The sequence below is a fragment of the Triticum aestivum genome, chromosome 4B (genome assembly GCF_018294505.1).
Source record: "Triticum aestivum cultivar Chinese Spring chromosome 4B, IWGSC CS RefSeq v2.1, whole genome shotgun sequence".
Taxonomy (NCBI): Eukaryota; Viridiplantae; Streptophyta; class Magnoliopsida; order Poales; family Poaceae; genus Triticum; species Triticum aestivum.
In genome coordinates this window covers 668,547,652-668,619,740 of record NC_057804.1, presented here as the reverse complement: position 1 = coordinate 668,619,740, position 72,089 = coordinate 668,547,652, and the positions used below count along the sequence as shown (strand labels likewise).

Sequence of the window (72,089 nt, the reverse complement as noted above, 5' to 3'; positions counted from 1 at the left end):
GGATTAGTACTAGTTGTTTCATACATTTGGAAGGAAACCCCTTCAATCTGAAACCTGGCATGGAACAGTAGTAATGTAGGCCTAACATCCCCCTGTGCGTGCAATTATTTTGTGAAGATGAGTAAGAATATGATTTAGAAACTGATTATGAACCAGTTCTGCTGTAGAAAATGGTGTATTTGTTAGGTATCACCTCTTTGATTCGTACGATTTCCAAAATGCAGGAATAGGGAAAACGTGGGATTAGAATGGCATGTCATCTTGAATCCTACAGGATTGTATGAGTGTTTGATTGTGCATACTAAAAACGTAGGATTCTTTTAGACAGGTTTGAGTGGATGGAAAATTTCCTACAAATTTGTTTATTTCATGACAATCAACAAGAGGATCAATGATTAATATCTAGAACTTGAAAAGTTGACATGCAACAGTAAATATTTATCAACGGTGCTTGAGCTTCTATAAATGGTAACTTTTAAAACATGTACTTTGGAAACAACTTTGAATATTTGCTGTTGGATGAAGCCAATCCAACGGTGGACAGATGGTAAATCCCAGCATTGTTGGCCATTCGATATCTTATTTACTACAAAAGAAAAATTCCAAGCATGCGTACTATCTAGAATATTCCATTTGTAAGCTTAAGCACAATTTTACCTATGCACAAACAACCTCATAGCACTATGTTTCTCCATTGTTATAGAATCTTGGATACTTTAACAGCGCAAAGTCTTTCCTTCTAAATGAATTGCTAATGCTTTGAACTTTGTGAATCTGAATGCATATTATGCACAAACATTATCTCTTTATTAAAGAAAACACACACAAAAATCCATTGCTACAGTAACATAGCAATGTAAAGTGCATCTAAAATAATTGACATTAACTCTTGCTTTCACGCCCAATGCACGTGTGCCTCGCTAGTGACCAACAATACTATCAATGATGAGAGTTTAAATCAGAGAACCCCTGTTACAACTATGCTCTGTTCCTCAATTGTGCAACCCATTATCTGGTTTTGCTATTCATGAAACTATGCTCCGTTCTTCAATAGTGGCAACCCATTATCTGGTTTTGGTATGCATGAAACTGGGCCACATCATCGAGTTATGCATATGGTCAGTACTGATGCATGTAGTAACAATTTACGGCCACTGCCTGCCATTAACAACAAACATGGATTAGTTCTTCTCTTGGACAAATCAATCCATGAAACTATGCCACATCAGTAATCATGCATGTCAAGTCCATGCAACAGTACATTTCTAGCAACAAGATTTTCTTTTGCATTCTTACTATATAGAAAATTTTCATTACTAAGCGTAATCATAATGCTCCATATGCACAAAGCTGATACCACATTTTCTCCTTTCTTATAGAATCTTCCATACCTTAACAGTGCAAACCTTTTCTATCTGCTTCATGATTTCCATATAATGAAGTGGACTATGCATCTTATTTTCAATCTGATTGCCAAATCTGTTGAGACCTAGTAAACAGTACATTTATTTAGTTGTCAGAAAAACTAGTTTATTTGATGAAAATCATGAAGCCTTACAGCTATATTGTGAAGACATTTTCTGATTGCAGTAAGTAATTCATTGTAGAGTTTCTTATGTACGAACCCTATGTAATTATTAGCAACAAGGAGTAATTAAAGCCATAATTTCTTATGTTCGCAACCGATGTACCTCAGTCAAAAATTTCTCTTTTTATACATAATTCATGACATGATTCATATAATTTGTTGTCTTCACAATATCAAGTGAGGGCAATCTTTTCTTTGTTGATGCAGTAGTTTTACTTTGTAGTATGTACTCATCTAGTTTGAATATAATTAAATTAGATATTGTCTGGTATCTCTTTATGATAAAACCAGATCATACAAAATATTGTTGTAAGAAATGGCAGGAAATGATCCTATTTTTGGAATTATCTATTTTCAATATGAAATAAAATATGTGCTTGAATGCAGTAAAATGATTTGTTCATACCCTAAAACCCGAACCCTTTAGTTAATTGTCAACTTAGATTGTACAAATAGGAGTACATCTTTACAGGGGAGAACAGGTACGCATGCAAAGCAAAGAAAAAAGAACAAGAAAGATAACAAATAATACATAAACATATATAGCAATACATGAGGTACATGTTGTGTGAATCATCTGATTGATCATATTTTTGTGTTCCTACTTTCGGAATGTACTTGATACTCTTATGAAATGCTACATTTCTGTATTCCTAATCTGACATAGCTGTCGATCAACTAACACACAGGAAGATGACGAAGACGTGGATGATAGTAAGGAGAGGAGGGAAAGCAAGAGCCGCTACGTCCTCAGGAGGCTGCGGAATGGGGAAATCCCATACCTCAGCGGCTCCAACAGGCTCTACGGCAACATAGCCTGCCCCTTCTGCTGCGCGAGAATCAAGAGCAACTACGACAACCTAATCATGCATGGCACCGATATCAGCCGTGGTAATGGGAGGAACCGCAAGCCCCAGGACCGGGCTGAACATTCCGCTTTTGGTGCCTTCCTCGGGAAGTACGCGAAGGGGCATCTTCCATTCTACCTCCCGAGGCCTCCTCGTCCGGCCAAGATGCCGAGGATCTAATGCGCTACTTGGTTGTTACTACAGGCCCACCCTAGTTAAGACTTTTTTTATGTTATGGTTGTCGTGTGATACTTCTGCCCCACCGTACTGCTTGAACTTATGTGCCGGTTTATCTTTTGGGTTGCGAGTGTTTAACATGCTATGTTTAAGTGTTTGGTAGTACATTGATCATTTATAGTAATGGCCAACTACCAATGCTATGTGCTTAGGTACATGCTAACTATATTAAACATGGTTTTTGGAAGCAGCAGTGCCAATTTGTACATGATAGGCGCCTAATTAAGCGTCTACCATGTACTAATATGCGTTGTTGTTTCATTAAACTATTGTTTATCTTGTAAGCACCTACCCTGTACTAATAAGTGCATTGCGGTCAACCTTGCCTAATACCTCCACTATGGTGATATATGGTACATATATGTTATGACTCTAACTGAAGATGCTAATGCTATATCTTGCACTGAATTTGGTATGTTTAGAAATAATGACATTCTAGTTATTTCTATGGACAGTTAAACCATTCTAAATGATCCTGTATTAATAGCTGCCAAAAGTAGAGCACACAAATGTTCGCCAGGAGTACATACTGCCATTTGAAGCAAAACAAATGAGCATGCATTAGTAATTGCCAGAAATGTAGCATGCACATGATCCTAATTGCCGAAATTATATAATGTTCGTGATTGCCAAAAGTATGTACTGCGACAACATAGATTGCTATATTGAGGTATGTTATCATACACTACTTTTTACGGTCTTAGCTCTTGTTAGCAAGCCATCTTTCACCGCTCGTCGATGCACGTTTGATAAAGTTCAATCACCAAATCGTAAATGACAAATGTATCATAAGTAGTGCTAACTATAGTGCTACCCAGTACGTACCTAAACTACCATTTGGTTAACTTGAATGGGCTCGATATAGCATGTGATGGCTTGCGTGATCGTCTTGATATCGAAGAAGACACTTGTTTAGAAATGGTCTTGCTATCAAATTTCACTCTGAGCTCTTCCATAGTTTTTGTTTTTTTAGCTTGCACTTAATCAACAAGCTTCCTCGGGCGTCCACGTGCTCTTCGCTTTTTTGGGGAGCTCGGGGTGTCGGGATCCTTTGGGGAGCTCGACGTGTCTGATATCTTGCACTCAACAGTACCGATAATTTCTTGGACATCGTCTTGTGAATTGATAGGTTCCGATGCAACGTGGGCTTCATACGTCTCTGCCTGTACAGCAGACATCAGTGCATTCGGTAGCGTCATGACACATGTGAATACAATAAAATATCAGTGCTTTTTCGCTAACCGTTATGGGGTACTTGTATGTTTCCATGCGAAGACTATTGCAATCTGGACGCAGCAAGCTTGAAACTATTTTCCAGCTAAATATATCTATTTGTGACTACATTTGATAAGCGACACATATGTCAGCACATCGTTCAGTCATAAGATATTCTACAAGAAAATATAGTGTTTGGCTCACCTACTCCACTTTGTCGGTAAATACTTCACTGTTCCATGTCAACATGTACTTCAGTGTAAAAAACGCACATGAATGCATGCAGTGTTTAGTTTAGGTTTTAGTAAACTTGGACGTGTCGGCAAGGAATAATTTAGGAGGTCGTACGTACCCGTCATTCTGTTGCGGTATGTCGTCATAGTGTACTACTTCCAAGTCGGTAAATTTGATGGGATTATCTGGTGTTACCAAGACATCCTTCACCGCTCCGTCCATGCAGGCCTGAATTGCCTCCACCTAGCATAATACGAGTATTACGAAGGGTTACGATGATTTGGAGTTAATGTGCCATGCGACAGTAAAGAGGCAGCAAGATAAAGCTTACAAGAGCAGTTTCCTTCGACTCGCCAAATTGATTTTTCAAGGAGTTTAGGATTTGAATCTCTTCTTTGTCGAAATTGAACACCATTCCCATCCAATGATTATCATTCACATTAAACGGGGTGTGGACCTGCCATGAAGTCAAAGAGGACTCATTCCACGGAATAATGTATATAAGGTAACAATTATGGTTCGGGGGACCCCTGAAATATTTCATCTACACTATCTATTACGATATATGGAAGTGAGGAAAATAGGTACCTTCCGGCGTCCTACAAATTTATTTGCAATAAGTTGAAGCAACGAGCTTCCACGGCCCTTTGGAATAACCCCTTTTGTTTGTAAAAGCTTTCTGGTTTCATTGGGGGATATGACTGAGGTAGTATCAGTCTCAACTCCGCTGATGTGAGCATACACCATAATAACCTGCCAAATTTGTAATCATATAATGATGTGCCAACAGTTCAAATAGTTGATGTACAATGGAGTACAAGGGGCTTACATCACCACAGATGTATTTTTTATCATAAATTGGCTTCAGTTGTTCCGCTCTTAGGGGAATGTCTCCGATTTGAACGACTTCAACAGGGCCGTGTGTTCCCCAGATGAAAATGGCTGCCTCTTTGTCCTCAGCGGTGAGCACGTAATCATTATCAAATAGAGGCTTCAACGGTGTGATTCGAGGATCGTCCTTGTTTGGCAGGACGTGTCTGGCACTTGGTGTTGGAGTCGAAGTACGTGGCGTGGATGCGTCGAACTTAGGAGTCGCCATGAAGGGATCACTGCACACATTGACTTGTTCCTACAGCAACAAAAATGGTTAATTATAATTAGTTTGGTAATACTACTTATGTCGTGGGCCATAATTATTACCTCGACGCCTGCTTTCTGTGACTCGGATTGTCGGCTGACTTTAGTTTGGTTTTTTAATTCCTATAACAATTATAACAATAATGAATATGGAGGAACATATTCATAACAATAAAAAATGCACAACATGACATACCTTCAGTTCCCTCCTTAAGTTCTTAATTTCGTCCTCGAGCAGCGAGAGCCTAGGATTAATGCCAGATTTACTCTTAATGTCGATTAACTCTTCGCTCAGGGTGAGGAATTTCGCATCAAATCTATGCTGAAATTCCATTAACTGTCTGTCTATCTTCTTTTCTTGCTCAGCACAATGTGCATTCAGGGCTGCAACTATCATTTGCACCTGTGCAAACGAAATAACACCCCGTTCAGAACAAAGCAAAATGAATGAGTTTCGATGCAACCTTTTACTGATCTTGGAAAATGAAAATTGTCTTTGTTGGGCTTACTTGGTGGCTACTCATATTTTGACCTTGTGATTGTGCTCGAGATGAATCACCTTCATCCTCACGTACAATTTTTTTGCTTCCTGGATCCTTTCTAATGTTAGCCTCTGGTTGTCGAGCACAAATTTCCATCACAACCTTTGAATCAGGTACAATGAATCAGTAGTAGCAAATAAATAACCGGATACATACATGGGTCAAATCTAGAAACACACCAGTCCTTTATGAAGACCTCCTGAGGTGTAAGCTTCTGCTCTTATTACACACGTGCATTCGTCCCATCGTGTGACCAATGGTGGGGGTATAGGAGTATACATCAATTTGCCGGAACGCGGGTGCTCCCAGTACCAAATCTTCACAATAAATTACTTCGTCAATATAGAGAGATATAGAAAAGAAAAACAATTATACAATGTTAACTAGTGATGTTGCACTAACCTGAAGCAGAGGTAGATTTCCCTGTAGAGATACTTGATCAAGAGAGCTAAATTTGTGTATGTACCTCAACAAGTGTTTCATTGTGAAACATCCCCAGTTCAATTTTCGAAGGCTTTTAATATCCGCAGCAAGTTGAAGGTATTTCGCGTCGACATAACATTGTGCTGTTGGTGCTAAAACTGTGCCAATAGCGAATTGAACGAACCGCGCCAGGAAATCATTGTCCGAAGGTTTGGAACTTAAGACCGCTGTCTCAAGGTCAGCCAGATCAATGCTCCCATTGTTTTGAAATGTGTTAAACAAATTTGGATCCGGCGTGCTTTGCAGCTTTTCATCAATATCCTCCCCTTCTATCGCAAGGCCAAATATATGGTGCACGTCTTTTGTGGTGATAGGAATGGGTGTTTTACCTATGGTAATGGACGATGTCTCACTATTGAAGCTCTATGTTAGTCTTACCACATAATGCGCCGGAGTTTAAATTCACGAATCATGTTTAGACACCCAAGACCGGTATCGCTTATGATTTTCTCTATGTGTTCTGGTGACAACAATTTCATGACTTTGGCGAGCCTTGACGATGAGCACACTAACTTTGTTTGGCCGTGCTTCCTCAAGATTTCCTTTAAAAGTAGCAATAAATTTTATCGAGTATGAAAGAAGTGTCTGCAAGTACAGTTTTCAAACGAAATGTCAACTATGTACCTCATCGGTCATTTCGGAGACGTATTTTTCTCCATTAATAGCACTTTTAACAGTAGTTTCCATTTTACTGCACCTATGGAACAGAAGCAAAACCAGTTCAATTTATTTGACCTTCACATTGAGAAATGTGTAACAAAAATAGATTCTTATACGCAAGCATGGATGAGTTTATTAAATAATATGAACTACATGTAACTTTAAGCACACCACAGATTTTGGTCATGCATAACATTGGGACAGTTCAACTAGGGTTTTGGGATTGCATAAACATACGACATGTTATTTCATGAAAGAGATACCCTTGTTGTAGTATTACCTCTTCGGACGTTCGTGTAGTGTGCCAAGATTGATCATGTTGATAGTTATTAATGAGAGATATGATCAGGTAATCTTAACGACTGGAATAACTTGTGGGAAACCTATTAGGGCTTTACTAGTAGACATGCGTGTCCAAGAAAGGTTACAAAAGAGCTATGATCACGTAACATTCTGTCGTCGATGGTGGCGGCCCAATGCTCCACGCGGATAGTGCGTCCCACACTAGATGTGGATGTGTGGCGCTCGACGGCAGCAACAGGAGCAGCGCGCGTTAACGCGCGTAGGAGACGGCGACAACACCACTGTGGTCCGACCCCTCAGGCGATGTTCCTGGTGGGCGGCGGCTACAATCTGATCTTGCAGCAGTCGTGGGAGGTGGTACGGGACCTGGATGCCGCGGGTGGTTACGAGGGAGGAGCTGTAATCATGGGATTTCGGGAGATCTGGGTGGCGTGAGTTATGGGAGGTTGAAACATTAGCATGTAATTGGCCAAAACAAATGTAATGTTCTGAAGAAAAAACAAATGTGTCATCGAGAAAGGAATGCATTTTTTAAGTGGTATAAAATATGTTGTTTGTTCTGAAAATGCCCGATAATTGTCCGTACGTGACAAAACTTGCAACTTTGCTAAAAATGGTTGAAATTTGTACTTACCCCAATAATTACCATGGCTTGCAACCCTGCAAAGTTGGGTTGATTTCAGGTAGGTCAACAAACCAACATGTGATTTTGGAGGGTGCATGTCAAGGCCGCAAGGACGTGTTTGGGGGCACCCCCATGTTTATAGTAGATCATCTACAATACAAAATGATGTCTACTATTTCCCATGGAATCCCATGACCAAAACAAGCTACCATGCGAAATGCTTCTCAGTTTAGACTAAGATTTACACATGAAAAAACTTGCAAACTTAGATGAAAATGGTTCAAACTTGGCATATGTATCCCTAACATGGCCATGGATTGTAACCCTACAAACTTGACGATCATTTAATATAGGTCAATAAACCAACACGTGCTTTCGGAGGGTACAAGGATAGCCCGGAAGGGCCCGTCTCGGGCCATCTCCTTCAATATACCATGTACATAGGATTCCAAGTTATTTTGATGCCATCCCATGAACCAAATCAAGCATGCATGCACAGTGCGTTCAAGGTTACACATGATTTTCATGATTTTTTCATTTCCTCCCAGACGGTCTACCCCCCTAGACAACCATCGAAAGTGGTAGCACATGATGCCTTCAAGCTTCTTTGCCTAAGGGTGGACCTAATTGATACCATACCAAGTGCGAACATTGGTTCAAATTGGATTCCATCCATGGAGTCGATGCGGTACACGCGCTGCCTCCGTCGAGAACCTTTGTAAAGCTCCCGGTCAGAAGCGCGACTACACTGTCGAATGTACAAACCAAGTAGATCATGTTTCATGTGGATTGAACCCAACTTATGACATGCAAAGGAAAATGTTACATTACAGGCTTCTAGGACAACATTAAAACGAGTTTCAGCAAAATTTCCAAGTTTTGGCAATTGCGGCCACTTTTCGGGCATTTTTGACCGAAAAATGGAAGAAAATGGAAAATCTAGTAGAAGCTTACAATTATTGTGTTCATGCTTCATTTGGTCATGGGAGGCCATGAAATATATTTTACCAAATATGAAGCTGGTGTGATCATGGAGGTTCCCCAACACAAGCCCTTCCGGCCGAGCCTGGCGCGCTTTGAGAGCAGATGCTATAGTACTATCCTGGCCTGTATGAAATTGACCCAACTTTTTGGGGTGAGTATTGAAGGCCATGTTAGGCCTCCATGCCATGTTTGAACCATTTTTTTGTAAAGTTTGCAATATGATTCACATGTGGCCAGTTTTCTAGTATTTTCGGCCGAAAAAATTACTGTACATGCAAAATTCTGTGTAAACTGAATAGCATTTTTGCATGCTTACTTGATTTTGTCATGAGATGCACTTTAAAAGCTTGGGGAAATTTCACAAATTTCATGTTGTACTTGCTTCACAAAGTGGAAAGTGCAGTTCGAAGGTTCTAGACGGGAGCAGTTGATGTGGCCGAGGTTTCACATGACATGGAATCCGGTGTAGGCCAATGATCCAACTAGGCCTGGTGTGTCAACTAGGTCCACCATAAGACAAACAAAGTGTAATGCATCATGTGCCCCATGCTTTCGATGTGTGGCTAGGGGGGTAGACCATGCAGACGATGTTTCTTTTTCGTTTCGAAATTGCAGAAGGATTATAAATGTTGGCCAAATTAAAAATCTTTGTGAATGCATTATTGATTTTTTCATGGGAGATCATGAAATAAAGTTGGCATCATTTGTGGATATTGTAAAGACGGAGGTGCTCCAATACGCGCCCTTCCTTTGGGCTAACATGGCATCCTCTGAGAAGACACATGCTGGTTTGTTGACATTTCTTAAATCAACACAAAAATTTTGGGGTAACAACTCATGGTCATGTTAGTCCTCCATGCCAAGTTTGATGTATTCTTAGTAAAGTTTGCAACTAATGTCACGTGGGGCCAGTTTTCAGGCATTTTTGATAAAAAAATCCCAATACGTGGAGAAGTTGTCGAAACTGAGAACCATATTTGCATGTTTGCTTGATTTGCTCATGGGAGGGCATGAAAAAAAGTTGGAATCATTTGTATGTGGTGTTAACATGGTACTCTTGTGTTTGTGCACAACATAGTGGGCAAGAATTTAAATGGTCATTTATGTTTTTCCATTCGATTGCCTTCATTGCAACTCGGTTTATTCATTATTTTTTAACAATTTTAACATGCTCCGTCTTACCTCTTATTTTCTCATAATAGTCAAGAACGTAAGAAATAACCAAAACAACTATTTCGTGGAATCATCGTATAAGATTTATTTCTTACTCTTACATGTCATGTTAAAATAGGGTTGGGGGCGTATAAGAGTTATCATGTTAGAACACACCTTCTTATTAAGTTGTTATTACATGTAACCATGATAATCGCCTTGATACGATCACAAATATATTATTTCTTCACAATCAACATCACACACAACACACACAACACCATTACACTAGCCGTCAACAGCTTCAGCATGAAAACAATTTGTCTCCCTAGTCCTAACATCATATAAGCTTGGTGCTTCGTAATGGTTGCCACATTGCTCTGAATGTAATTTGTCCTGCCTCCAATGTTGCCACTCTTGGTACATGCATTCTTTTCCCACTGTTTTTTGCGCGCTGTAGCTGTTCCCTTCTATCCTGTGCCGCAGCCATTGCGTCAAGGGCATAAGCACCAACAAGGACACTTGTACCAACAAGATGATCCACGTACTCTAGTTCCCAGCGCCAGAAATCACATGGATCCTATGAATCAAGTGAACACAAATCAAACCAGCACTAACGAAACAGTAGAAAAAATTACTCATGCAGTAAATGTCAACCCAAAGTGTAAAGGGATTGTACATCGTGGTGTTTGCACTTGTAGAACACCCAACCATCATGCTCTTCGGTACTAGAGAGATAGAATCTAACCGTTTCGCCACAGTCAGGGCAAGGGATCAGGGGCACATCAACTGATCGGCCCCTCAGCGCGTACCTAATGGAGCTCGACGATGACATGGTTGATTTGGTGTCAGGCGACTGCGGCAATGACAGACGGTGGTCGTAATACTTTGGGTAAGAGAAGAACTAGGGACTCCTCCGCTGGGCTAGCAAGCCCTGACAATAGCACCAGAGCATCGTGCTACCTTTAAATAGGCTAACTAACAAATCTTCCAACCGACTAAGCCACCCTAAAATCAAGGACGGACCATCCATGCGCATTACTTATAAATATATCGTCAGATATCACGGGAGATGTCGGGGATATACCCCGCGGCGTAACCCGGCCGGAAGTATAGCCCAGCCGGACTTGGCGATTCACCGGCGACCCGCACTGACCAGACAGTTTACAAGCAACCTGACTGAACATTATGATTCACTGGTAACCCGGCGGGCGGGACAGACGGATGACAAGTCCCAAGGCCCAGAAGGCCGGCTCATGTTATGGTGGGCCGGTTTAAGAGGAAAGGCGTGAGAAATATTTGTCTTACAAGGAGTTAAGACCTGGACTTGTATCCGGTTTGTATTAGAAGGTAGACTAGTCCTAATCCTAATAGGACTCCACATGTAACCCGCCCCTCTAACTTATATAAGGAGGGACAAGGCTCCCCAAAGAGGGACAAGCAAGAAGAAACAATCTCTAGGGCTAGACATAACTAGGAGAGCCGGTTTACGGCGACTCCCTCGTGAGCATAATGAGAGCTAGCCACAAACATCATGTAGGGCTATTACCGGATGATGTTTCCTGGGGCCCGAAGCTGTCTAAATCCTTGTCTTGTGTGTTGATCCGCCTCGCATCTCTCGATTCCGACCAATCCCTTCAAGCTACCGCGTAGATGCGTTGGCCTCACGACTAAGTCCTCACACTAGGACATCTGCCATGAAAATTCCACGACAGTTGGCGCCCACCGGGCCACAGAGGAGTCACCGGAGTCGAAGGGGTGAAGTCAAGGTCGGACGAGGAGAGGCCGGCGACGAACACACTTTGTCTAGTACAACGTGACCACGCCCTTGGAGATCCGCGGCGGTGGCGGCGGCATCCCTAGGGATCCGCGGCGGCGGCGTGCGGCGGCGGCGTGCGGCGTCTCTGGTGATTCGCAACGGCGGTGGCGTGCGGCGTCCCTGGGGATTCGCGGCGGCGGCGACGATGTGCGGCGACCTAGGATTCGGCGGCGGCTGCCGCAGTGGTGCCGGGGAACCCTAGACAAGGGAGGTCAAGGGAGAGGGAGGAGTGGTGGTACGAGGGCAAATTGGGTTTCGTTTCGTGGGACGGGCCTCTAGTTTTGGTTGGTTTTTTTGAAACCGTGAGGTGGGAGGATGATGAAAAAACCCAGCGAAAATAAACCATGAAGACTATTCACCAAGTCGTCCATTAGGAGTAGAGATATGAGCCATGGAACGAATGCCAAATTTGTGTGGTATTTTTTTTGAAAAGAAAAAAAACAAAAACCATATTTAAAATTTTCAAAAAAAAATTGAAAATAATTTTGCGCAAACTTTTTTTTTTGCATTACTCAACTCATGGTGTCCATACATTGAGCAACAGCTAGCTCAACAACAACATCTGGACCAGAACCAACCCAAGTCATGGTTTGTCCTTCTAATTTAGCAAATCTAGCTAAGCAGTCGCTAACTTTATTTTGAGAGCGATTTACATGAGTAATACAAGAACCACGAATCCCCAAAACATACTTGATCACCTTAACTATCCAAGCATAAATAGATTTGTCCAAATCCCTCGATTGGATCAGTTTGACTACAAGAATAGAGTTCATCTCCACAATGATAGGTAAGTCACTCCTCTTAAGTAAAGATGATAGCCCTTCCATGCACGCACGCAGTTCAGTTAATGAAAGAAAGGGCATTTTTCTTCTCTGCTTCTTCAATCTTCATTCGCTCAATTTCCTTTTTTTTCACCTTTTTATTAAAAAAAACTAAAAACATTTATTTAAAAATAATAATTTCCTTAAAATTTTGAAATGTTCAAATTGAAATAGAAAACTATAAACATTGTGTAAAAAATTATCACCCGCTGCTTAGCTTGATTTGCAGGTATGAGGCAGGGAAAGCCATACATTTGGCCGGCCTTCGTTTTTCTTCTCTGCTTCTTCATTCGCTCCATTTTATTTACATTTTTAAAAAATATTCTAAATACACTTATTCCAAAAACACAATAGAGTTTAATAAATAAAAAATGTGGAAAGTGAAATATAAAATTATAAACATCATGTACAAAATTGTACTCTCTATGATCCATATTAATTGTCACTGACTTAGTTTAAACTAATATAGACCTAATGCAGCATGATATAAAAAATGTTTATAGCATTCAAAAATATTTTCATGTGTTTCAAAAAAATATGGACAAATGTTCAAGATGTGTAAAGAATGCTCACGTAATTCAGCAAAATAAATACTGCCTTTCAGAAAAATGTACATGACAATTAAAATATGCTCACACACTCCAAAAATAGGTTTATGCCAATTAATAAAAAATGTTCAAGATGTGTAAATTTTTACAGTGTGTATTTAGAAAAATGGACATGTATTGAGAAAGAATAAAATCCATAAAGAAACACATAAGACAGAAAACCAAACAAAAAGATGAAAATTGGCCCAGGAAACACACAAGACGAAAAGAAAAAAAAACTCTGCAGGAACCCGGTCCCAGGAACCCATATTGGGAAAGCCCATCTAGGGTCCGCCTACTTCATACATCAGGCGAGAAGGACATAGTAAAGATGACATGCTTTTCTCAAAAATAAAGGTAAGAATGACATGCCATTAAAAATAAAATTGCCATGCTCTTTTTTTTGACAACTTTACTTCCTCTTTATTCATTCGTGATCAGACTTACATCTTTAAGTAGTAGGGGAAGAAGCTCAGAAGGAGCATTATCTAACCACTCATTACAAAGCGAACTTCTAGCAATCCTAGCTAGTTCATGTGCAACCCCATTCGACTCTCTGGGGCAAAATTCGAAGACAATAGAGCTAAATTCGCAAGCCAGATGATAAAAATCATCGACAATGGTCGCGGCATCTCCAACATATTGGCCATCCTTATTCATTATTTCCATGAGTTCCAGATTATCCGAGTTGACAATCAGTCTATTGCACCCAGCTGTGAGCGCCATATTCAACCCAAACTTCAGAGCCATTGCCTCAACAGTTAGTACATCATAACAGGAATCAATGAGCTTGTTTCTAGCTACAACCATATGTCCTCTATCATCTCGGATGACTGCTCCCATCGCCCCCTGAAGCAAATCCCAATCAAAGGCCGCATCAACATTTAAATTAACATATCCACTAGGGGGTTTGCACCAACCTCCCCTCTTTAACGAGGCCTTTGGGTCACATGCAATAGCATAGTTAGCAGCTAAAGCACATACCGCTTGCGCAACTCTCTTCGCATCTTGTACCGGCTCATTGTGCACAAGCTTTCTCCTCTCCCACCAAAGGTACCAGCAGCAAGTGGACATCAAGTCATGGAAGTTTTTCACTCCCAGCACGGCCGCTTCTTGTGCTGGTAAATTAATTAAGCTGAAAAATAATTCCTCCTACACTTGGCAGAGCATTATGCAAGGGGTGAATACCCTGAAACATGGATACATTTGGAGAGTAGGGGATGGTGAAAAAATAAATATTTGGAGGGATGCGTGGATTCCTAACTCACCATCCAGAATGATTATTACCCCAAGAGGTAACCAGTTACTATCAAAGGTGAGAGATTTAATTGATCCAGCTACAGGTCACTGGGATGTGCCACTTGTGGAGCAAACCATCTCGATTGATGTGGAACGGGTCCTTGCTTTACCACTACCTACACATGATATGAGTAACTTTGTAGCATGGAGTTTGAATAAACATGGAATTTTTACAGTGAAATCGGCCTACCATGCTCTATGGTACTTTCAGCATGGCCGTAAATTGAAGAGGACACATGGTTTGGGAGCCACTAGTGCTAACCCAACATGGGAAAAGGTTTGGAAACTGAATTGTCTGGCGAAAGTTAAAAAATTTCTTTGGAGAACCTTACACGGAACACTGCCATGCAAAATGGTTCTTGCTAATAGACACATCCCAGTCCGGCCGCCGTGTCCTGCATGTAAACAAGGAGCAGAAGATGTGTGTCATGTACTATTTTGATGCCATAAGGCTAGAGAGGTTTGGCGGCAGTTGGGGCTAGAGGATGTTATACGCCATGCATGTGGGGTAGACCGAGCAGGGGAGGAGATGAAGGAAATATGCCCTAGAGGCAATAATAAAGTTATTATTTATTTCCTCATATCATGATAAATGTTTATTATTCATGCTAGAATTGTATTAACCGGGAACATGATACATGTGTGAATACATAGACAAACATAACGTCACTAGTATGCCTCTACTTGACTAGCTCATTAATCAAAGATGGTTATGTTTCCTAACCATAGGCATGTGTTGTCATTTGATTAATGGGATCACATCATTACGAGAATGATGTGATTGACATGACCCATTCCGTTAGCCTAGCACTTGATTATTTAGTATATTGCTATTGCTTTCTTCATGGCTTATACATGTTCCTGAAACTATGAGATTATGCAACTCCCGTTTACCGGAGGAACACTTTGGGTGCTACCAAACGTCACAATGTAACTGGGTGATTATAAAGGAGTACTACAGGTGTCTCCAAAGGTAGATGTTGGGTTGGCGTATTTCGAGATTAGGTTTTGTCAGTCCGATTGTCGGAGAGGTATCTCTGGGCCCTCTCGGTAATGCACATCACTATAAGCCTTGCAAGTAATATAGCTAATGAGTTAGTTACGGAATGATGCATTACATAACGAGTAAAGAGACTTGCCGGTAACGAGATTGAACTAGGTATTGGATACCGACGATCGAATCTCGGGCAAGTAACATACCGATGACAAAGGGAACAACGTATGTTGTTATGCGGTTTGACCGATAAAGATCTTCGTAGAATATGTAGGAACCAATATGGGCATCCAGGTTCCGCTATTGGTTATTGACCGAGAATAGTTCTAGGTCATGTCTACATAGTTCTCGAACCCGTTGGGTCCGCACGCTTAACGATACAATGACAGTTTTATTATGAGTTTATAAGTTTTGATGTACCGAAGTTTGTTCGGAGTCCCGGATGTGATCACGGACATGACGAGGAGTCTCGAAATGGTCGAGACATAAAGATTGATATATTGGACGACTAGTCTCGAAATGAGTGCCACGAAAGTCAAGCCAACTAACACTCCCTCATACTGTATGCCATGACATAAAACATTAAGAAGAGATGTTTGAAGTAGTACCTCTCTCATAGTAAGGGGGGACACTAACTACTTTGAGCCATAAAAGAAAACTGGCGTAGTCAAGTTAGCTCTGAGCAGTCAATACATTGCAGGATAATTTGAAGTTCATATCTGCAACCACATCAACATATGAGATAAAATGGTCAGATACAGAATCATGTACAACTCAAAGTACGTTTACACTAACCATTCTGTAGAAAGAAGATAAATGTCTATGCATGTTCTAATTTGTATTTAGTGCAATTAAACTTTGTCTAGTAGAAAATGTTAGCAATTATGTCAAGACCACTACGACACTTCTGGTCTCTCCATGTAATAAATCAATAAACTCTACTCTCTTAACAATCTAGAACTGCACAATGAACACTACTGAAGAAAAATTTAAAACTTGGTCAATGAAAATAAATACACGGGTTGATGACCCTTAAACGAATAGTAAACACGAGAGAACGCACACTTATTTAAGGTAGAGAAACTTGTCCCATAATGCTTTGCATGGTTTTGATCACCCCTATATAGTCTGTCAAGCATGTATCTAACTGTTTCAAATATATACATAGCGGCGTTCATCTTAACACCAGCTTTAGCTTCACAAAAGTTCTTAGCTCGGTTAATCTGCATAAACCATGAAATCTATAGGAAGTTAAATGTGTTAAGCTGAAAATAATAATACATCAGCACTCTAGAAAGAATGGGAGGTTTGATGTTAATTAATACACTAAAAAATGGAGTGCATTCAAATGGACAAAAAGAAACACATAAGAGACTATTACCTTCTTTGATAGTAGAGAAGCACTATCAATAATCTCAATAAAACTACATAATATTCAGTTCCGAAAGGCCGAAGCGAAGCTTGTAGCCTTTTTTTACTGGGACTATGGCGGCTTACGCCAGCCTGAACCACTTCATAAAACTGAGAACTATACAAAGTCCAATGAGTACACAGGGATTAAGAGAAATAATAGAAGGAAAAAATTAAAATCTCCCAGATAGGTGATACAGTGGAGTACTCCAATCCGTAAGGTGCCATTTATTAATTTCGTGTGAATACCTGTTGGACCATGGTATCAATCAGCAGCAATCTTGCTAGCAGTAATGTGCAATTCCTCAAAAACATCCCAGGAGACCTTGGAGTTTTTGCGCTTCCTTATATTCCAGAGGACAATGATAACAACATTATAGAGTGAATCTTGTCGAAATAATTTTTCCAAGAGATCTTTGACTGAATCAACGTTGAATGGATGAAAACTTTGAAGTTCAGACCAAACCAAAGCTAGGGAGGAGCAACTGATTAACATATGAGGAGTAGTCTCAGATTCATTCGAGGAAGGACAATGCCCGGACTGGCTTATGAGCACTATACAATCCCGCCATCCCACTTTACCTATCAAATTGAGTACAATCCTACTATCAGCTGCAATCGACACTGTATATCAGGAGCAATCAGCAGTCTACATATATGATTAGCAGCATATGAAGCAATCAGCCACACACCCCAATTATCTCTCGTATGTTCTCACCACAACATGGCCCAGCGCTGCCTCAGTAATATGATATACAAATCAGATCATAGTATACGCTCGTTCAGAAGAGCGGATAAAAATAATTTAACAAATTTCAATGACCTTAATTGAGATCATCTAGGTTCAGAACTATCTGATGTGAAATAAATCAAGATAAATTTCAGTAAGGAATAAAGTAAGCTGGTTGCAGCACACACATTGTTAGTTGTACATATGTACATCAACAATGATAAGCATTAAGTTCCCTATTTAATAGTTCATACTATTCTGATCGGAGATTCAGAGTAGGTGGTGGTGCTGACCATGGGAGGAGGAACAGACGCCCTGAAGAAAAAGGTCAGTATTTTTTAATTATGATTTCGATTTTAGTGGTATTCAGACATTCACTTGATCCAACTACCTCTAATTACTCGAGAACATTCATTCTACTGGACTAAGATACTATAAACACGGAGAAACAATTATATTCAGGCACACTAATAGGGGGGCCTACTATCTAACAAAGTTCAATGAGTATAGATCAAGCTTTGCATAATCAGAAAGAAAGAGTATAAGTGGTATAACTGTACTTGGTAGCCTACAATAAAATCTTGTGTTAAGTGGAGAAGAGAAACTAAAAGATGAGCTAAAAGACAAAGCCGCAATATAAATAGATTAATTAAGGTTAAGTAAAATCTAATCAGCACCATGATTCGACAACCAAGAAATCAAAGTTTGGGAGTATCACTCCTAAAAATGTTTTCCTCGCCCACATAAAAAAGACAAACATCACAGGGAATGAGGTCGGAACCTGGATAATATAAATGTGTTCAAAAATTAGTGAAGGGTGCATCTGATGCACTACAGGATTTCATAATCTATTAACTCTATGCTCCTTTATGTTGTCAAGATTTTAGACGATGTTCTTCTAATGTGACAACTGACTTTGTAGAAAAAAACAATAACTCTATAAATTCAATAAATATTAGTCATGTTATTCCTATACTTCTATACGTAACAAATTTCCAAACCAGCGACTGTTAAATCTGCCAAACCAAACATTGCATAATTTTCCAGGCTGAATAAGAGGTAAGGGAGATATCCCTTTTGCACCTTGTCCACATTGCTGATGACGAAGGCATCCAGGTGGTGCTTATGAGCCTGTTCTTCTCGAGCGACCCTGCAGCCACCTCACCTCAAGCGCCCCGCTACCTGCACCTCCTTCTCTGCGTCAGCATGGTGCCCATAGACCCGCCACATCCATATCCCCATATAAGAAAATCACCACCAACATCACACCTCTAGGAGAACTTTGCTGCATTTACAGGCCAATTGTCAGCTCTGGTTGCTGCTCTATTATCCTCCTCCTTGCAATTCTTCATAGACTAAAGAGCAAAAAAACATTCAAAGCAAACTATATCCAGGCAATGAATTATATATATCAAAGATTAATCTTAGCAAGAGTGTACTTATATATATATATCACTGATACTGCTTATGAGCAGCTAAAGATGGGCTAATGCTTGCACTGGATTCCTTAATATAAAAGAATAAAGGCCTTAATATGTGTAATTTGCATTAGAGTAAATAATTTTCTATGCTGAGTTTCCAAATCATCTCCATAATTGAAAACCTGGATGGCTTCAATTTTAAAAGGAATAGCCTACGACTATGAGATGCTAAGCATGCTTTGCATCTGACCGAACTTCTCTGAACCATATACTCATACTATAGCCAAAAAACCATTTGCACACGTATGTGATAAATTATGACATTTGTTGGCGAGGAAACGACATGAAAAGCTGCTGCTACAGAATGGGTTAAGTGAACAGAACAACAATACCAAATCGAAACAAAAATAAATTGTACTATCATTAAAAAGAATCCATTGTAAGAGCTGCTACAGACCTTGAAGTACGGTAGCAGTATTCAAACACCAACATCGAGCACCTTCAGCAAGAGATCCGGATTAAAACACCAACATCGAGCACACATATATTTGATAGCTCCACTCCAAAAGTATGAAATTCCTCAAGTTGAATACCTATAAACAAAAGGTGAAATAAGGATCTCTTTTGGACATATCAACAAAAAGAGGAAAGGTTATGTTAGAGACCAATCGAAATCATCGAAAGTTCAGCACATCAGTCTTTCAGCAAATGTACATGCAAAGCAATTCTTTCTCGGAGTGAACTCCGAACTCTTCTGTCACACCGAGACGGTCTATACAGGTGCCGCCGCCGCCGGCGACGCCCTACCACAGAAGATCATCTTCGAGTCTCGAGTTGCCGCACCCAAGCCCAAGGACCTGCAGCACCACAACACCCAAGATACGTGACGGAAATGTGTCGTGCTTCGACGGCAGCGAGTCCCCGGCCGCGGCAGGGTGCCCCTTTGGTAGCAACGCAGCGCCGTCGGCAGTGGGCATCCCGATGCCATGAAAAAGCAAAGAAGAAATGTAAAGTGAAACTGATGGAAAAATCACAAGAACAATAAGTAAGACATACTCCCTCCGTCCGAAAATACTTGTCATCAAAATGGATAAAAAGAGATTACATTCCCTTTTATCCATTTTGATGACAAGTATTTCCGGACGGAGGGAGTACCATGAAAAAGTTGAGGGCATACTTCTTGTCCATTCAATGTAGTTTTCTTCCCATTCACGCCAACCCATCTCTCTCTCAAGATTGGCTGATCAATAATGCACATAACCTAAATAAAAGAAAATAGTCAATGGCAAGTATTATAGAACAAATATCTAACATACATGACGCAATTAGACAACATGTCCAGAAGAGACTTCAGTATATAAATGATATGCTGAAATTAAACAAAAAATATTTTACAGGTTGCATCAAATATGTCGCAGCAGTAGTTAGTTGTTGATAGTATCATTAAAATGAAGCTAAATCACTCGGTACATGTAACTATATATGATAGGCTGCTATCCAGTACAGTTTCCTTCAGGTAGTAGTGAAGAAAAATGGACAAAAGGAAGGAGAGCTGATATGAGAAAGAGAAAATTAGTATACCGGCATGAGCTATAATTCGAGTGCTAGTTCAACATACATAGACTCAATAGAGCAAATCGTTGTGCATGTTTCACGCATCTAAAAAAATTCTATTTCAATTGAGAGAGTCACCAGAGTACTTTATATGGTCTTTCTGCACCTTTTCTTGTCGAAGTAATATAACTTGGTAGAGGAACTCAAGATTAGCCGATCCAGTTTACTTCAATATGCAGGGCACTCACACAAATAACTTTATGAAAGAAACTGTAGCTGCCCTTATGGGATGCACATCTATACCTGTACCGCTGCACGAGCTCACCCTTGGCGGCGACCTGTATGACACGAAGCACATGTTCACGACGGAGTAGATGTATTGGTCACCAAGCGCAGGGGAGCACATGCACGAAATGTCTTCGAGTCGCGAGTTGCCGCAACCAACCCCAAGGACCTACAGCACAACAACACGCAACATAAGTGGCGGCGAGGTGCCGTGCTTCGACGGCAGCGAGTATGAGAAGCTCACCTTCCGACCAGTTACAAATCAACTGGTGCTTCCACACAGCTGACGCCCGAGCTCTCCAAACAGAAGTATTCTTATTTGAATAAGGATGAGCATGAGCATGATCAAGAATATAACTGAATCAGATGGTGTTTCCAATATAACTGAATATAACAAGAATGAGCATGATCAATAGCAGATTGAAATGGCTAAACAGACAACCACCATCTTCCCGAATCAACGAAGACTACACGGCAGGGAACGAAGTGCTCATGGAACCAGCCAAAATTCACACCATCGGACATGGATGCCTCTACCAGCGGCAGATAGGACGAGAGGCCGGGTAGATCCGTCCCCGCGAAATTCCGCACAACCGTGGCTGGATCCTACGAGGTCGTCCTCGTTGCCGTCGGATTCATCCACGTACATCACGGTAGGGGGAGGGGCGAGAAGGTGAGCATCTTCTCCTCGGCATATGTAGAATAGCCTTTTTAGATAAAGAGAAGGGGATGAGCCTACACCAATATATCACGAGCGGAACGTATCGATGATGGCCGCTGCCGGAGTGGATCGGAGAAGGGGATGAGCCTACGGGCTGGGTGCTCTGCCCGTCGCGCTGATGGTCGTGATAGACTTACTGGATCGACTAGGAGTAGATCGGTGGCATATCTTCTCTGTTTGGGTGTTTACCTTAGCCTTCCGGCCATCGCTGGTTCGTCGGTGATGGTCTGCGCACGGGCAGCGACGGTCGGTGTAGAGGGTGACGATGAAGTGGCTGGTGGCGCTTCCCATCGCTTCAGTGCCTCCCTCTAGATCGGATTAGGGTTAGGAGTGGGGAACAGTGGCGGCGACAAACCTCGTACCCTGTGCCCCTGGTCCCCACCTCCTCTTTATAGCACTGCGCGATAGGGGCCCACCAGCCTTGCTTGGGCTGGACGCCCCCGATCAGGGTGTGGGTCAAGGGCCCAATGAGCCGTTGGGCCCATTGGTGGAGAGATCAACCTAACATTCTCCCCCTTGATCTCATCATATACTTTTAACTTTGTACTTCGAAATAACTCTTTTCAAAGTACTCGTTCCATCACAGATTTGCATGTAGAGCATGTCTCATCATCACGGTCTATCCCGATAGAATCAACACCCACAACACACTCTTCTGTTTTGAAACAGTTTCTTTAACCTTGGGCCCTTTTATTGTCCGGAAATGTTAGACTATACCATAAAACCCATGTCGACTGTGTGTTCTCCGAACACACTGGGCGGTAAGCCTTTAATAAGCAGATCTGCAAATACTTGTCTGTTGCTTTCATGCTCCAAGCATTTCAACATAATTCCGGACTTTCTCCTTAACAACGTATAACTTTGTGTCAATGTGTTTGGCACCAACACTTGACCCGTTGTCACAGGAGCGAAAGACTAATAGTTATCACTGTTGTCAACCATTATCAACTTCGGGTACAGGTCTCCTTAACCATTTTGCCTGTCCCTCAGCCTCATATCAAGCTATAAAATATCTTTGCATCACATTGAAGATAATTGTTTCATTCTTTGAAGCTTTTCCACACAAAAACCTCCAAGTATGAAAGTTAGCGACAATTGTGGATTTCGCTATACATTTCACAAGTCATGTCTTTGTACTCACAATCTTTTGAGAGCACTTATTTCTTTCAGCATGAGGCCGATATCTTTGTCTCCATTCCAGTGATCTATATATGGACTGGACATTGCCAAAACAACCCGGATATGTGAACTGTGTCAGGGCAATATATTGAGCTTCCAACAGCTAAAGCATATGGTACCATATATGTTTGAATCTTTTCTCGTCAACTTTTGGAACACCATAGCTTCCACTTCCATTACCCTTGACTGTAAGAACAGGCGTAGGTTTTCTCGCATGCATACTTTAGAGACCTTTCTTAGCATGTCCATTCGACATCCCTAATACCCCCTTTTATTCTTTTCTTCGTGAATCTCGATACTTATAACGAGAGACACTCTACCGAGAACATTCTTTTGAAATTTGAGGACAAGAACTTCTTTTCTCCTCCTGCAGTAGGTTGACATCACCACTAGCAAGTAGGATGTCATCCACATGCACATGATTAGGAAATGAATTTCCCATTCTATAACTTTGCACGAATACAATTGTCCTCGCATTTTCTTTAACCCAAAACAACATTTGATTGCTTTAGTCCATAAAAGACTTCTTCAGGCAGTATCCCCTGTGTTCTTTACTTTTTCATCTGATATAACTCAAATTATAATATCTTTCATCTGATGTAACTCAGATCATGATGTGCTACCAACACTTATTGTAATCTATTCAGTGTAAACCCGCAAAAACCTTTCGATTTAAGTCGTGTTTTACACCTTTACGTATTTACTTTGGAGTCACATTGTCCTTGTTGACTCTTAACAGCCTACTGTTTTGGCTCCATAGGAAATTACTTATGAGTCCCGAACATCGTCAGAATTCACCAATTTTCATCTCACATAGTCTCTTATCATTTAGATAAGCAGACACTTCTCAAAGCTCGATTGAGCGCTTTAAATGAGGTGGGATCAACCTCCATTTGAATTTCACTAACATAGACTTTATAGTAATTAGAAGTATCTGATTTTCTCATTCCTTGAGACCATCTGAGTCTCAGGTACTAGCACTTCTTTCATATGGGGCTGTTGTTGCTCTGTCATTGCCAAGAGGCAAATTATTTTATAGTCTTTCATTTCCAAGAGGCAATAGGTTTTACAGGGACCTTTATCACAAGATCCATGTTTAATCATTCCTCCTTTATAGAGCTAACAACGGGTGTTGTATAGGTCATACAACATGCTCCCCCAGATACAATCTATTTGAGTCTTGGTATCTTCATACCATGCTCCTCCAGATTACTCCATTTTCACTAAGAATGGCGTATCTTTAAAATTTATTATTTGGGTTTATTCTGTTAAAATTTTCTTCTTTATGGCACTTTAAGCATCGTCTTAGTATTCCTTAGTCTGCTTTCGGAACTGCAAAAGATCCAGGAATACAACTATTTCTTTTCTTTAGGGGTATTATTATGATCATCGTACTCCCCCAGACGATCACATTCTTCATTAATGGGTATCTCATATTTCTTTCTCCCCCTCGAAATGTGGCAAGAACTTTTCTGCCACAATTTCGAAAAACCATTCACAACTCTTGTGAATTGAGGAAACTTTGAGTATCTACTTCATTTATTTGATTACTTCATATGTAATGAAGTTATCTGTTAACTGGTATGGGAGTACCTTTTCCTTATTCCATTTCAGAAACTCAACAGAGTTCTTTATCATTAGTACTTTTGCAAGTCACACTTGCATATCATTCTTATCTTCAGGTTCGTCTGTAACTTTTGTTCTCTTCGGATTTATTGAGCGCTTAATGACCGTTACACATAAGATGTACGGTCGATACGAGGAAGGCATAATAGCTACTCCATACTTTTCTCCCAGAATGGGACACATTAAAAGCACATGAGTCATCATGTTTTTCTCCTGTCATACATGATAAGTCTGAGAAAATTTCCCGCCATACGGGTTACGCAGGGATTTTCCCAGACTTTTCCTGCCATGCTGGTTTTATCATAATCATCTTTTCCCGCCATGCGGGTAATTCCCTGTAAGGGACATAAATGCCAGAATTGGCTCTTTTGAATACATATTAAATCATCAAATTTAGGAGTAAATCCGAATATTCTTTAATACACATGCTTAATCCGACGTTGGTCAAATTAATCACGCATCTCACTTATTGCATCTCATAGAAGATGAGAATTCTTTTTCCATGGAGAGTACATGAAGACATCGTCGAGCAAGACTCTCAATTATATATCTCTTTTCTTTTGAAGCCATTCTCTAGAGAGAACATACTCCCTTACGTTGACCTTTCTTGGTCATCTCTCGGGTCACAAGTACCCAGCCATTCGCTTTCACGAATGAAGGCATGGAAAACTTTTAGTCTGAGAAAACTTAACCAATAATCAACAATAATGAGCATAAAAATAACCCCATGTTTACTAGTTAAAAAATATGCACATTAAACTTTTAAAACTTTCTTTTATATTCTAAATCACCGTTGGGCAGAATTAGAACAAAACATCATCCTTCTACATTAATTCCATATCACCGTTGGGCGGAAATGAAAATAATGCATATAACTCATAAACAATGTGATGATAGTATAAACTTTTTTTTCATAGTATGTCTATTAAACAACTTTGTTAAGAAATAACCATCATCACCAACTTTATTACAGCGGGAACAATAAATATACAGTTCTCTTGTTCAAGAGCATTTCTTGATCTTTTATCTGTTCTCTGAAAATTTTGATACAACTTTTATCAGAGATTTAAGCTTTGAACATAAGACTCATAGAATTATAATATCGTCATCATCACCGTTGGTCAGAAAATAACAATACCATAATTAACCTTTAATCAAATATCTTTCTACTGTCATAGCAGAAACTATATGAATCTGATTTCACCCACAAGTGAAAAAACTTCTCTCAAAACCGTTCTTCTAATTAAATTTTCCTGTTGGTTCCAATTTAATTGGAGAATAAAACTTTTATTTTGCAGCGAAACTTTACAATATTCTATTCATAAGAATTTTCTTTTTCTCTTAAAAGAGCACTTTTCTTTATTTTGCAGCGGAAAACATGAATAAAAAATTCATGGACTTTATATTCTTTATAGAAACTTTTATTTGACCAAATAAAAAAATCATGAACTTTTAAATTTCTTTATAAAATTCATGAACTTTTCTTTTTCTGAAAATTTTCTATTTTCATTTTCAGAACTTTTCTGTTTACCCTTTTTTTTCTATTTTCCAAAACAAACTTTTCGTTGGAAAAATTTGTATAGAAAAGCTATAGTAAATCTGCCCAAAAATAACTGGACATAAAACTACTAAAAAAAATTGCAGCTGGCCCAGCGCGCGGCTGCGGCCTCGGCCCAGCTCGCGCGGCAACGCCCATACTGCTGCTGGCCTCAGCCTCTTTTGGCCCAAAAAGGCCCGCTCCTCCTTAGGTTTTCTATCTTGGTCGTCAAACGCGATCTGACGGTGGCCCGTGCATCTCGCTGGATTAAAACCAGCTGGCGACGCTGCCGAGGGGAAAACCCTCGCTCATTTCCCCCGTGTGCGCCGCTCACCTCCCTCTCGTGACTCTCGCTCTATCCCGAACGCCGGGCCACCGTGCCGTGCCCTGGACGCCGGCAACGGTGTCGACCGACCACTGCGCTGCGTCGCGCGAGCCTGGCTGCCTTCTTTTTCCCCTTTCATTCCTTCTTCCTTTTCTCCCTCCGTCCACCGCATCTAGTGGCAGAGAGGGATGCGGCTGCGCGAGCCCCCCCTTCCCTTTCCCGTTCTCTTTTTTACATCCACCACCACCCCGGCGAGAGAGAGAGAGATCCTGCTGCCTCCTTTGCTCCCATTCGAGTTCGACGACGGCAGAGCGAACGGCAGCGGCGCCGTGGCCTTCCCCCTCGCCGGCTGCGCGTCCACCTTGCGGTGAGCGCGCCGCTGTCGAGCGGATTGGTCGCAGTGCCCTTTGCCCCTTGCGGGGTTGTTCTTCGTCCGGACGGCTCGGCTAGCCGATGCCCGTTCGGATCGAGAGGAACTGGCGCGGCCGGAGTGGCGGCGCACTTTGCCGGCGGGGGCCTGGGCCCTCTGCCGGTGAACTTTTTGCTTTCTTTTTGTTGTTTGTCTCTGCCCTGCTAGGGTTCTTTGGGGAGGGGTGGGGAGAGAGGGATGTTCTTTCTGTGTATGCACTTTGTACCAAAATTCTTAGCCTACATGGCCTGATACCATTGATAGACTTACTGGATCGACTAGGAGTAGATCGGTGGCATATCTTCTCTGTTTGGGTGTCTACCTTAGCCTTCCGGCCATCGCTGGTTCGTCAGTGATGGTCTGCGCACGGGCAGCGACGGTTGGTGTAGAGGGTGACGATGAAGTGGCTGGTGGCGCTTCCCATCGCTTCAGTGCCTCCCTCTGGATCGGATTAGGGTTAGGAGTGGGGAACAGTGGCGGCGACGAACCTCGTACCCTGTGCCCCTGGTCCCCACCTCCTCTTTATAGCACTGCGTGATAGGGGCCCACCAGCCTTGCTTGGGCTGGACGCTCCCGATCAGGGCGTGGGTCAAGGGCGCAATGAGCCGTTGGGCCCATTGGTGGAGAGATCAACCTAACAGGTCGACCACGGCGGAGATCAGGAGCCCTCTTTCTCGGCGAAGAGGCGGTGGCTTGGCGCGGAGTCCGAAGCGAGGGGTCCAAGGGCGACCGACGAGGGAAGCGAGCGCGGAGCAGCAGCACGCTGGGCTGGTCGACGAGCTCCTATGTAGCGGCGGCGCAGGAACCCTAATGCGTGCGAGGATATCGGCGGCAGAGGCTGTGAACTCCGGATCACAAGACGGCGGGGCTGAGGCGAGATCCGGCAGGGCATATCGGTGGCGGCTTTGATGTGGGAGGGCGGCGGCGAAGGGATCGAGCGGTGGGGGATGGAGCGGCGGCGGCGAAGGGATCGAGCGTGCGAGTGGTTCGAAGGAAGGAGGAATCACTCGTATACCTGCGTGCGATTCGTTTTTCTCGCTGGTTTAATTTCATAGATCTTTTTTCGTAGGTTTTTTTTCATCCGGTTCTCTCTGTTTCGATCGGAGGTTTGGCCCCTTGACTTCGTGGGGGCATAGCTAAGTGAGCCCTTTTTTTTGTTCGATGGCCCGGGGGTTGGGTGGGAGGGAGCACGAAAAAAAATCGGTGTTGGTGGGACGAAAATTAACCGATGAACAGAGACGACCAACTGATACTTTAGGAGTAGAGATTATTAATTCAATTCTATATATATACTACTCCCTCTCTAAAGAAATGACATCCCTCTAGTCATCTAAGTGATTACATGATCCGAGTCAACTAGGCCGTGTCCGATCATCACGTGAGACGGATTAGTCATCATCGGTGAACATCTTCATGTTGATCGTATCTACCATACGACTCATGCTCGACCTTTCGGACTCTTGTGTTCCGAGGCCATGTCTGTACATGCTAGGCTCGTCAAGTCAACCTAAGTGTTTCGCGTGTGTAAATCTGTATTACACCCGTTGTATGTGAATGTTAGAATCTATCACACCCGATCATCACGTGGTGCTTCGAAACGACGAACTTTCGCAACGGTGCACAGTTAGGGAGAACACTTTCTTGAAATTTTAATGAGGGATCATCTTATTTACTACTGTCGTTCTAAGCAAATAAGATGCAAAAACATGATAAACATCACATGCAATCAAATAGTGACATGATATGGCCATCATCACTTTGCTCCTTTTGATCTCCATCTTCGGGGCTCCATGATCATCATCGTCACCGGCATGACACCATGATATCCATCATCATGATCTCCATCATCGTGTCTTCATGAAGTTGTCTCGCCAACTATTACTTCTACTATTATAGCTAACGGTTAGCAATAAAGTAAAGTAATTACATGACGTTTATGTTGACACGCAGGTCATAAATAAATTAAGACAACTCCTATGGCTCCTGCCGGTTGTCATACTCATCGACATGCAAGTCGTGATTCCTATTACAAGAACATGATCAATCTCATACATCACATATATCATTCATCACATCCTTTTGGCCATATCACATCACATGGCATACCCTGCAAAAACAAGTTAGACGTCCTCTAATTGTTGTTTGCATGTTTTACGTGGCTGCTATGGGTTTCTAGCAAGAACGGTTCTTACCTACGCAAAACCACAACGTGATATGTCAATTGCTATTTACCCTTCATAAGGACCCTTTTCATCGAATCCGATCCGACTAAAGTGGGAGAGACTGGCACCCTCTAGCCACCTTATGCAACTAGTGCATGTCAGTCGGTGGAACCTGTCTCACGTAAGTGTACGTGTAAGGTCGGTCCGGGCCGCTTCATCCCACAATGCCGCCAAATCAAGATTGGACTAGTAATGGTAAGCATATTGAACAAAATCAACGCCCACAACTACTTTGTGTTCTACTCGTGCAAAGAATCTACGCAATAGACCTAGCTCATGATGCCACTGTTGGGGAATATAGCAGAAATTCAAAATTTTCCTACGTGTCACCAAGATCTATCTATGGAGAAACCAGCAACGAGGGGAAGGAGAGTGCACCTACATACCCTTGTAGATCGCTAAGCGGAAGCGTTCAAGAGAACGGGGTTGAAGGAGTCGTACTCGTCGTGATCCAAATCACCTGAGATCCTAGTGCCGAACGGACGGCACCTCCGCGTTCAACACACGTACAGCCCGGTGATGTCTCCCACGCCTTGATCCAGTAAGGAGAGAGGGAGAGGTTGAGGAAGAGTCCATCCAATAGCAGCACGACGGCGTGGTGGTGGTGGAGGAGCGTGGCAATCCTGCAGGGCTTCGCCAAGCACCGCGGGAGAGGAGGAAAGAGAGATGCAGGGCTGCGCCAGGGAGAGGTCAAAACTCTTGTGTTGGCAGCCCCAAAGACCTCAACTATATATAGGGGAGAGGGAGGGGGCTGCGCCCCCTCTAGGGTTCCACCCTAGGGGCGGCAGCCAGCCCCAATCCCATCTGGGTGGCGGCCAGGTGGAGGGGGAGAGGGAGGCGCACCAGGTATGGGCCCTAAGGCCCATCTGCCCTTAGGGTTTGCCCCCTCTCCTCTCCTTAGGCGCCTTGGGCCCTTGTGGGGGGGGGCGCACCAGCCCACCTGGGGCTGGTCCCCTCCCATAATTGGCCCATGCAACCCTCTGGGGCTTGTGGCCCCACTTGGTGGACCCCCGGGACCCTCCCGATGGTCCCGGTACGTTACCGATAAAACCCGTAACTTTTCCGGTGACCAAAACAGGACTTCCCATATATAAATCTTTACCTCCGGACCATTCCGGAACTCCTCGTGACGTTCGGGATCTCATCCGGGACTCCGAACAACATTCGGTAAACACATACAAACTTCCTTTATAACCCTAGCGTCATCGAACCTTAAGTGTGTAGACCCTACGGGTTCGGGAATCATGCAGACATGACCGAGACGTTCTCCGGTCAATAACCAACAGCGGGATCTTGATACCCATGTTGGCTCCCACATGTTCCACGATGATCTCATCGGATGAACCACGACGTCGAGGATTTAATCAATCCCGTATTCAATTCCCTTTGTCTAGCGGTATTGTACTTGCCCGAGATTCGATCGTCGGTATCCGATACCTTGTTCAATCTCGTTACCGGCAAGTCTCTTTACTCGTTCCGTAACACATCATCCCGTGATCAACTCCTTGGTCACATTGCGCATATGATGATGTCCTACCGAGTGGGCCCAGAGATACCTGTCCGTCACACGGAGTGACAAATCCCTGTCTCGATTCGTGCCAACCCAACAGACACTTTCGGAGATACCCGTAGTGTACCTTTATAGCCGCCCAGTTACGTTGTGACGTTTGGCACACCCAAAGCATTCCTACGGTATCCGGGAGTTGCACAATCTCATGGTCTAAGGAAATGATACTTGACATTAGAAAAGCTTTAGCATACGAACTACACGATCTTTGTGCTAGGCTTATGATTGGGTCTTGTCCATCACATGATTCTCCTAATGATGTGATCCCGTTATCAACGACATCCAATGTCCATGGTCAGGAAACCGTAACCATCTATTGATCAACGAGCTAGTCAACTAGAGGCTTACTAGGGACATGGTGTTGTCTATGTATCCACACATGTATCTATGTTTCCTATCAATACAATTATAGCATGGACAATAAACGATTATCATGAACAAGGAAATATAATAATAACCAATTTATTATTGCCCTAGGGCATATTTCCAACAGGGGCGAGAAGGTGAGCATCTTCTCCTTGGCGTATGTAGAATAGCCTTTTTAGATAAAGAGAAGGGGATGATCCTACACCAATATATCACGAGCGGAACGTACCGATGATGGCCGCTGCCGGAGTGGATCCAAGAAGGGGATGAGCCTACGGGCTGGGTGCTCTGCCAATCGCGCTGATGGTCGACCACGGCGGAGATCGGGAGCCCTCTTTCTCGGCAAAGAGGCGGCGGCTTGGCGCGGAGTCTGAAGCGAGGGGTCCAAAGGCGACCGACGAGGGAAGCGAGCGCGGAGCAGCAGCACGCTGGGCTGGTCGACGAGCTCCTGTGTGGCGGCGGCGCAGGAACCCTAACGCGTGCGAGGATATCGGCGGCAGAGGCTGTGAACTCCAGATCACAAGACGGCGGGGCTGAGGCGAGATCCGGCAGGGCATATCGGTGGCGGCTTTGATGTGGGAGGGCGGCGGCGAAGGGATCGAGCGGTGGGGGCGAAGGGATGGAGCGGCGGCGGCGAAGGGATCGAGCGTGCGAGTGGTTCGAAGGAAGGAGGAATCGCTCGTATACCTGCGTGCGATTCATTTTTTTCGCTGGTTTAATTTCGTAGGTCTTTTTTCGTAGATTTTTTTTCATCCGGTTCTCTCTGTTTCAATCGGATGTTTGGCCCCTTGACTTCGTGGGGCATAGCTAAGCCAACCCTTTTTTTTTTGTTCGATGGCCCGGGGGTTGGGTGGGAGGGAGCACGAAAAAAAATCGGTGTTGGTGGGACGAAAATTAACCGATGAACAGAGACGACCAACTGATACTTTAGGAGTAGAGATTATTAATTCAATTCTATATATATACTACTCCCTCTCTAAAGAAATGATAATCCAAACACTCTTATGTTTCTTTATTTACGAAGGAAGTACTACTTGCCAAACCGGTTAGTGTAAAAATAATCATCACTTTATATGTACAAGGTGATGTTTTGTTTATGGTATTTGCAAAGCTTTAATCATGGACACTCACAGATCCCCCCGTTCCTAAATATATGTCTTTTAAGAAATTTCACTAGTAGAAAACTATATACGGAGCAAAATGAGTGAATCCATCCACGTTCCTATATTCATCCGTATGTAGTCTTTTAGTGAAACCTCTTAAAAGACTTATATTTGGGATTTCTTTTCTAAGATACTATATTCTTTTGGCATATATTCCCAAAAAGAGCGAATACCTCCATGTGACTGTATTTCTCAAAAAAAAAAACTGAAAGTAATTGCAAGTTGTACCCGACTAGCACAGAATGAGAAAACACTACCCAAGATACATATCATTTAAAATCCATTAATAACACATCCAAACATAAAGGGTTGATTCTAAACTGTTTGCCACGCCCCTAAGAAATACTCATCACAACAGCCTCGAGCTGGCTGATAAGTCTACTCATCAGAATACTTATGCTTACGAGTATCACAGAAACGAACCGGGGTCTCCAACACATCGGTGACCAGCTGGACAAGCTCCTTAAACAAGCGAGTGTTGTTAGCTTTGAGTACATGAACAGCAGTATCGTTTAGCATCATGCTCGGCCTTTTGACTTTGGCTGAGACCAGATCCTCCTTGGCAAGCAATACGCCCAAGGCTTCCTCAAAGCACTTCCTCGAATGTAAGAGCTTACTTGCTGAGTTCTTCATGAGTAGGAGGGCTTCCAGGGCACCCCGTTCCAGCTTACCCTCCTGAAGCTTGAGCTGGGGTAACACATCATGCTCGAGCTTTTGGATTTCCAGCGACAAGCCTGCCACGTCCGAGAGGGAATCCACCTGCGGGCATTCCCAGGACCTCGACTCCATGATCAGCGGGCGGAGGAGTGCATACGACTCGCGCGCTATGCGCACCGACTCCAGAGAGACAAGACTCACAAGCATGGACTTATTGGAGTGGCCCAGCTCATCGGAGCGGGCCTGCAGGTCTTGGATTTGGGCATGGGAGTGGATTTTGTAGAGCATCATTTCCTTTTGGCGGCGAAGAAGACTGCAGCAGCAGAAACAGACAGCACAAACAGAGGAGGACTTAATGTCAGGAAGAGACCATACAGCACCAATCCAAGCTTCTACTTAATTAGTTAGGACAGCATATGTATATTTGCATTGTGCGACAGAATAGTTATTAATATGAAGTGAAAGCAATCCAGCCATGTATTTATACTGATAGGCAACTAAACAAAATGAATGAATACCCAAAACAGAAAAATAATTAACAGAGGGGGGAATATAATATATTTTGGTTCAAAGTAGATAGAGATGCCATCATTCATTGTATTATTGTGTGAGCAACAAAATTGCATCACCATCAAAGGAAACAATAAACTAAACAGAAGGGAAATAAAAAAATTGCATCCCATGTGCAAGGGCATAGTGAGCACAGAAAACCAAACCAGCATTTACAAACGATAACCAAATACCTATCCAAACAAGAGAGCTGGAAAGCAGCACATATGACTACAACATTAATCAGCAGCTGCAGGTTAAGTGCTGCCAGTGCATAGATATTTTAGGATCCCAAATATTAATTGTTACCTATCCAAACAGAGCAAGAAGATGAATATGCAACAAAAAATCTAGTACGCTCAAACACAGTTGATAAAACAAAAAATTTAACATTCTGGCAGGCATAAACTGAAATCGAACAACATAGCATGAATTCCATCCAAATTAATACCTTATCCAGCTATCCTGTACAGGCACAGTTGAAGAATTCATACACCTTTTGAGAAACCAAAATCTGACCACAACCAAGCAAACCCTAAACCCTAAAACGTCAGATTGATTCCTTATTACGGATAACCGAACAAACCCTAACTAGGTGGTGTTACCAAACAAACAAACCCTAACTAATTAAATCCTATCCTAGTCGAGGTTCCTCCTCATACGAATGAATACTCAAAGCCAGAGGCAGGCAGGATACAAGACGGCGCCGCGCCGCGCCTACCAACCACAATCGGAACGAGCAACTCCGGAGGCGGAGGGAGACCACGCTGGCTGGATCCGAGACCTACGAACCAGCGCCTACCAACCAATCGGAACTCCAGGCTGATCGGGATGTACAAGCATGTGCTCACCTCGGGCGAGCGGGCGTAAGATTTGATCTGGAGAGGAGGACGAAGCACCGGGTGATCGATGTGAGATTGGGTCGACAGAGGACAGGGGGTTGCGGGGAACGGCGGCGAGGCGATGGAGTGCGGGCGGCTTTTATGATATAGGAGGGAGGGCAAGAGGGGTTATCAAGAGGGGTAAAAGCACAGAGCCCAATATGGCCCAGTTTGTACTGTGACTAAAAGACATATTTTAAGCTTGTGAAATAAAGACCAGACTTTGCTATGCTATGCAAAAAAAAATTGCCATTAAAAAGGGGGAAATTGAGAACTAAAAAATCCCATTGATGCAAACCAGAGAATGACATTCGTCTTTCACAAAATAGATTTTGCCATGGACAAAAAGACGCAATGGCACAGAAAAAATGTCATGGCAAGTTGCTTTGTAAGTAAAAATCCCTTGAAAAAAGATGAAAGTGAAATTTTCCATGTTCCCATGTTGATATAGATAATTTAGCCAATGGAAAATAAAGAGTAAAAATTACCAAGGCGGTTTAAGTAAATTTTCCAAGGCAGTATTGGTAAGCAAATAAATGTGAAAGTTCCATGGCAATAATAGTTAAATATTTTCCATTTAGATATAGGTAATTTTGGCATGAAAATTTGTAAAATTGCCATGGAAAATAAAAAAGATTAAGAAATGCCATGGCAATAAAAGTGAAAATTTGCCATTATATTTAGCTAAAATTTGCCATGCCAATTGAGGATTGCGATGGCAAAAAATATATTTAAATTTAGGACCCGATATGGGGTTTGGGAGCACCCCAGATCGAATGTTTCGTTCGGTATGGGAGGGGTAACGGTCGAACCCACTCGTTCGGAATGATAAAAGCCCTAGCCTGAACACCTTCCCAGCCCCTAACAGCCCAAAAAGATGAATAAAAAGGCTAGTAATGAAAAAAAGAAAACACCCTGATATTTCTTTTCTTTTTGCTGTGGTAAAAATGAACAATTTTTTTGCTTTGTTAAGTAAAACTGCAATCAATTTTCAAACGCGGAAAAAGAGCAAATGTGAACTCGTAGCTTGGTTACGAATGAAGACTTTTTGAATGCAAATTTCTCTTTAAAAACTATTTTGTTCAATAATTCTCATGTAAATAACTATTTTACAAAGATAAACCAACTATTTTTAAAATAAAAACATTGCAAAACCAAATTAAATCATTACTGTCTCATGATTTCTCTCTTGCACGCTCGTGAGTTGGAGATGGCCATGTTGGGTAACGTAGTAATTTTAAAAAACTTTTCTACGCACACGCAAGATCATGGTGATGCATAGCAACGAGAGGGGAGAGTGTTGTCCACGTACCCTCGTAGACCGAAAGCGGAAGCGTTATGACAACGCGGTTGATGTAGTCGTACGTCTTCGTGACCCGACCGATCAAGCACCGAAACTACGGCACCTCCGAGTTCTAGCACACGTTCAGCTCGATGACAATCCCCGGACTCCGATCCAGCAAAGTGTCGGGGAAGAGTTCTGTCAGCACGACGGCGTGGTGACGATCTTGATGTTCTACCGTAGCAGGGCTTCGCCTAAGCACCGCTACAATATTATCGAGGAGTATGGTGGAGGGGGGCACCGCACACAGCTAAGAGAACGATCACAAAGATCAACTTGTGTGTCTAGAGGTGCCCCCTGCCCCCGTAAATAAAGGAGCAAGGGGGAGGCCGGCCGGCCCTTGGGGCGCGCCAAGGAGGGGGGAGTCCTCCTCCTAGTAGGAGTAGGACTCCCCTTTCCTAGTCCAACTAGGAAGAGAGAAGGGGGAAGGAAAGAGAGGGAGAGGGAGAGGAAAGAGGGGCCGCGCCCCCTTCCCCTAGTCCAATTCGGGCTCCCCATGGGAGGGGGCGCGCCACCTCCTGGGCTGCTTCCCTCTCTCTCCCCTTAGGCCCACAAAGGCCCAATACTTCCCCGGGGGGTTCCGGTAACCATTTCGGCACTCCGGTTTTCTCCGAAATCACCCGGAACGCTTCCGGTGTCCGAATATAGCCGTCCAATATATCGATCTTTATTTCTCGACCATTTTGAGACTCCTCGTCATGTCCGTGATCACATCCGGGAATCCGAACAACCTTCGGTACATCAAAATATATAAACTCATAATGAAACTGTCATCGTAACGTTAAGCGTGCGGACCGTACGGGTTCGAGAACAATGTAGACATGACCGAGACACGTCTCCGGTCAATAACCAATAGCGGAACCTGGATGCTCATATTGGCTCCCACATATTCTACGAAGATCTTTATCGGTCAGACCACATAACAACATACGTTGTTCCCTTCGTCATCGGTATGTTACTTGCCCGAGATTCGATCGTCGGTATCTCAATACCTAGTTCAATCTCGTTACCGACAAGTCTCTTTACTCGTTCCGTAATACATCATCTCGCAACTAACTCATTAGTTGCATTGCTTGCAAGGCTTAAGTGATGTGCATTACCGAGAGGGCCCAGAGATACCTCTCCGACAATCGGAGTGACAAATCCTAATCTTGAAATACGCCAACCCAACATGTACCTTTGGAGACACCTGTAGAGCACCTTTATAATCACCCAGTTACGTTGTGACGTTTGGTAGCACACAAAGTGTTCCTCCGGCAAACGGGAGTTGCATAATCTCATAGTCATAGGAACAGGTATAAGTCATGAAGAAAGCAATAGCAACATACTAAACGATCGGGTGCTAAGCTAATGGAATGGGTCATGTCAATCACATCATTCTCCTAATAATGTGATCCTGTTAATCAAATGACAACACATGTCTATGGTTAGGAAACATAACCATCTTCGATCAATGAGCTAGTCAAGTAGAGGCATACTAGTGACGTTTAGTTTGTCTATGTATTCACACAAGTATTATGTTTCCGTTTAATACAATTCTAGCATGAATAATAAACATTTATCATGAAATAAGGAAATAAATAATAACTTTATTATTGCCTCTAGGGCATATTTCCTTCAGTCTCCCACTTGCACTAGAGTCAATAATCTAGTTCACATCGCCATGTGATCTAACATCAATAGTTCACATCTTTATGTGGTTAACACCCATAGTTCACATCGATATGTGACCAACACCCAAAGGTTTTACTAGAGTCAGTAATCTAGTTCACATCGCTATGTGATTAACACCCAAAGAGTACTAAGGTGTGATTATGTTTTGCTTGTGAGATAATTTTAGTCAACGGGTCTGTCATATTCAGATCCGTAAGTATTTTGCAAATATCTATGTCAACAATGCTCTGCACGGAGCTACTCTAGCTAATTGCTCCCACTTTCATTATGTATCTAGATCGAGACTTAGAGTCATCCAGATCTGTGTCAAAGCTTGCATCGACATAACTCTTTACGACGAACCTTTTTGTCACCACCATAATAGAGAAACATATCCTTATTCAACTAAGGATAATTTTGACCGCTGTCCAGTGATCTACTCCTAGATCACTATTGTACTCCCTTGCCAAAATCAGTGTAGGGTATACAATAGGTACACAGCATGACATACTTTATAGAACCTATGATTGAGGCATAGGGAATGACTTTCACTCCCTTTCTATCTTCCGTCGTGGTCGGGCTTTGAGTCTTACTCAATTTCACACCTTGTTACACAGGCAAGAACTCTTTCTTTGACTGTTCCATTTTGAACTTACTTCAAAATCTTGTCAAGGTATGTACTCATTGTAAAAACTTATCAAGCGTCTTGATCTATCTCTATAGATCTTGATGCTCAATATGTAAGTAGCTTCACCGAGGTCTTTCTTTGAAAAAACTCCTTTCAAACACTCCTTTGTACTTTGCAGAATAATTCTACATTATTTCCGATCAACAATATGTCATTCACATATACTTATCAGAAATGTTGTAGTGCTCCCACTCACTTTCTTGTAAATACAGGCTTCATCGTAAGTCTATATAAAACTATATGCTTTGATCAACTTATCAAAGCGTATATTCCAACTCTGAGATGCTTGCACCAGTCCATAGATGGATTGCTGGAGTTTGCATATTTTGTTAGCACCTTTAGGATTGACAAAACCTTCTGGTTGCATCATATACAACTCTTCTTTAAGAAATCCATTAAGGATTGCAGTTTTGTTATCCATTTGCCAGATTTCTTAAAATGCGGCAATTGCTAACATGATTCGGACAGACTTAAGCATAGATACGAGTGAGAAACTCTCATCGTAGTCAACACCTTGAACTTTGTCAAAAACCTTTTTCGACAAGTCTAGCTTTGTAGATAGTAACACTACTATCAGCGTCCGTCTTCCTCTTGAAGATCCATTTATTTTCTATGGCTTCCCGATCATCGGGCAAATCAATCAAAGTCCATACTTTGTTCTCATACATGGATCATATCTCAGATTTCATGGCCTCAAACCATTTCGCGGAATCTGGGCTCATCATCACTTCCTCATAGTTCGCAAGTTCGTCATGGTCTAGTAACATGACTTCCAGAACAGGATTACCGTACCACTCTGGTGCGGATCTCACTCTGGTTTACCTACGAGATTCGGTAGTAACTTGATCTGAAGTTACATGATCATCATCATTAGCTTCCTCACTAATTGGTGTAGTAGTCACAAGAACAGATTTCTGTGATGAACTACTTTCCAATAAGGGAGAAGGTACAATTACCTTATCAAGTTCTCTACTTTCCTCCCACTCACTTCTTTCGAGAGAAACTCCTTCTCTGGAAAGGATCCATTCTCAGCAACGAATATCTTGCCTTCGGATCTGTGATAGAAGGTGTACCCAACATTTTCTTTTGGGTATCCTATGAAGATGCACTTCTCCGATTTGGGTTTGAGCTTATCAGGATGACACTTTTTCATATAAGCATCGCAACCCCAAACATTAAGAAACGACAACTTTGGTTTCTTGCCAAACCACAGTTCATACGGTGTCGTCTCAGCGGATTTAGATGGTGCCCTTTTTTAACGTGAATGCAACTGTCTCTAATGCATAACCCCAAAACTATAGTGGTAAATCGGTAAGAAACATCATAGATTGCACTATATCCAATAAAATACGGTTATGACGTTCGGACACACCATTATGCTGTGGTGTTCCAGGTGGCATGAATTTGTGAAACTATTCCACATTGTTTTAATTGAAGACCAAACTCGTAACTCAAATATTCGTCTCCGCGATCAGATCATAGAAACCTTATCTTCTTGTCATGATGATTTTCCACTTCACTATGAAATTCTTTGAACTGTTCAAATGTTTCAGACTTATGTTTCATCAAGTAGATATACCCATATCTACTTAAATCATCTGTGAAGGTCAGAAAATAACGATACCCGCCTCGATCTTCAACACTCATCGGATCGCATACATCAGTATGTATTATTTCCAATAAGTCAGTTGCTCGCTCCATTGTTCCGGAGAACGGAGTCTTTAGTCATCTTGCCCATAAGACATGGTTCGCAAGCACCAAGTGATTCATAATCAAGTGATTCCAAAATCCCATCAGCATGGAGTTTCTTCATGCGCTTTACACCAATATGACCTAAACGGCAGTGCCACAAATAAGTTGCACTATCATTATTAACTTTGCATCTTTTGGTTTCAATATTATGAATATGTGTATCACTATGATTGAGATCCAATGAACCATTTTCATTGGGTGTGTAACCATATAAGGTTTTATTCATGTAAACAGAACAACAATTTATTCTCTTACTTAAATGAATAACCGTATTACAATAAACATGATCAAATCATATTCATACTCAACGCAAACACCAAATAACACTTATTTAGGTTCAACACTAATCCCGAAAGTATAGGAAGTGTGCGATGATGATCATATTAATCTTGGAACCACTTCCAACACACATCGTCACTTCACCCTTAACTAGTCTCTGTTTATTCTGCAACTCCCATTTCGAGTTACTAATCTTAGCAACTGAACTAGTATCAAATACTGAGGGGTTGCTAGAAACACTTGTAAAGTACACATCAATAACATGTATATCAAATATACTTATGTTCACTTTGCCATCCTTCTTATCCGCCAATCACTTGGGGTAGTTCTGCTTCCAGTGACCAGTCCCTTTGCAGTAGAAGCACTTAGTCTCAGGCTTAGGACCAGACTTGGGCTTCTTCACTTGAGCAACAACTTGCTTGCTGTTCTTCTTGAAGTTCCCCTTTTTCCCTTTGCCCTTTTCTTGAAACTAGTGATCTTGTCAACCATCAACACTTGATGCTCCTTTTTTTTGATTTCTACCTTCATCGATTTCATCATCATGAAAAGCTCGGGAGTCGTTTTCGTCATCCCTTGCATACTATAGCTCATCACAAAGTTCTACTAACTTGGTGATGGTGACCAGAGAATTCTGTCAATCACTATCTTATCTGGAAGATTAACTCCCACTTGATTCAAGCGATTGTAGTACCAGACAATCTGAGCACATGCTCACTAGTTGAGCGATTCTCCTCCATCTTTTAGCTATATAACTTGTTGGAGACTTCATATCTCTCAACTCGGGTATTTGCTTGAAATATTAACTTCAACTCCTGGAACATCTCATATGGTCCATGACGTTCAAAATGTCTTTGAAGTCCCAATTCTAAGCCGTTAAGCATGGTGCACTAAACTATCAAGTAGTCATCATATTGAGCTAGCCAAACGTTCATAATGTCTACATCTGCTCCTGCAATAGGTCCGTCACCTAGCGGTGCATCAAGGACATAATTCTTCTATGCAGCAATGAGGATAAACCTCAGATCACGGATCCAATCCGCATCATTGCTACTAACATCTTTCAACACAATTTTCTCTAGGAACATATCAAAATTAAACACAGGGAAGCAACAACGCGAGCTATTGATCTACAACATAGATATGCTAATACTACCAGGACTAAGTTCATGATAAATTTAAGTTCAATTTAATCATATTACTTAAGAACTCCCACTTAGAAAGACATCCCTCTAATCTTCTAAGTGATCACATGATCCAAATCAACTAAACCATAACCGATCATCACGTGAAATGGAGTAGTTTTCAATGGTGAACATCACTATGTTGATCATATCTACTATATGATTCACGCTCGACCTTTCGGTCTCAGTGTTCCGAGGCCATATCTGCATATGCTAGGCTCGTCAAGTTTAACCTGAGTATTTTGCGTGTGCAAAACTGGCTTGCACCCGTTGTAGATGGACGTAGAGCTTATCACACCCGATCATCACGTGGTGTCTGGGCACGACGAACTTTGGCAACGATGTATACTCAGGGAGAACACTTTTATCTTGAAATTTAGTGAGAGATCATCTTATAATGCTACCGTCAATCAAAGCAAGATAAGATGCATAAAAGATAAACATCACATGCAATCAATATAAGTGATATGATATGGCCATCATCATCTTGTGCTTGTGATCTCCATTTCCGAAGCATCGTCATGATCACCATCGTCACAGGCGTGACACCTTGATCTCCATCATAGCATCGTTGTCGTCTCGCCAATCTTATGCTTCTACGACTATTGCTACCGCTTAGTGATAAAGTAAAGCATTACAGGGCGATTGCATTGCATACAATAAAGCGACAACCATATGGCTCCTGCCAGTTGCCGATCACTCGGTTACAAAACATGATCATCTCATACAATAAAATTTAGCATCATGTCTTGACCATATCACATCACAACATGCCCTGCAAAAACAAGTTAGACGTCCTCTACTTTGTTTGTTGCAAGTTTTACGTGGCTGCTACGGGCTTAAGCAAGAACCAATCTTACCTACGCATCAAAACCACAACGATACTTTGTCAAGTTGGTGCTGTTTTAACCTTCGCAAGGACCGGGCGTAGCCACACTCCGTTAAACTAAAGTTGGAGAAACTGGCACCCGCCAGCCACCTGCGTGCAAAGCACGTCGGTAGAACCAGTCTCGCGTAAGCGTAAGCGTAATGTCGGTCCAGGCCACTTCATCCAACAATACCGCCGAACCAAAGTATGATATGCTGGTAAGCAGTATGACTTATATCGCCCACAACTCACTTGTGTTCTACTCGTGCATATCACATCAACACATAAAACCTAGGCTCGGATGCCACTATTGGGTAACGTAGTAATTTCAAAAAAATTCCTACGCACACGCAAGATCATGGTGATGCATAGAAACGAGAGGGGAGAGTATTGTCCACGTACCCTCGTAGACCGAAAGCGGAAGCGTTATGCGCGGTTGATGTAGTCATACGTCTTCGCAACCCGGCCGATCAAGCACCGAAACTACGGCACCTCCCAGTTCTAGCACACGTTCAGCTCGATGACGACCCCGGACTCCGGTCCAGCAAAGTGTCGGGGAAGAGTTCTGTCAGCACGACGGCATGATGACGATCTTGATGTTCTACCGTAGCAGGGCTTCGCCTAAGCACCGCTACAATATTATCGAGGAGTATGGTGGAGGGGGGCACCGCACACGGCTAAGAGAACGATCACGAATATCAACTTGTGTGTCTAGAGGTGCCCCCCTGCCCCCGTATATAAAGGAGCAAGGGGGGAGGCCGGCCGGCCCTTGGGGCGCGCCAAGGAGGGAGGAGTCCTCCTCCTAGTAGGAGTAGGACTCCCCTTTCCTAGTCCAACTAAGAAGAGAGAAGGGGGAAGGAAAGAGAGGGAGAGGGAGAGGAAAGAGGGGCCGCGCCCCCTTCCCCTAGTCCAATTTGGACTCCCCATGGGAGGGGGCGCGCCACCTCCTGGGCTGCTGCCATCTCTCTCCCCTTAGGCCCACTAAGGCCCCATACTTCCCCGGGGGGTTCCGGTAACCCTTCCGGCACTCCGGTTTTCTCCGAAATCACCCGGAACGTTTCCGGTGTCCGAATATAGCCGTCCAGTATATAGATCTTTATGTCTCGACCATTTCGAGACTCCTCGTCATGTCCGTGATCACATCCGGGACTCCGAACAACCTTCGGTACATCAAAATATATAAACTCATAATGAAACTGTCATCGTAACGTTAAGCGCGCGGACCCTACGGGTTCGAGAACAATGTAGACATGACTGAGACACGTCTCTGGTCAATAACCAATAGCGGAACCTGGATGCTCATATTGGCTCCCACATATTCTATGAAGATCTTTATTGGTCAGACCGCATAACAACATACGTTGTTCCCTTTGTCATCGGTATGTTACTTGCCCGAGATTTGATCATCGGTATCTCAATACCTAGTTCAATCTCGTTACCGGCAAGTCTCTTTACTCGTTCCGTAATACATCATCTCGCAACTAACTCATTATTGCATTCCTTGCAAGGCTTAAGTGATGTGCATTACCGAGAGGGCCCAGAGATACCTCTCTGACAATCGAAGTGACAAATCCTAATCTCGAAATACACCAACCCAACATGTACCTTTGGAGACACCTGTAGAGCACCTTTATAATCACCCAGTTACATTGTGACGTTTGGTAGCACACATAGTGTTCCTCCGGCAAACGGGAGAGTTGCATAATCTCATAGTCATAGGAACATGTATAAGTCATGAAGAAAGCAATAGCAACATACTAAACGATCGGGTGCTAAGCTAATGGAATGGGTCATGTCAATCACATCATTCTCCTAATGATGTGATCCCGTTAATCAAATGACAACACATGTCTATGGTTAGGAAACATAACCATCCTTGATCAACGAGCTAGTCAAGTAGAGGCATACTAGTGACGTTTAGTTTGTCTATGTATTCACACAAGTATTATGTTTCCGGTTGATACAATTCTAGCATGAATAATAAACATTTATCATGAAATAAGGAAATAAATAATAACTTTATTATTGCCTCTAGGGCATATTTCCTTCAGGCCAAGCATCACATCCAGCACTCCAGCGTGTACCCGCTGCTACTCCGAGCGACTCCGATGCAGTTTGAAGCTTTTGACCCTCCTTGGTGTTTCATCGAACACGGTGCAAGCGGACATGAGGTTACCACCACCAACGCATGCATCAAGACAGTTGAGGAAGCATGAGTTAAATTATCCTACTCATGATCTGGAGTTAGCAGCTGTGGTACATGCATTGAAGATCTGGAGACACTATCTGATTGGTCACAAGAGTGATATCTACACCGATCATAAGAGCTTGAAGTATATATTCACTCAGACAGGTATGAATTTAAGACAACGTCGCTGGCTAGAGTTAATCAAGGATTATGAACCGGAGGCACATTATCATCTAGGTAAGGCGAATGTAGTAGCTGATGCTCTCAGTAGGAAGAAATATGACAACAATCATAAGTTGAGACCAGAGGCAGAAGAGTTGTATGCGGGGTTGCAACATCTGAACCTTGGTGTTGTTGCTAGTGCTATGGAGATAAAATGGATTCCTACGTTGGAGCAAGAAATACGTAAGGGTCAGCTAGAAGATGAAAAGTTAAAGGAGATAGCTGAGAATGTGGTGATTGGTAAAGCACCTGGCTTCAGAATAGATGAGAATGGAACCTTATGGTTTGGAAAAAGGATATGTGTTCCTCAGGTGAAAGCCATTCATGATACAATTTTGCGTGAAGCACATGAGTCAGCCTATTCTATTCATCCTAGAAGTACTAAGTTGTATCTAAATCTTAAGGAGAAGTACTGCTGGTATGGATTAAAAAGAGATGTGGCTGAGTATGTAGCTATATGTGACACTTGTCAGAGGGTAAATACTGAGCATCAGAGACCCGCTAGTTTGTTGCAACCAATGAAGATTCCTGAGTGGAAATGGGAAGAAGTCGGAATGGACTTTATAGTGGGATTACCACATACTTAACAAGGTTATGATTCTATATGGGTAATAGTGGAATGTCTCACTAAAGTCGCTCACTTTTTGCCTGTCAAGACTACTTATAGCGGGGCAAAATTGGCAGATCTATACATGGAAAGAATAATATGTCAGCATGGATTTCCTAAGTAGATTGTGTCTGATAGAGGTACGCAGTTCACATCCATCTTTTGGCAGGAAGTGCATAAATCTTTGGGAACAAAGTTGAATTTCAGTACGGCACATCATCCTCAGACTGATGGACAGACAAAAAGGCTCAATCAGATTCTTGAAGATATGTTGAGAGCTTGTGCATTGCAGTATGGTACTAGTTGGGATAAAAGTTTACCGTATGCGGAGTTCTCTTACAACAACAGTCACCAGAATAGTCTAAAGATGGCACCCTTTGAAGCATTGTATGGACGTAAGTGTAAAACACCGTTGTTCTGGAATCAAATGGGTGAAAGTTAAGTCTTTGGACTAGATGTGCTCAGGAATGTCGAGGAACAAGTCAGGTTGATTAGAGAGAACTTGAGAGTGGCACAAACTCGTCAGAAGAGCTATGCAGATAATCGAAGAAGAGAATTAATTTTCGAAGTAGGAGATTATGTCTATCTGAAAGTATCTCCTATGAGAATTCACTAGTAGAAAAAGGGCCATTTTTTCCGGTTCCAGAGGGCCATTTGTCCCGGTTCTGGAACCGGGACTAAAGGGTCGGGACTAATAGCCAAAACCTTTAGTCCCGGTTTGCTTTTGAACCGGGACCAAAGGCCCTCCACGTGGCGCTGCCTGGGGCGGGGGAGGGAGGACCTTTAGTCCCGGTTGGTAACACCAGCTGGGACCAAAAGGCGGCCACGCGTCAGCAGCTCGCAGTCGCTGGGGGTTTTGTTTTTTTGGAAGGGGGGGTTTGGGAGTTTTGGAGGGTTAATTTAGGGGTTTCATATTGTGTTAGCGAGCTAATAGAGAGAAGTGACCTCTCTTTTTTCGTGCTTGGTCGACTCTAGCTACTACACATATAGAGAGAACTCGACGCTAGCTAGTAAGCAAATAAAGGAAACCATTAATTACACAAGATCGCCATGAACATATATAGAGAGAAGTGACATCTCTTTCTTCGTGCTTGGTGACGCTGCTACAAATGTACAATATATAACATCCCTTACAACAATTTCAATTTCACATGGTATTCTCCTTGTTCAGGTATGACGTGGTCAAGAAAGAATCCCGCCAATTCCTCTTGAATTGCTCGTATGCGATCATGTGGTAGGAGTTCATCCTGCATCTGCCAGATCTAATTTAAAGAAGGGGTCAATACATATATAAGACGACGGTTTTCGACACTATCATAGTACCAAAAACCATCTTACATTTCGAGACGGAGGGAGAACATATTAATTGTCGTTTTTTTATGCTGAAGAGCCTAAGCTCAATAAATTAAAGGAACCAACATTACAAAAAACAACCCAAACAAACAACAAATCACAAAACAAGCCTTTGGGGTAAACTCCGACAACAATCTTGGGGACGAGGGGATGGCGCGCCGGTGCCGCTGCTGTTCCTCTCGAGAGCCAGCCTGACTTTCTATCTTGCGGCCGAGAAGTATTCCACCTATGGACAAACCAACGCCCTGGAGCAGTTACCGCTACTGGTTCCAAAGAGGAAACGTGACCAAAGGACGCGTGGACGACCCCATCTTCTATCCGAGTAGACCACCAGATCTGGTTTATCCACCATCTTCTTTTCTTTCTCTTTTTTTTTTCTTTTCTTTATTCTTTCGTTTTTTCTTTAGTCATGTTTCTTTTGTTTGAGAATTTCAAATATTTATTCGGAATTTTATAACATGCTCTTGTTTTCAAAATTTGCTCTCAATTTCAAAAAATGTTCAGAAATTTCATAAAATGTTCCTGCTTCCAAATTTTGTTCACAATTTCAAGAACTGTTCGTGTTTCATAAAGTATTTCAGGAATTTCAAAATATGTTCTTGTTTTAAATTTTGCTCATAATTTCAAAAAATGTCAGTGTTTTAAAAAATGTTCATGTTTTTAAAAAATGTTCAACGCCGATCTTCTCTAACGCTGAATCTATCATTACCTTGGATGATGCATTGATCTTCTTCAACACCGAATCTATCATCACCTTGGATGCCGAATCTATCATTACCTTGGATGACGCATTGATCTTCTCCAACGCCGAATCTATCATCACCTTGGATGCCGAATCTATCATTACCTTGGATGATGCATTGATCTTCTCCAACGCCGAATCTATCATCACTTTGGATGATGCATTGATCTTCTCCAATGCTGAATCTATCATTACCTTGGATGATGCATTGATCTTCTCCAACGCCGAATCTATCATCACCATGGATGATGCATTGATCATCACCTTGGATGCGGCATCAATCTTCTCTAACGCCCATCTATCACCACCTTGGATGCATCGTCGATCTTGTCCAACGCCGCATCTATCACCACCTTGGATGATGCATCAATCTTGTCCAACGCCGCATCTATCACCACCTTGGATGCCGCATCAATCTTCTGGGACCTTGCTTCAATCTTGTCAGACCTGGCTTCAGAGCAAAGCTTTTGATTCTTATTAACCGTTGATCGGATGCTTCCTCGTTCCTTGTGGGGGCATAATGCATGTCTGAGCTCATGTCTGCCATGTTTGTCTTGTTTTCATACTATCTTCTACGGGAAGTGAAAACAAATACTCCTATGTACAAATTGTACCATGCTCAAAAAAAATGTACAAATTGTACCCCTAAAAAATGTACAAATTGTGAACCCCTCAAAAAAAATGTACACATTGTGAAACGAATACGACATAGTAGACACTACGAAGCGGCCACAAACATTCATCAAGTGAAAAATCCCCAAAACTCAAAAAACTATTGTGCCATAAAGAAATTCTTATTACACAATAAAATCTGCAAACTCTCACTTTAGTTCAGCTATATGCAAGTCACCTGAAAAATGAATTTGGCTCGGTCGATTTGTGAGCCATTGATTTCTCCTTTTAAGACTCATTCATATAGCTATTAAAAATGTTGAAAAAGGTATTAAAATGTTGAATGGGTATATAAAAATGTTTAACAAGTATTTGAAAATGTTGAGTAAGTATTAAAAATGTTGAACAAGTATATGATAAAATATTGAATAACTATTAAAAATGTTGAACAAGTATTTGAAAAATGTTGAAATAGCATTGGGACAATGTTGAACTTGTACACAGAAAATGTTGATCACTTGTTACAAAAAATGTTTTTGACATGTGTGTAAGTGTAGAGTGAAAATTACAACATAAGAAAGCACCAAAGGAAAACAAAAAATCGAGAATAAAAAAGGAAAACAAAACAAAAAACAGAGAAGAAAAAAAATTGAAAACAGAAAAATGAAATGAAAAAAGCAAAAAAATTGAGAAAATCGAATTATAATGATGAATAAAACAAAACCGGAGAAAAATAAGAAGACCAAACAAAAAACCAAAGAAACGAAAGAAAGGAAAAATGAAGAAATAAAAAAACCTCTGGTATTTTACATCAAGTAGTGTGTATTTTACATGAAGTCATAAGTGGTGCAGTGGCTACCGGCTCTATGCTCGTTCGTAAAACCACGGTTCGATTCCCCCTCACGCCCAAACCTGGCCAAATGGGCCGGTATTGTCGGGCCGGCACGATAGCCCATGTGCCCGGCCCGGCATGGCACGCGACTTAGTGGGCCGTGCCTGGCACGTGGCTCGGCTAGGTCGTGCCTGGGCTGCCTTGCCAGCCCGGCACGGCACGACTAGCACATTTTCTCTTGAGCAAAACCTACTGCTACCTACGTATACCAATTTCTCAACAAAAAAAAAACTACGTATACCAGGGACAGGGAGGCAGCCAGGCAGGGACCAGGGGGACGTGCCTGCCTGCAATTCTTTATTCCTGCAAATCTTTTTTTTGTAACCTTATTCCTGCAAATCGATGTGCCTTTAGCGCGACACAAGCTCAAGAGCGCACTGCAATTCTTTATTCATTATTCCTGTAGACGCCAACCATCATTTTTTCTTCAGCAATGCCAATGAGGCAATAACGATAGATGCCTCGACGTGCCTACTCAGGACAAACCGGCCGACGTGCCGACCCATGTAGTGAAGGGGTCGTGCCTGGGCCAAAGAGGCCGGCACGCGTACTTAGCATGCCTGGCTCGTTGGACCCAGGCCGGGCCGGGCCGGCCCATTTTGGCCAAGTTTGCTTGCGCCCTCGTTTTCTTGATAGGGTTTTCTATTTTGTTGTGCGATAGTGGGCCGGCGCGATAGCCTAGTCGGAATCCTTCAGCGAGAGAAATCTTTTGGCTCGCTGAATGCGAGAAATAGCTCCCGCATTTGAGCAATCCATTGTCAACTGGGTGAAAACGGAGTGGGCTGATTTCTACCATATTTTACCTTCATTTTCATGCCTTTTAGCAGAGAATTATATTGTCTCAAAAAGCAAATTATTCTAATCTAAGAACCAAAAAAGTTAGCACTAGTGAAAAAAAGCCTAGCTCAATAAATTCAAAGAACCAACATTACAAAAAAAAACAACCCAAACAAACAAGAAATCAAAAACAAACATCTGGGGTATCTCCGACAACAACCTTCGGGACAAGGGGATGGCGCGCCGGTGCCGACGTTGCTCCTCTGTAGAGCCGGCAAGACTTTTTATCTTGCGGTCAGGAAGTCAACCACCTATGGACGAACCAACGCCCTGGAGCAGTTACCACAACTTCTTCCAGGGAAAGGTGACCAAAGGATGCATGGACGACCACAGGTCTTCGATCTAGTGGGGAAGCTATGTTGAGGCCAGGGGGACCCACCCTCCCAGCTTTTGGAGAAAAGTGAGAAGATTTTTTGAAGGGCCTAGATGAGAGGAAAATCAGTGTTTTGCCCCCAGATCTTTGTAATCTACCTTTGCCCCCCAGTGGTTTTTGTCTTGCTCTGCCACTGCTTGGATCCACCATCTTCTATCGAAATAGACGGCCAGATCCTCAAGCTTGGACGGCGTCCGGGAGCGAAACTACCTTTCGCTAATTGAGATATGGATAGGGGGGAGTATAAATTTGTGTGGAAATGAATAGGAAAGAAGATACTACCGTGGGGGCACAAATAAAAAGTGGAAAATCGCTGGAACTCAAAAAACTATTGAACTTCAAAGAAATATAGAATAAAATCCAAAAAGACAATTGCTAAGGTGACTGTAACTATTATGATATATCACAATAATGTATACTATTATGCGTGATTTTTATTTTTGGCAGCATATACAAGTATAGTTAAGTTCAAGGACATTTGAGTTAGCCCAGGTATCTAGGCTGGTCTAGATTTGGCTATACATGAAAAAACACAATATGCATGTGCAGATACGAAAATTATGTTCCCCAATTTCATTTTCGTTTCCGCAAATTTTGTTCCCTAAATTAATTTTCGTCTCATATTTACAGTTCGCTTCCATGCTAAGGTAGAACGGGTGCAAAGTTTTCGCTTAATTCGTGTTCATCCCCATGTCTGTACAATAGTTCTTCATTTCACGGATAGCCTTCTTTCTTGGGGTGCCGAACTAACGTCGCATTGCCCAAAGTTGGTAGCGACTCCCCAAAAACATCCGAAAAATATATATACTTGGTGATAAAGTGGGACCGAACTCCCGGCGTCCTAAGACGCAAGAGCTGAATAAATTTTATTAATAATAAGCAGCGCAAACTTGTAAGGACCAACTCCAGCGGCATAAAATTCCTGAAAATGTCGGGCACACATCCTGTCAGTCAACGCTGTTACATAGCCGCCAATGGAAAGCCGCATAATATTGGTGTCTAAATATGCATTGCGGTGCATAACACCTATGAGTGGCAACAGATCTAAATATTTTTTGGATTTTGAACATGATTTTATTGAGAGAATAGAATGTTTATTGAAATCAAATCATTTCAATTTTTTTGAATAATTTTTTAAAAAATTGAAATTTATTTGAAAACACCAACATTCTTTGGAAAACTCATATATTTTTAAATCTTAAACAACTTTTGGGAAAGGGGAGATTTTTGAGCAAAATTGAAAGAACGGACATTTTTGGAAAAAAAGAGAGCTTTTTTTTAAACTCTAAATAAAAGCTTTGAAAATGCTAATTTTTTTGAAGCCCTGTTTTTTGGGGAAAAGGCGACAATTTTTCTAAATTTGTTAACAAAATTGCAAAACAGGATTTGTTTTGAAGTTTTCAACAATTTAAGAAAAACACAAACATTTTTTAAAACTTACGCTTTTTTTCAATAAACTCAGTAAACTTTTTTAAAAAGAAAATAAACATGAAAAAAGAAGAAAATGGAAGTGATAGCCGCCGCCGTGCTTGTTGATCGAAACAGTCATTAATAGCTTTCTTTTTTGAAGATACAGGGCGCCGAAAGAAAGAAAAAGAACAGAAAAAAACTAAAAAAGAAAAAGGAACAGAAAAAAAAACCGCTTCAGGAACCTTCTAGAAGGAAGATTCCCAAACCGGGGAAAAAATCGGCTAAACCTTCCCAAAACCGGAATGGTTGAAATGTTTAACGGGCCAGCCCATCCTGAAACGCTCGTCTTTCTCCTAGTAATGCTACACGTACAAAAAGAAACTGGTGATCCAATGATGCTCGAAACTTTTGCATGCAGTGAAGCTCTTGCCCTAGCAAATGATCTTCATATTCAGAATATGGTAGTAGTATCAGACTGCCTAGAAGTGGTAAAAGATATCAACAAGGGGACGGGAGGTCCTAATGCGGCTATCATCCAAGAGATTGCGGCGCGTATATCTTCTTATATGTACGTCTTGGTCTTTTATTCATGAGTGTAGGAATTTTAATTTCGAGGCTCATACTCTCACCAAGTTTGCTTGTAATTTAGGAGTAGGTAGACATGTGTGGTTGGGTAACCCCTATAAGCCGAACCGTGTACCTATGAACATAGTTATCAAATCAATGAAAGTGGGCGAGATTTCTCCAAAAAAAATATACAAAAGGATACATGCTTGTACATAAAGGTGGGTTTTGATTGAAGATTAAGGAAGAGAAGGGGCCCATCCCCATGAAAATCGGGGGAGTGATTAGTTAGTTTGAAAAGAACCTAATCATGATGTAAAAGCATGTAAACCTTTGTATGTTTAGCATTACTGGTCTTTCTCCTCTGTCGTGGGCCTAGTCCGGACAACTTGCCGCAAACGAGTTTTCCATTTTTTCAGGGGAAAGCGGCCAGGCTTGGCCCTTCTTGCCCCGGGCCTCAGTCCGTGTTGACCTCAGTTCCCTTGCTCGGATTGGGAGGGAGTAGGTGCTGAGCTGAGGTCCATCTCCATCCATATAAGCGAAGGGAGACTCTGTTAGCGAATATAGTTTCCGTAGTAGTCTCCAACTCCTTCCTTTACTTGTTCTACTCAAACTCTTGTAAATCTTCCTTGTACGTCAAGGTTGGCTTCGGCCACATCAATATATACAGCCCGCGACTCCCCCTCGAGGGGTCGGGAACACTTTTCATCTTACATGGTAATCAGAGCCACCTCTTCCCAAAACATCTAGCCAAAGATCAAAACCCTAAACCACATACCATTGTCTCCATGGCTTCCTCAGCCGGCGTTGCTCTTAACCTTGGATCGCCACCGTCAGAGAAGCTCGCAAGAGGAAATTTCATCCTCTGGAAGACACAGGTTCTCCCAGCTCTGCGAGGTGCGCAGGTTACTGGGCTCCTGGACAACTCCGATGCCGCTCCATCGAGGGTGGTGGATATCACGAAGGCGGATAAAACCACGACCCTAGAGCCGAATCCCCTCTACGGGCCCTGGATCGCCAAAGATCAATAGGTCCTATCATATCTACTCAATTCCATGTCTCCTGAAATCCTTGCACAAGTCATCAGGAAGGACTCCACCTACGAGCTCTGGACGACGGTGACAAATCTCTTCGCCTCACAATCACTATCCCGGATCACCAATCTGAGGATCGCAATCACCAACACCAAGAAGGGCACCATGTCGAGCTCGGCGTATATGGCAAAGATGAAGAGCCTTGGGGACGAACTTGCTGCTGCTGGGCGCCCTGTCTCTGACCCGGAGATGGTGGACTACATCCTGGCGGGACTTGATCGCGACTATGACTCTGTGGTTGCAACGATTGGTGCTGTCAAGAACACTATCACCGCCGACGACCTCTTCGCTCAGATTTCTGCTTTTGATCAGAGGATGGAGATGCTGGGTGATTCATCTTCAGGAGGATTTCATTCATCGGCCAGCGCAGTTTACAGAGGCCGTGGCCAGTCCCGCGGCAGACCCCGTGGGCGAGGAGGAAGGGGGCGCGGCCGTGGTGATCGCGGTGACCGCGGTGACCGCCAGCCCTCTCCTGCAAACAGAGGCGGCGGATTCAGAGGACGCCCTCGACAACAACGGCAACAGCAAGTGCGCGAACAGCAGCACGATTACCCTAAATGTCAGATATGCTATAGGCACCATCCAGGAGGCGCACGTGTTTGCTGGTGGCGCTATGAAGAGAACGATCAGGAAGAGAAGGAGGCGCATGCTGTCTCCTATGGCGTAGATACAAACTGGTATGCCGACAGTGTAGCAACAAATCACATCACAGGTGAACTTGAGAAGCTGACAACACGGGAGAAGTACAATGGAGGCGACCAAATTCGCACGGCAAGCGGTTCTGGTATGAACATCACTCACATTGGTAGTTCAATTGTTAAAAACCCCATGAAAAATTTGCACCTGAAAGATGTCTTGCATGTTCCTCAAACATCAAAAAATCTTGTTTTCGTTCATCGATCCACCCTTGATAACAATGTTCTCATAGAATTCTACCCTTATTTTTTCTTGGTTAAGGATTTGAGAACAAGGAGAATCATTCTTAGATGACGGTGCGTGGGAGGCCTCTATCTACTTATATCATCATCATCATCTTCATGGTCAAATAAGCAAGCCAACATTGTCACCAAGCCATCATCATCAAGGTGGCATAGTCGTTTAGGTCATCCATCTTCAGTCATAGTTAAATACGTTCTTAGCAAAAATAAACTCTCTTATGAGAATAGTGTTGAGTCAGTTTGTGATCCATGTCAACAAGCAAAAAGTCATCAATTACCTTATTCCATCTCTACTAGTGTGTCTACTGCTCCTCTACAACTCATATTTTCAGATGTATGGGGGCCAGCCCCTACTTCAGCTGGGAGATTTTCTTATTATGTAAGCTTTATTGATGGAAATAGTAAATTTACTTGGATTTATTTGTTAAAGAAACGGTCTGATGTTTTCCAAGTCTTTATCAATTTCCAAAATCTTGTTGAACGCAAACTGAACTCTAAAATCATTGCTATCCAAAGTGACTGGGGTGGTGAGTATGAAAAATTGAACTCTTTCTTCCAAAAACTTGGCATATCACATCATGTCTCATGTCCTCATGCTCACCAACAAAATGGATCTGCTGAAAGAAAGCATCGTCACATAGTTGATATGGGGCTTGCATTCCTCGCAAATGCATCGATGCCACTTAAATTTTGGGATGAAGCATTCTTAACTGCTACATATCTTATCAATTTGCTTCCAAGCAAAGTTATCAGATTTGAAACTCCTATTACACGACTCTTTGGTGTCATACCAAACTACACATCTCTTCGTGTTTTCGGTTGTGCATGTTGGCCCAATCTTAGACCCTACAATACACGCAAACTTGCATTCCGCTCAAAAAATTGTGTCTTTTTAGGCTATAGTCCCATGCATAAAGGGGTCAAATGTCTTGATGTTCCTAGTGGTAGGGTCTACATATCCCGAGATGTTGTCTTTGATGAATCCGTGTTTCCGTTTGCATCACTTCATCCCAATGCCGGTGCACTTCTTCGCAAGGAAATTCTTCTTCTTCCTCCACATCTTCGGTCTTTTGATCATGGGGGCGACAATTGTACTAATCAAAGTGACGATATTTCTACTGGTACTTGCTCTTTTCTGTTGCCTGTGCAGGTCTCTGGAGAAAACAGGGCTCAACTTGATCAAAACCCTGAAAATATAGCTCAAATTGATCCTATATTGCATGTTGAGGAAGAAGACGAACCTGGCACGGACAACGAAGGTGATCCGGCGGCGCCTGGAACTCCTGTGCGCGGGCAGACCTCGGATCGCGCAAGCAGATCCGCCTCGGATCGCGCCTCTGTCAGCTGCGGCAACGAATCAAGGGAGGGCCACTCCCGCGCCGCCACCTCAGCAACAGGCGGGACCAGCAGCGGGGCCGGATCCCCCTCGCCCCGCGTGCGCCTGCAACCGCGGTCGGGCTGCGGATCTGCTGTGCCGGACCGGGCGGCTGGTTCTCATGTGCGCACTGGGGAGGCGGCCACACCATCGGCTGTAGGATCATCTGCGCAGGAGGCGGCAGATTCCCCTGTGTCAGCACATGCAGGCTCGTCAGGATCTTCTGTGGCCAGCATTCCTGAGGTTCAGCCAGCAGCTTCTTCACGGGTTATGACACGTCTACAGAAAGGTATACGGAATCCTAAAATAAGAAAAGATGGAACTATACCATATGGAATATTGTGTATTTCAGGAGAGCCAACAACGTTGAGTAGTGCACTTGACGATCCTAAGTGGAAGAAGGCAATGGATGAGGAATATTCTGCACTTATGAGGAACAAGACCTGGCATCTTGTACCAAACCAAAAAGGCAAAAATATCATCGATTGCAAATGGGTGTACAGAATCAAAAAGAAGGCAGATGGCTCCATTGACAGGTATAAGGCACGTCTAGTTGCAAAGGGCTTTAAGCAACGTTATGGTATTGATTATGAGGATACCTTTAGTCCTGTTGTGAAAGCTGCAACTATCAGACTTGTGCTAGCCATTGCTGTATCTAAGGGTTGGAGCCTAAGACAGCTAGATGTACAGAACGCGTTTTTGCATGGTGTTCTGGAAGAGGAAGTGTTCATGAGACAACCACCTAGATATGAGGATAAGGAATCACCACATTATGTTTGCAAGCTTGACAAAGCACTCTATGGTCTAAAACAAGCACCCAGAGCATGGTACTCCAGATTAAGCTTACAGTTGAAATATCTTGGTTTCATTGCCTCTAAAGCTGACATGTCTTTGTTTATTTATAACAAGGCTGGAGTAGTCATTTTTGTGCTTATATATGTTGATGATATCATAGTTGCAAGTTCTTCACAAAATGCTACTAATGCACTTCTGCATGACTTGATCTCAGAGTTTGCCTTGAAAGACCTGGGTGACTTGCATTTCTTCCTTGGGATTGAAGTTAGAAAAACTCAAGTGTTGGGGAACGTAGTAATTTCAAAAAATTTCCTACGCACACGCAAGATCATGGTGATGGCATAGCAACGAGAGGGGAGAGTGTTCGTCCACGTACCCTCGTAGACCGTAAGAGGAAGCATTATGACAACGCGGTTGATGTAGTCGTACGTCTTCACGATCCGACCGATCTAAGTACCGAACGTACGGCACCTCCGAGTTCTGCACACGTTCAGCTCGATGACGATCTCCAGCCTCCGATCCAGCCGAGCTCCGGAGATGAGTTCCGTCAGCACGACGGTGTGGTGATGATGATGATGTTCTACCGGCGCAGGGCTTCGCCTAAACTCCGCGACAATATGACCGAGGTGGAATATGGTGGAGGGGGGCACCGCACACGGCTAAGGAACGATCCGTAGATCAACTTGTGTCTATGGGGTGCCCCCCACCCCCGTATATAAAGGAGGGAGGGAGGAGGGGGCCGGCCTAAGGGGAGGCGCGCCCTAGGAGGGGGAAACCTACTCCAAGTAGGTTTCCCCCCTCCTTTTCCTAATCCAAGAGGGAGGGGGAAGGAAGGAGTAGGAGAGGGGGAAGGCAAGGAGGCGCCGCCCCCCCTTCCTTGTCCTATTCGGACTCAAGGGGAGGGGGCACGCCACTTGCCCTGGCCGGCCCCTCTCTTTCACCACTAGGGCCCATTAAGGCCCATTACTTCCCGGGGGGGGGGGGTTCCGGTAACCCTCCGGTACTCCGGTTTTCTCCGAAAACTCCCGGAACCTTTCCGGTGTCCGAATATAGTCGTCCAATATATCAATATTTATGTCTCGACCATTCCGAGACTCCTCGTCATGTCCGTGATCACATCCGGGACTCCGAACAAACTTCGGTACATCAAAACTTATAAACTCATAATAAAACTGTCATCGAAACGTTAAGCGTGCGGACCCTACGGGTTCGAGAACTATGTAGACATGACCTAAAACTATTCTCGGTCAATAACCAATAGCGGGACCTGGATGCCCATATTGGTTCCTACATATTCTACGAAGATCTTTATCGGTCAAACCGCATAACAACATACGTTGTTCCCTTTGTCATCGGTATGTTACTTGCCCGAGATTTGATCGTCGGTATCCAATACCTAGTTCAATCTCGTTACCGGCAAGTCTCTTTACTCGTTCCGTAATACGTCATCTCATAACTAACTTATTAGTTACATGCTTGCAAGGCTTAGGTGATGAGTACTACCGAGAGGGCCCAGAGATACCTCTCCGACAATCGGAGTGACAAATCCTAATCTCGAATTATGCCAACCCAACATGTACCTTCGGAAACACCTGTAGAGCACCTTTATAATCACCCAGTTACGTTGTGACGTTTGGTAGCACACAAAGTGTTCTTCCGGTAAACGGGAGTTGCACAATCTCATAGTTGTAGGAACTTTGTATAAGTCATGAAGAAAGCAATAGCAGTACACTAAACGATCAAGTGCTAGGCTAACAGAACGGGTCATGTCAATCACATCATTCTTCTAATGATGTGATTCCATTAATCAAATGACAACACATGTCTATGGTCAGGAAACATAACCATCTTTGATTAATGAGCTAGTCAAGTAGAGGCATACTAGTGACTATGTGTTTGTCTATGTATTCACACATGTATCATGTTTCCGGTTAATACAATTCTAGCATGAATAATAAACATTTATCATGATATGAGGAAATAAATAATAACTTTATTATTGCCTCTAGGGCATATTTCCTTCAGTCTCCCACTTGCACTAGAGTCAGTAATCTAGATTACATAGTAATGATTCTAACACCCATGGAGTCTTGGTGCTGATCATGTTTTCCTCGTGAGAGAGGCTTAGTCAACGGGTCTGCAACATTCAGATCCGTATGTATCTTGCAAATCTCTATGTCTCCCACTTGGACTTGGTCCCGAATGGAATTGAAGCGTCTCTTGATGTGCTTGGTCCTCTTGTGAAATCTGGATTCCTTTGCCAGGGCAATTGCACCAATATTGTCACAGAAGATCTTCATTGGTCCCGATGCACTAGGTATGACACCTAGATCGGAAATGAACTCCTTCATCCAGACTCCTTCATTCGCTGCTTCAGAAGCAGTTATGTACTCCGCTTCACATGTAGATCCCGCCACGACGCTTTGTTTAGAACTGCACCAACTTACAGCTCCACCGTTTAATAAAAACACGTATCCGGTTTGCGATTTAGAATCGTCCGGATCAGTGTCAAAGCTTGCATCGACGTAACCATTTACGACTAGCTCTTTTTCACCTCCATATACGAGAAACATATCCTTAGTCCTTTTCAGGTATTTCAGGATGTTCTTGACCGTTGTCCAGTGATCCACTCCTGGATTACTTTGGTACCTTCCTGCCAAACTTATTGCTAAGCATACGTTAGGTCTGGTACACAGCATTGCATACATGATAGAGCCTATGGCTGAAGCATAGGGAACATTTTTCATTTTCTCTCTATCTTCTGCTGTGGTCGGGCATTGAGTTTGACTCAACTTCACACCTTGTAGCATAGGCAAGAATCCTTTCTTTGCCTGATCCATTTTGAACTTTTTCAAAATTTTGTCAAGGTATGTACTTTGTGAAAGTCCTATTAAGCGTCTTGATCTATCTCTATAGATCTTGATGCCCAATATGTAAGCAGCTTCACCGAGGTCTTTCATCGAAAAACTTTTATTCAAGTACCCCTTTATGCTATCCAGAAATTCTATATCATTTCCAATTAATAATATGTCATCAACATATAAAACTAGAAATGCTACAGAGCTCCCACTCACTTTCTTGTAAATACAGGCTTCTCCAAAAGTCTCTATAAAACCATATGCTTTGATTACACTATGAAAGAGTTTATTCCAACTCCGAGATGCTTGCACCAGTCCATAAATGGAACGCTAGAGCTTGCACACTTTGTCTGCACCTTTTGGATCAACAAAACCTTCCGACTGCATCATATACAACTCTTCTTCTAGAAATCCATTCAAGAATGCAGTCTTGACATCCATTTGCCAAATTTCATAATCATGAAATGCAGCAATAGCCAACATGATTCGGACAGACTTAAGCATCGCTACGGGTGAGAAAGTCTCATTGTAGTCAACCCCTTGAACTTGTCGAAAACCTTTCGCAACAAGTCGAGCTTTATAGACAGTAACATTACCATCAGCGTCAGTCTTCTTCTTAAAGATCCATTTATTCTCAATGGCTTGCCTATCATCGGGTAAGTGAACCAAAGTCCATACTTTGTTTTCATACATGGATCCCATCTCAGATTTCATGGCCTCTAGCCATTTTGCGGAATCTGGGCTCATCATCACTTCCTCATAGTTCGTAGGTTCATCATGGTCAAGTAACATGACTTCCAGAATAGGATTACCGTACCACTCTGGTGCGGATCTTACTCTGGTAGACCTACGAGGTTCAGTAGAAACTTGATCTGAAGTTTCATGATTAATATCATTAGCTTCCTCACTAATTGGTGTAGTCGTCACAGGAACTGGTTCTCGTGATGAACTACCTTCCAATAAGGGAGTAGATACAGTTATCTCATCAAGTTCTACTTTCCTCCCACTCACTTCTTTCGAGAGAAACTCCTTCTCCAGAAAGGATCCATTTTTAGCAACGAATGTCTTGCCTTCGGATCTGTGATAGAAGGTGTACCCAACAGTCTCTTTTGGGTATCCTATGAAGACACATTTCTCCAATTTGGGTTCGAGCTTATCTGGTTGAAGTTTCTTCACATAAGCATCGCAACCCCAAACTTTAAGAAACGACAACTTTGGTTTCTTGCCAAACCACAGTTCATAAGGCGTCGTCTCAACGGATTTAGATGGTGCCCTATTTAACGTGAATGCGGCCGTCTCTAAAGCATAACCCCAAAACGATAGCGGTAAATCGGTAAGAGACATCATAGATCGCACCATATCAAGTAAAGTACGATTACGACATTCGGACACACCATTTCGTTGTGGTGTTCCGGGTGGTGTGAGTTGCGAAACTATTCCGCATTGTTTCAAATGTAAACAAAACTCGTAACTCAAATATTCTCCTCCACGATCAGATCGCAGAAACTTTATTTTCTTGTTACGATGATTCTCCACTTCACTCTGAAATTCTTTGAACTTTTCAAATGTTTCAGATTTGTGCTTCATTAAGTAGATATACCCATATCTGCTTAAATCATCTGTGAAGGTGAGAAAATAACAATATCCGCCACGAGCCTCAACATTCATCGGTCCACATACATCTGTATGTATGATTTCCAACAAATCTGTTGCTCTCTCCATAGTTCCGGAGAATGGTGTTTTAGTCATCTTGCCCATGAGGCACGGTTCGCAAGTACCAAGTGATTCATCATCAAGTGATTCCAGAAGTCCATCAGTATGGAGTTTCTTCATGCGTTTTACACCGATATGACCTAAACGGCAGTGACACAAATAAGTTGCACTATCATTATCAACTCTGCATCTTTTGGCTTCAACATTATGAATATGTGTATCACTACTATTGAGATTCAATAGACCACTCTTCAAGGGTGCATGACCATAAAAGATATTACTCATATAAATAGAACAACCATTATTCTCTGATTTAAATGAATAACCGTCTCGCATCAAACAAGATCCAGATATAATGTTCATGCTCAACGCTGGCACCAAATAACAATTATTCAGGTCTAAAACTAATCCCGAAGGTAGATGTAGAGGTAGCGTGCCGACTGCGATCACATCGACTTTCGAACCGTTTCCCACGCGCATCGTCACCTCGTCCTTGGCCAGTGCTCGCTTATTCCGTAGTCCCTGTTTCGAGTTGCAAATATTAGCAACAGAACCAGTATCAAATACCCAGGTGCTACTACGAGCTCTAGTTAGGTACACATCAATAACATGTATATCACATATACCTTTGCTCACTTTGCCATCCTTCTTATCCGCCAAATACTTGGGGCAGTTCCGTTCCAGTGTCCAGTCTGCTTGCAGTAGAAGCACTCAGTTTCAGGCTTAGGTCCAGACTTGGGTTTCTTCTCTTGAGCAGCAACTTGCTTGCCGTTCTTCTTGAAGTTCCCCTTCTTCTTCCCTTTGTCCTTCTTCTTGAAACTAGTGGTCTTATTGACCATCAACACTTGATGCTCCTTCTTGATTTCTACCTCCGCAGCTTTCAGCATCGCGAAGAGCTCGGGAATAGTCTTGTTCATCCCTTGCATATTATAGTTCATCACAAAGCTCTTGTAGCTTGGTGGCAGTGATTGGAGAATTCTGTCAATGACACTATCATCAGGAAGATTAACTCCCAGTTGAATCAAGTGATTGTTATACCCAGACATTCTGAGTATGTGTTCACTGACAGAACTATTCTCCTCCATCTTGCAGCTGTAGAACTTATTGGAGACTTCATATCTCTCAATCCGGGCATTTGCTTGAAATATTAACTTTAACTCCTGGAACATCTCATATGCTCCATGACGTTCAAAACGTCGTTGAAGACCCGGTTCCAAGCCGTAAAGCATGGCACGCTGAACTATAGAGTAGTCATTAGCTTTGCTCTGCCAGACGTTCTTAACGTCGTCAGTTGCATCAGCAGCAGGCCTGGCACCCAGCGGTGCTTCCAGGACGTAACTCTTCTGTGCAGCAATGAGGATAATCCTCAGGTTATGGACCCAGTCCGTGTAATTGCTACCATCATCTTTCAACTTTGCTTTCTCAAGGAACGCATTAAAATTCAACGGAACAACAGCACGAGCCATCTATCTACAAACAAACATAGACAAGCAAGATACTATCAGGTACTAAGTTCATGATAAATTTAAGTTCAATTAATCATATTACTTAAGAACTCCCACTTAGACAGACATCTCTCTAGTCATCTAAGTGATCACGTGATCCAAATCAACTAAACCATAACCGATCATCACGTGAGATGGAGTAGTTTTCAATGGTGAACATCACTATGTTGATCATATCTACTATATGATTCACGCTCGACCTTTCGGTCTCTGTGTTCCGAGGCCATATCTGCATATGCTAGGCTCGTCAAGTTTAACCTGAGTATTTTGCGTGTGCAAAACTGGCTTGCACCCGTTGTAGATGGACGTAGAGCTTATCACACCCGATCATCACGTGGTGTCTCGGCACGACGAACTTTGGCAACGGTGCATACTCAGGGAGAACACTTCTTGATAATTTTAGTGAGAGATCATCTTAAAATGCTACCGTCAATCAAAGCAAGATGAGATGTATAAAGGATAAACATCACATGCAATCAATATAAGTGATATGATATGGCCATCATCATCTTGTGCTTGTGATCTCCATCTTTGAAGCACCGTCATGATCACCATCGTCACCGGCGCGACACCTTGATCTCCATCGTAGCATCGTTGTCGTTACGCCATCTATTGCTTCTACGACTATCGCTACCGCTTAGTGATAAAGTAAAGCAATTACAGGGCGTTTGCATTTCATACAATAAAGCGACAACCATATGGCTCCTGCCAGTTGCCGATAACTTCGGTTACAAAACATGATCATCTCATACAATAAAATATAGCATCACGTCTTGACCATATCACATCACAACATGCCCTACAAAAACAAGTTAGACGTCCTCTACTTTGGTGTTGCAAATTTTACGTGGCTGCTACGGGCTTAGCAAGAACTGTTCTTACCTACGCATCAAAACCACAATGATAGTTTTTCAAATAGACTCCGTTTTAACCTTCACAAGGACCGGGCGTAGCCACACTCGGTTCAACTAAAGTGAGAGAGACAGACACCCGCCAGCCACCTTTAAGCACACGTGCTCGTAACGGTGAAACCAGTCTTGCGTAAGCGTACGCGTAATGTCGGTCCAGGCCGCTTCATCTCACAATACCGCTGAACCAAAGTATGACATGCTGGTAGGCAGTATGACTTATATCGTCCACAACTCACTTGTGTTCTACTCGTGCATATAAAATCAACGCATAAAACCTAGGCTCGGATGCCACTGTTGGAGAACGTAGTAATTTCAAAAAATTTCCTACGCACACGCAAGATCATGGTGATGGCATAGCAACGAGAGGGGAGAGTGTTCGTCCACGTACCCTCGTAGACCGTAAGCGGAAGCGTTATGACAACGCGGTTGATGTAGTCGTACGTCTTCACGATCCGACCGATCTAAGTACCGAACGTACGACACCTCCGAGTTCTGCACACGTTCAGCTCGATGACGATCTCCGGCCTCCGATCCAGCCGAGCTCCGGAGATGAGTTTCGTCAGCACAACGGCGTGGTGACGATGATGATGTTCTACCGGTGCAGGGCTTCGCCTAAACTCCGCGATGATATGACCGAGGTGGAATATGGTGGAGGGGGACACCGCACACGGCTAAGGAACGATCCGTAGATCAACTTGTGTCTATGGGGTGCCCCCCGCCCCCGTATATAAAGGAGGGAGGGAGGAGGGGGCCGGCCTAAGGGGAGGCGCGCCCTAGGAGGGGGAAACCTACTCCAAGTAGGTTTCCCCCCTCCTTTTCCTGATCCAAGAGGGAGGGGGAAGGAAGGAGTAGGAGAGGGGGAAGGCAAGGGGGGCGCCGCCTCCCCTTCCTTGTCCTATTCGGACTCAAGGGGAGGGGGCGCGCCACTTGCCCTGGCCGGCCCCTCTCTTTCTCCACTAGGGCCCATTAAGGCCCATTACTTCCCGGGGGGGTTCCGGTAACCCTCCGGTACTCCGGTTTTCTCCGAAAACTCCCGGAACCTTTCTGGTGTACGAATATAGTCGTCCAATATATCAACCTTTATGTCTCGACCATTCCGAGACTCCTCGTCATGTCCGTGATCACATCCGGGACTCCGAACAAACTTCGGTACATCAAAACTTATAAACTCATAATAAAACTATCATCGAAACATTAAGCGTGCGGACCGTACGGGTTCGAGAACTATGTAGACATGACCGAAAACTATTCTCGGTCAATAACCAATAGCGGGACCTGGATGCCCATATTGGTTCCTACATATTCTATGAAGATCTTTATCGGTCAAACCGCGTAACGACATACTTTGTTCCCTTTGTCATCGGTATGTTACTTGCCCGAGATTTGATCGTCGGTATCCAATACCTAGTTCAATCTCGTTACCGGCAAGTCTCTTTACTCGTTCCGTAATACGTCATCTCATAACTAACTTATTAGTTACATGCTTCCAAGGCTTAGGTGATCAGTATTACCGAGAGGGCCGAGAGATACCTCTCCGACAATCGGAGTGACAAATCCTAATCTCAAATTATGCCAACCCAACATGTACCTTCGGAAACACCTGTAGAGCACCTTTATAATCACCCAGTACGTTGTGACGTTTGGTAGCACACAAAGTGTTCTTCCGGTAATCGGGAGTTGCACAATCTCATAGTTGTAGTAACTTTGTATAAGTCATGAAGAAAGCAATAGCAGTACACTAAATGATCAAGTGCTAGGCTAACAAAACGGGTCATGTCAATCACATCATTCTTCTAATGATGTGATCCCATTAATCAAATGACAACACATGTCTATGGTCAGGAAACATAACCATCTTTGATTAATGAGCTAGTCAAGTAGAGGCATACTAGTGACTATATGTTTGTCTATGTATTCACACATGTATCATGTTTCCGGTTAATACAATTCTAGTATGAATAATAAACATTTATCATGATATGAGGAAATAAATAATAACTTTATTATTGCCTCTAGGGCATATTTCCTTCATCAAGATGGTATTGTGTTAAATCAGGAGAAATACATCATTGAGTTTTTGTCTCGCATGGGAATAAAGAATTGCAAGCCAGTACCTACACCTTTATCTTCCTCAGAAAAACTCTCAGCATATGAAGGTGAGCCACTTCAAGAAGAAGAGAGCACAAGGTACAGAAGTACTGTGGGAGCATTACAATATATAACTCTCATACGTCCAGATATCTTATTTGCTGTTAATAAAGTTTGTCAATATCTTCATGCTCCCACTTCCGCACATTGGTCAGCTGTAAGGAGAATTGTAAGATATGTGAAGCATACTATGGGAACAGGACTTCACTTCAAATGTTCTGGCTCCTCTCTTGTGAGTGCATTCTCTGATGCTAATTGGACAAGATGCAGTGATGATAGAAGATCAACTGGAGGCTTTGCAGTGTTCTTTGGGTCCAATCTTATTTCTTGGAGTGCTAGAAAGCAAGCAACTGTGTCACGATCAAGCACAGAAGCTTAATACAAGTCCTTGGCGAATGCAACTGCTGAAATCATTTGGGTTGAATCACTTCTTGAGGAATTGGGGATCAAGAAAAATCGTATCTCATGTTTATGGTGTGATAACTTGGGAGCAACATACTTGTCTGCAAACCCTGTGTTTCATGCAAGAACAAAGCACATAGAAATTGATTTTCACTTTGTGCGAGAGAGGGTTGCAGCAACGAATTTTGAGATACGGTTTATTCCCTCTAAGGACCAAATGGCGGACGGCTTTACAAAGGCTTTACCAGCAAGACCGTTTGAGGAGTTCAAGAGTAATCTTAATCTAGGGTAGTTAAGATTAAGGGAGGGTGTTAGCGAATATAGTTTCCGTAGTAGTCTCCAACTCCTTCCTTTACTTGTTCTACTCAAACTCTTGTAAATCTTCCTTGTACGCCAAGGCTGGCTTCGGCCACATCAATATATACAGCCTGCGACTCCCCCTCAAGGGGTAGGGAACGCTTTTCATCTTACAGACTCTTCGATCGGAGACAAGTCCGACCTCATCAAGCTGTCTCACTCGCTCCTAGTCCTAGGTCGTCAGAGCTGGACGGCCGCCGGACCGGACCCAGGTACGCCGTCATGGCTGCTGCGAACGGCGACTCGGCCTCCATTCTCTGTGCTACGACGCCGACGACGCACCACATCCACATCCACATGCATGATGAAGATCCAAGGCTACTCGTACGTGGATGAGGAAGAGCAACCCCAACAGCTGTGGCGTCTCATCTCCTTCCTTCCGCGTCGGAGACGGCACCTCGCGGCTTCTACCCCAGCGGCACCACCCCGGAAACCACTGGTTTCGTGTCTGTCAAGGCCGTCCTCGACGCCGCCTATCTTGTTAGAATAAATCCGAGGCATACCGTCGATCATCCGAGGACCAAGCAATCACACGAGCGCGACACCGAGATTTATTAACGAGGTTCACCGATATGGCTACATCCCCGGGGCCTGACTATGGGCGCTCCTCCCCATGACACCGCTACAATACCACACCCGGTCACCCTGGACATCGGCACATGCCGCCGGCTTCCCCTGCATTCCGGTGCTATTATGTTGGCATAGGTTACATCGTGTGTCTAGCCCTGCTATATATTAGAGGCCTAGGATACAAGTGTCCTATTAGGACACAACTCCATATCCTATCTAAACACAATACAACTACAAGTCCAATTGTAACCTACCTTGTACACTATATTCGACACAACTCCAACAAACTCCACCTTGGCGAATATACTCCACCATCCTGCATTTGTCCATGCATCAAACTTCCATGTAGATTGGACTTGAGCTTATTCCGTGAGTATCGCTGCTACTCCAAAGACTCCATGTGACTCCACCTGCAACTTGTAGTCCCTTCTTTTCTTGACTACAGTCAACACTCGAGCAAAATTAAGTTCCTTGTTACTCTAGTGTGTGCTCCCAACTTCCAGAGTATCCGTCAACGCCATCACACACCGATCACTGACCTGCATGAAAGTGAACAACTCACATGTTGGATGTCACACATAAGAGTTACCTGAACTCAACATCACCGCTCCTTTCTTGACCGCCTGTCTGAAACTTGAAAGAATTTCACCGTTGCTTGTAGTCATCCCGAGTCAAATTCGCAGTTGTCTCACCACATGTATGACCACCAGAGCCCTGGCCCGTCTCCATGTCCCGTGCGTACCGCACACCTCGCCGCTATCACCGCGTCGACCTCCGCTGTCCCGTTCGAGTCTCAAGGGTCGCGAACCCACACCATTCGACCCCCACTGCAGAGTACCACCGATCATCACCGACCGATGACGAGTTTCACGCTTCCATCAGACCACTGGGCTCCAGTTCGAACTGCATGTCACTCGCTTTTCCTCCTTGCTGAATAGGCTTCGATTCCATGGATCCTTACACCGTAGCCCCTCAATCCAGCTCCACCTTCAACATGGCTCCATAGCAGATGATCAGTCCACCCTCGCGCCCCGTCGACTTCAAGCTCCGTGTGTACACCACCTTGAATCAACCTCGCGCCATAGTCTTGTCGAAGCCACACAAGCCCTTGGGCCCGCGCCACGTGTTTCCACACCCCAGAAGTCGGTCACCATCAGCATCACGCTCCTATGTCGCTGTCGCTGATCCCACCACCGTCTTCTGTTCCAACCGACTCACGTCGATCCGTCAGACTATCTAGTCCGACCCAGCCGTACTTGTTCGGCTGCATGACACACTTCAGGCTCTCAAATCGTCTTCTGCGAATTTCCATCCATCACATCACAATTCCATCCTAGCTAAACTGACTTCCCGCAACTCCTTCAAGCATCCCTATCGTGCCAACAATTTTTCACTCTTGTCTGCCATAACCCAAAGTTTTCGGTTTTAACGAACTTCTCCACCTCAAACCTGGTACCTATTGGTGCCATGATTCTTTGTACGGCTGACCTTGCGAAAAATACACGAGCTTCCAACACGTGCTCAAGTACACGAGGTGCACGAGCAACAAATTCCTACCAGTACTCACATGTATTAGCACCCAGGCACAACTTTCAATGCTAAGCTAATTGCTTTTGCCTCGCCTTAGCCTTCCCGATGCATGTGTATCAATGAATTATTTTTCTGCTCGATTTGATCTGATGCTGCCTCCGTCCGTGTCCTCCTTTTCTTCATAACAAATCTGGTGAGTCGATCGAACCTGCATTGCAGCCCTGCCGCTTAGCGCTAGGCAGCCTTCCGCACGTCCGCCGGCACACCACGTGCACCAGCTAGCCCCGTTGGGCCAGCCCACACCGCGCGCGCCACGACTTCGGCCGCTTGGCCTGTCGAGCGTCGCGCGCCTCTGGAACGCAACGCATCACCTTGCGATCGAGCCGTACACGCTGTCTAGCGTTGCCTCCTGCGTCTGCTGACAACTCACAATCCGATCTCTACAACTCGTCGAGATTGCCTTCGTCTGACATATTTTCCAATCATTCACAACGCGCACACCACTTGCTCTACGGCGACTTCATGATACCGATCAACACATCAAACCTTCCTCCAGATCAACAATCCACAGCCTCCTCGTAACTTTGCTCATGATACCACTTGTTAGAATAAATTCGAGGCATACCGTCGATCATCCGAGGACCAAGCAATCACACGAGCGCGACACCGAGATTTGTTAACGAGGTTCACCGATATGGCTACATCCCCGGGGCCTGACTATGGGCGCTCCTCCCCATGACACCGCTACAATACCGCACCCGGTCGCCCTGGACACCGACACATGCCGCCGGCTTCCCTTGCGTTCCGGTGCTATTATGTTGGCATAGGTTACATCGTGTGTCTAGCCCCGCTATATATTAGAGGCCTAGGATACAAGTGTCCTATTACGACACAACTTCATATCCTATCTAAACACAATACAACTACAAGTCCAATTGTAACCTACCTTGTACACTATATTCGACACAACTCTAACAAAGGCCGTGGTCGCGTTCGACGTGCTCGACCACCACGCCAACCCGGCCGGTGCCGCGCTACGCTAGGACCAGCGGCGAGGTGCGCGACTTGGTGGGCGCCGGCGCCTACTGGAGCTGCGACGACTTGGTCGAGAGGGCCGACCTGGAGGTGGAGCGCCACACCTCCTCAAGGACGACTGCTTCACGGTCATCGAGGTCCTCGCATATGAATACGATCGAATGGTCCGTCGTCGGCGTGGCCGTTTGATTGGCCTCACCATTTCCGTGGCCTCCTCCGGAGCGGCGAACGTGATCGGCTGGGAGACCTTCGGTGCGTGCTCGCGGCACGGTCCACGGTCCTCAGGGCGGAGCTTTATGGCGCAATGAAAGAGAGCGGCGTGCAAATCGACGGCATGCGAGGAGAGGTATTCAGGCATCTGCTGCATTTCGTGTACACCCACTCGCTGTCAGCCAGAGGAAGAAGGGGATGGGGTCGCCATGGCTCAGCATCTCATGGAGGTCGCGGACATGGAGAGTCTCAAGCTGGTTTGCGAGGATAGATTGTGGAGGCACATGCAGTGGCGGAGGTAGAGGCCCACCCTGGGATTTTTTGAAAAGCTTTATAGCATAGGAAAAATGGTAAAAAATATTACGAAAAAATATATTTTTATGTTGGCCTACCCTGGCTTATTGGGCTACTGGGCCGCACATGGACGTGAGCACCGTGGCAACCACGCTGAGCAGCATCACTGGCCAAGGGCTCAAGGACGCGTGCTTTTTTTTTAAAACGGAGGCAAAAGTTTTGCCTCATCGATTAAATAAGCAGAAGAGAGTTGCTCGGTTAATTAAGGAAAACCGAGCGAAAACCAGATTGCACGGTTAATTATGGAGAACCGATCGAAAACCCTCACAACAGCTGAGCTGCACACATAAGATACCCACACACACCACTCCAAAGAGGGTCTCGTCGAGACAGCACGCAGGCATCATCGTCATCACTCCTCCCCTAGAGGCGTCATCGCCATCCCTACACTCTGAGCAAACGACTTCGACTTCACCGCAGGCGATCGTCGACTCAACCCACACCAAAGCGGACGTGTGAAGCTACATGAAGATCTGCACCAAATCTCAGCCACCTGCGGCCAGACAGCGCAGCTCCGACTCTAACGGAGAACTCTGAAGAACAAAACCATGCACGGCTGGCGCCACGGGAGATCGCCGAACGGGCCACCTGCAGCCGGTCATCGTATACCACAGGGCCCCGCCACTACAGCTTCAACTCCGCAGCAACAAACAACCCGAGGCAAAACTGCGGACACGCCGGAGAAGAGCCGACTACCGCAACCATTGCCGCGTCGTCGACATCGCTCCCACCATCATCGTTGCTACAGAAGCCTGGTCGCCACAACCGCCGCCATCCACGGGTCCCGCCCACCGATGCCGGGCTCCCAAGACGAAGCCCCCAAGAGGGAAAACGACGCCAAGGCGCCGCCATCGTCCGATCACAGATCAAGGGTTTCCCCCGAAGAGGCCGAGATGGCCGGATCCGTGCAGGAGGGGAGCGGCAACAAAACAGCGATGCCTCCAGGAAGGTCAACGACGGCCACAACCGCCGCCATCATTGGTCACGGCACAAGACCGGGACAGGGTCTTCACCGAAGCTCCCACACCACCTCAGCCACACATCATCCTGCACCGGCACCAGCGAGCCCACCAACCACCACCACCATCGGAGCTGCCCAACGACGAATCAGCATCACCCAGAGCTGGGGCGCTCTTCGCCGACAACCCGGGCCCTCGACCCGTGCATCACCAGGGCGTCCTCGCGACGTCCTGCCACGCCCCTCGCGGCCGAAGCCGCCGCCCGAGCCCACCCCCGCACCACAGGGCTGGCAGGCTCGTCCATGCATCACCACACAGCCTCCCTCGAGGAAGTGCAGCCACGCCTCCACCGGCCGCAGAAGAGAAGCTGCGCGCCGCCCGTCCCGTGCGACGCCGCAGCGTCGCCGTCCTCACTCGTGGCACACCGCCGCCGCCACGTGCCTGCAGACGCCGGCCGAAACAGCCGCGTCCCGACCAGCCTGCCCCGCCCCCCCCACGGTGGCCCGCCCCAAGGCCTGCCAGCGCCGGCGAGCCGCCGCGCCCCACGCGCGCCTCCCACCGCCATCCCGCGCGGACCACAGGCGCCGCTCGTCGCCGCGCCAGATCTGCGCCCAGCCGCGCCCGCCCGTAGCACCGCGGCGCCAGGAAGCAGCAGCACCTGCGAGACGCCACCTCTGCGCCGACCGGCCGACCACCATCTCTGCGCCGACGGGCCAAACGCCTCCGCCCGACCCGAGCTCGGCCCCCAGATCCACCGCGAGTCAACGCCCCTCCTCGAGCGCGCGCGAGAACCAGCAGAAACGCCCGACCGCCACCTTCCCCGAAGCGCGCGCGGCCTTCGCCGGCGGCCTCCTCGGGTGGCGGCGAGGCAGGGGGAGGGGGACTCAGCGGCGCGACGGGGGGTTCCCCGTGTCACCAGAGGAGGGGCGATGCGGGGGGGGGGGGGGGATGAAGGGTGCGTGCTTTGACTTGCTCATCAACTCTCCCACCAAACTAGACGAGGCCTCCCCCTCAAAAAAAAAAAGCTAGACGAGGCCATGGCGATCGAACACGACTTCGATCGATCATGTCTCCAGAAGCTGCCCTGCTCTGTTGAAGGAGTTGATGTCCAAGCTCGCGGCCCACTCTTCTACTCTCACTGACAAGGTAGCGCACCTGTCTGCCTATAAGAAGAGGCTGGTGAGCGCATGTACTAAAACCTCCAAGCACAAGAAGAGAAAGCTTTGCTGACGCTTATATTCTGTACTAACTTTTTTTTTGCAGGTAAATATTCTGTACTAACTATGTACTAAGTACTCCTTGATAAGTGGCGTGCTTTTAGTTTAAATTTAAAACTAAAACCATGACACTTATTTTGGGACAAAAGGGTACATGAACATGAGATATGATAATTACTTCAGTACAACTTTTACAGTAGTTGGCGTTTTTTGGAGCCGTTCGTTTGCCTCGATCTAACAGTGCATATATACATACGTGGTACTCGAAAGTACGCAGATGAAAGTATTCGAAAGTACTAATGACAAGGTGGGGACACCTTTTAATCTAGGGGCATTTTAGTCCTAGGAAAAATATGATAAGGTGGCCCTCTCGTCCAATTCAAAACCGCCGCCCCTCTCGTCCAATGCAAATGGCCACCGCCGTG

General features: G+C 43.9%; 1 protein-coding gene and 1 long non-coding RNA gene across 2 annotated transcripts; both read right to left on the bottom strand.

The window, feature by feature from the left end:
- Nucleotides 1-17,375: 17,375 nt before the first annotated feature.
- LOC123089841 (uncharacterized) lies at nt 17,376-19,914 on the bottom strand. The gene is made up of 5 exons (XR_006442390.1): nt 19,755-19,914; nt 19,547-19,682; nt 18,938-19,023; nt 18,752-18,850; nt 17,376-17,520 (listed from the first exon to the last, which is right to left on the bottom strand). It is a non-coding gene; the product is annotated as an uncharacterized lncRNA (long non-coding RNA).
- A 12,372-nt stretch (nt 19,915-32,286) lies between these two features.
- Nucleotides 32,287-34,226, bottom strand: LOC123089840 (uncharacterized). The gene is made up of 2 exons (XM_044511407.1): nt 34,101-34,226; nt 32,287-33,013 (listed from the first exon to the last, which is right to left on the bottom strand). The coding sequence occupies exon 2, from the start codon at nt 32,989-32,991 to the stop codon at nt 32,422-32,424; it is 570 nt and encodes a 189-aa protein (XP_044367342.1). The 5' UTR covers nt 32,992-33,013; nt 34,101-34,226; the 3' UTR covers nt 32,287-32,421.
- Nucleotides 34,227-72,089: the final 37,863 nt, after the last annotated feature.

Excerpts from the sequence above, each read along its gene's own strand:
- LOC123089840 (XM_044511407.1), bottom strand. The coding sequence starts at position 32,991 with ATGATGCTCTACAAAATCCACTCCCATGCCCAAATCCAAGACCTGCAG.